This window comes from Amblyomma maculatum, chromosome 3, assembly GCF_055883805.1.
Source record: "Amblyomma maculatum isolate TAMU_Amacu chromosome 3, ASM5588380v1, whole genome shotgun sequence".
NCBI lineage: Eukaryota > Metazoa > Arthropoda > Arachnida > Ixodida > Ixodidae > Amblyomma > Amblyomma maculatum.
In genome coordinates this window covers 79,570,717-79,642,805 of record NC_139346.1, presented here as the reverse complement: position 1 = coordinate 79,642,805, position 72,089 = coordinate 79,570,717, and the positions used below count along the sequence as shown (strand labels likewise).

The following is a 72,089-nucleotide window of genomic DNA, read 5'->3' as shown; positions in this document are numbered from 1 at the left end:
GAAGTCATCGTCGATTCGATGGCGCCGTGTGACACAACCATGAGCACGGCAACAGTCCTCCAAACCTCCACCAATGTTGGTGCTGAGCCCATAGCTGTACTTGTTCACAGCTCTCAGAGCAAGGAGGACTATGGGCTGGCATTTCTTCTTCTCAAGGAGCACAGTACCCTTCGTGCTTCGGGAACAAAGAGGTACAAGCTTTTCTGAAAGGAAGAACTGCTAGCTGATAACTATTTTGCTATTCTTAATTAATAATAATGGTTCTTTCTTGCTTTTAAGAAAGTCTTAAATAAAACTTTCACACTTCGGTCATTCTGTCCAGTTTCTTAAAAAAGAAGTGATGAAATTGTAAGCCCACTATGTGTATCACTTTTTGTGCCTGTAAGTTAACCCCTAATCAGTCTGTCCATAAAGCAGAATTGTTTATAATCAGAAATGCATTTTCGCGAGTGATTTACTAATTTGCAGAATCACTTATGGGCAAATCATTAACACAGGCTCGTTGAAGATGACGGCAATGAACCTTTGCCAGGGACTGCTGATGAGCCAGAACATGGGATGCATGACGGCAGTGCAACGGAGAGGACATAGGTCTGTTTTTGGTAACCTTCGAGCGCACGTGCGAGAAGGCTGGATTTAGCAAAGCAACTTGGCCGCAGTGCTTGCTGATACTGTTGCCCTGGAGGCCACAGACGTCCTAGCCCGCTTGGCTAAGGAAGATGCAGACGAATATGACAAGATTATGTCTAGTCTGCTGAAAATTATAGGACCTCAGCGGAAGCTTTCCGGCAAAAATTTCTCAAAGCTGAAAAGCAAAAAGATGAGTCTTATCCGGAGTTCGCGTACAAGCTCATGGCTAACTTAGAGGAATGGCTCAAAGAAGCTAAAGCTTATTACAAAAGCGAAATAATATAGTAATGCTTCGGGCACGAGAAGTTTTACTCTTGTTTACTTGTTGATGTAAGGTGTAAGGCACTGGGTGCAAGGCAGGTCAGAAGTTAAGGCTGTTTCGAAGGCACCAAAACTGGCAGAGGAGTTAGCCTCGCACTTGCCTGGACAGAAAGGAAAGCCCTTGGAAAGAATACCAGAATAGAAAAGCAGCTGGATGGAGAGGGTAACCTTTAAAATAGAAACTGCAAGCAACGAGGCGTAGACGTCTCAGAAAAAAGGGCGCTTGCAAGAAAAGAAGCACCTGAAGCGGAAGATCGCCAAAAGAATGCTTTTTAAAAGAGAAGGCCGTTGGTGTGCTATAACTCTCAAAAGCCAGGACATGTAGCGGCGGCATGCAAAAGCCCAAAGATTGTTTACTTGTCAGTGGACAGCAACGATCAAAATGTGCGGCTTTTACAGCCACACATCCGAGATCTCGTCGTGAACGGAAAGCCGTGTCACGTGCTTCGAGATTTGGCAGCTACAATGGATGTAGTTCATCCCTTGTATGTAGAGCCAGAAAATTTCACTGGAGAGTGCACATCGATTAAACAAGCGGTAGAAGCCAGCAGCGTGTGCCTTTCAGTAGCTAAAATCAGCATTGGTGGTCCATTTGGCGTATTTTATACGGAGGCTGCTGTGTCATCAACCGTATCTTTTTTTGAACAGATCTCACCAACTGTTGCAGCAGAAGGGACTAGTGTTCGGAGAAGGAGCTGTTCACGCGTTGACTCGCTCGAAAGCACGCAAGCTGGCTGATAAATCCATCATACTAGAAGTGTTAGGCGAGGTTGACGCGATAGAGTGAGACGTTAGACACGACAGACGCAGTCCATGAGCCGACTAGCGAGGTAGTGAGCGTCCCAGACACGCCAGAAAATAGCAAGGATTGCAGCATTGAGTTTAAGGAGGTCTGCGGTGAGCTTAACGCCGGCATCTGACAGCTTACAAAAATTGCTGGGAGTGGAGCGGTCGTCCTTCATAGCCGAGCAAAGGGCCGATTCCACATTGCAGAACTTACGCACATGAAGAGTGAAGGTATCGCAAAGAAAAACGTGATATTTCTAGACAGGTCCGAGGTACCTTATTGAGAGTATCTTGATCGCAGAGGAGTGCAGTTCGACCAATGGGTCGTAGCAAAACGATCCATAACTATAGCGCAAACGACAGGACAGAGATGGAGGAGGGACACCACACAACGCTGTGTGGTGTCCCTCCTTCATCTCTGTCCTGTCGTTTGTGCTGTAGTTATGGATCATCGAAAAAACCAACTCGCCCAAAGACTACTTTTGTCGACCAAAACGCAACTGCGGTAATATTTTGCGCTTGGTTCACGGGAGCTCATGGTTGGGTCATTTAGGGCTCACGAAAACAAACCCCTGTTTTCTGCAGAAATATTGCTGGCCGGGATGTTTTCTGGAGGTGGCAAATTTTGTGAAGACCTGCGGCACGTACCAACGGGTGCGCAAGCCGGAAGATAAGGCGAGTGCCCCAATGAAGCTTAGTGCCGGTAATCATGAACCCATTTCGAAGACTCGTGAACGAAACAGTTCGCCCCCTTCCAAAGACTAATACTGGTTACAGTTATATTTTGACAGTAATCTGTCCTGCCAACACGTTTCTTTGGGCAGTGGCCCTGAAAGACTTAAGCTCAGTGGAAATTGTGGATGCACTCGTTTCCATTTTCACACGGGTTGGGTTTCCCGCTTAAATACAGTCAGATCAAAGGACTATTTTTACTAGCGCAATAGCTACAATTTTTCTGGAGAGATATGGAAATAAATTATTCCATAGTTCAGTGTACCACCCGCAGTCCAACCCGGTAGAAAATATGCACTCGTTAATTAAGCGCGTACTGAGGGCACTGTGCTTTCATTGCAAAACCGACTGGGAAGCCTGTTTTGCGCTGAGAACCGTACCTCACGAGTCCACGGAGTTCATACCATGCAAACTGATCTACAGCCGCTCCCTTCGATCGCCACTCCGCCTTTTTCGGGAATCGCGGGAAGGTCGGGAAGAGGATCCTACGATGGTCGAATATATGCTCGCGCTGTTTGAAAGGTTAAACAAGGGAAAGGAGCTCGCGGGATGCGAAATGAATAAAGCGCAGATGAGGGCCAAAAGTACTATGACCGAGCAGCGAGATCACGCTGTTTTGAAGCAGGACACGCGGTAATGGTGCTGCGACCTTCACAGAAAAATAAATTGGCAGTTCAACGGGAGGGCCCAGCGGAAGTCATTCAGAGGCTGTCCGGCACGAACTATGTCATTAAGCTGCCCGGAAGGCGAAAGGTATAGTAGATATATCATAGTAATCTACTAAAACCGTATAGGGAAAGCGGAAATGATAGTTAACATGGCGTTGAACCGTCCCAAAGAAACATCACTGCATTTCCCGGATCCAGGCGCAGGGGAAAATGAGGGCTGCAGTGAGAGCCCTGGCCAAGCAATTAAGGCAATGATCGAGGCCACTGAAGTCGATGCTGATCAAAGAGATCTAGAAACACTATTGCACGAATATAAAGACCAGTTTTCGGAGAAGGCGGGCCGGACAACCGCCCATAGTTCACGTCATCGAGCTTACTTCCTCTCAGCCTGTCCGTTCGAAAGCTCCCCAGACACCGGGAACTTATGGAGAACAAAATTAAGCGAATGATAGCGCTCGACGTCTTTGAGGCTTCCGAGAGCGACTATACGTCGCCTCTCATTTTGGATGAAGTCCCGGGAAAGGAACAGCGCCCCTGCATCGATTACAGGAGGCTCGACCTCATAACCAAAGACCAGACCTACCAAATACCCAGTTCGAGGAACGAATTGGGAAGGTTAGCCATGCTGGGTATATATCTGCATTCGACCTCATTCGGGGCTATTGGCAGGTGCCCCTGACCGAGCAGAAAAGTAGATATGCGGTGTTCATTTCTCCTGTGGGAACATTCCGCCCAAAGGTATTGAGCTTCGGCTTAAAGAATGCCCCCTACTGCTTCTCGGCCCTCATGGATAATGTTGTACGGGGACTGGAGGATTTCGCCCCACCATATTTGAATGAGGTGCAGTGTTGTCTAGGCCATGGCTCGAGCATGTCACGCCTCTAATAGCAGTTCTTAACAGTTTCCGCGACGCGGGTCTGTGAGTGCAAGCTGCAAAATGTCAACTTGGGTGGGCCGACGTAACCTACCTGCGTCACACAGTTGGGCGAGGCCGCCGACCATCAGATGTGAAAATAGCTGTTATCCGCCATTTCCCGCAGCCGCGTACTAAAGGCCCGTTCACACTTGCGACTAGCAGCGGTCGCGCGACCGTTTTGGTCGAAAAGCGACAGTCGCAAATGGTTGCATCGGCCGAAAAGCGACTGCCGCGGGCCGATCGGGCACTGTCGAATTTCCAGTCGCACGACTACTGGTTGCAAACCATTTCAGCAATCAGCGAGGTCCCGGAAATAGGTCATGCCTGAGCACATTCGGTTGTCACCGCCGGCGGCAAATTGAAAATTGGCGGGAAGACAGGAGAAAATGGAGTACTGAATCGAGCACCTTCTCAATGCAGTTAAAGAATACCCCTACATTTTCAACAAACGGCACCCTGAGTTCAAAGGCAGGGATAAGGATATGGCCTGGGAGGAGATTGGAAAGATATTTGGACTATCCGGTAAGTACCATGAAGTTTTGAGGAATTAGTTTTTCACGCAGGCGCAACATTCTGGAGAACGGAACGAATTCAACTGCTCGTTAAGCTTTATATTGACACCACGGTGATTGACACCGTCTATTCGTCGTCGGCGTTCTTCTGGAAACACGAGGGCGCGGCATGCGCACGGTCTTGCCTGAAAAAGCTGAAGTGTCTGGAAAGCGGCTGCTACTCTCCTACTCCCAACTGTGACTGATGTACTGAACCAGGTGAACCTGAGGCATGTGGCGCTGATAGCGCTCAAAAAGACTTTTTCCAGGGTCGTCGTCGTTGTTCCTGCGCCGAGCGCGCTGCAACTGCTCGCGCGGCTGCAGCGCACATCAAACAGAGACGACGTCCTCTTCCTCCTCCTCCTCCTCCTCCTCACTTGAATCTTCAAACATGATGTTTTGCGGGAACATTAGAAGTATGCGGGACAAGCGCAAGGATGGCGAAAGCGTTTCGCGTCGAAGCAGACGGAAAAAGTGCGCGAACGGCGTCATTCCCGGTGGTTCTTGTTCGGAACGAGAACAGAACGAGAAGGCGACAGTCGCAAGTGTGAACATCAGTAGGGGCGAGCTCCTCTCCTCAGGTCGCGCGACTGGTATGACCTTATCTAGTCGCAAGTGTGAGCAGACCTTAAAACGGACGTGCGCTCATTTTTTGGGAGTAGCGGGTTACTACCAGCACTGCATTCCCCGTTATTCAGAGCTTCTCAGTCATCTTACTGGTGCATTGAGGAAAACAGAACCACAGATCCTTCATTGGGATCTGTTAATCATATTAGCCAGGTTAATGTTGTTCTTATCTTGTTATTTTGTATCTACTTGGTTACTCATATCTGCATTCAGATTTGCATAGAGGTGAGAAAATTGAGAATAAAGTTGAAGAGATATGAGTTGAAGGTTAGCGGTATACACAAAGGAAAGGTTGTTATGGCTGAGAACGCCGCTAATATGATTAGGATTTCAAGGTGTGCATTCCACACAACGAAACAGCGGATTTGAGGAGTGTTTCGCAGAAAACCACAACAGCGTAGCAAGAGGAAGACAGCGCAGGCTCTAGCGACGAAAGCGAAGATTAGTTTGATGTTGGTTTCTGCGCCCGCTTGAAATTGGAGCGCCTGTCCTGTTGTGCTCATACACTTCAATTTGCACTATAAATACAGCTATAAATTTTTACACTGACGGCTTGCAGGGTGTGAAGGGCGTCGCCACCATAGCGAGACTTTTCAGGCGGTCGTCCTTTTGGACAGCTGCACTGAAGAAAAAATGCAAAACCAATCTCGTGACGTCCTCTGTCACACGGTGGAATTCGTCGCGCAGCAGAGCGCCTGTAAGAGGCAAGTTAAAAAGATTGTACTTTCATACAGACTGTGATTCCAATGTTGCTATATTAATGCGCGCTTATTTCATCAGGTCGTTTTATCAAACCTGAGGGTCTTCGCTGCAGTGGTAGACTGCAGGAGAGAATTGACGAGACAAAACAAACAAGAGTGTTTTGAGCCCTCGGCTTATCGAAGGGAACCCAAAGTACCTCGTGAACATCTGAAACCACTGGGGGAATTCAGTGACGTTCTTCAAGGAAACGGCATGACGTCATCACTTATCCCGCTGGCCATCGCCATGGGTGAATTCCAAACACCTGCCACTTCTTCTACCAACTATATTATTTTCCGAAGACGTTTAGTAGTTGTATTCAGGTGTCATGCATAATGCTCATTCAATGTTCGTTTTTTCTTTCTTTTCCTTTTTCAGCCTGCAAAAGCATCTAAACGAAATAGGACTGGCTCATTATGAGCCTAAGAAAATACCTTCTGACACAGATTCTGGACATACTTGGTTCTGCATTCGTAGAGCCTCTATATATAACAACTTCCATGCTTTGCCCCAAACACAAGTTAAAGCAACTCTACCTAGTGATATGCATGTGGCACGCTGCTCGCACATGGTGGTTGGAAGGCTCGTGGAGATGCGGACCATAGACAAAGCAGACTCAAATGTTGCGCGTTCTTCAAGTCACTTTGTTACACGCTCCACTGCTTATTTTGTTTTAGTGAAAATCGCGAAAATTAGACGTAACACACACACGCACGCACTCGTGGGGATATCTGCATTTGTGCGATTTTCGCGACCTATACTGGCGCGCTACCTGTGCGTTATTGTGTTTAGGTACATTCATATTTCCTTAGTAGACGAATTATGCTTTCTTCCAAGCAGATGACGAAATGACGCCAGCTGATGATAATCAACCACGTCAGAACACACCAAGAGGTACCATCAGCAACCTGCAGCAAGGCGGCAAAAAAGGGAACTAACACACATGCGAAATTTAGAATGACATATATGGGACGAAACTTGCCTATAGATTCCCTGTACTAAGGCAGGTCGCAAAAATATTTCTGTTCATGACCTGCTTCATCTAGAGATGTATCAAGGATGTTTCCACGGCTGGTGCTCTTCAGAGGGCTAGAAGAGCAAGAATGAAAATCGACTGCATAGCAGATATTCTCCTGTAGAGACATCTGGCCCGTGTGAGTGAGAACCACCGCTTAAAGAAGACAAAACCAGGATTCATCCCGAACAGAACCAAGAAACTGTCAACACGCAGCGTAAGAAGCAAACGGAACCATCCGTGGGAACGTGGCAGACGGCCTAAAGTGCGCGCGTCTGCTCGGAAGCAACATCCTTTGAGACGGCGGAAAGACGAAATCCAGACGTCGTGGCTTTGCTGTTCACGGCAACTCACGGGGCCCGCGGCCGCGGGATAGCGGTATGTTCTGGAAAGCTGATGGCTCCTTTTGATGATAAGCGAGATTATTTGGATGCGTATTTGCATCGGTTTGTGAGAATCGTAATAGGGCAAGGATGGAATAAGAGTGAATGGACAACAGCCCTGATCCTTTGTTTGATGGGCATTAACAGTTTCTGGCAGGATGCTCGCATCAGAGTCGACGGATTATTTCATGGTAAAGAAGACTCATTTTAATGGGGTGTCAAGCGAACGTTGCTGAAACTCGGAGCCGGCTGAAGGAGTGCCGGACGACAGTTCAGTTTCTTATCCGAGACGGGCTCCACCGAAAATGTACGTTCAGCTCAGGAAGAGAAGCCCTACATTTAATGATACCAAAGGAATTCTAGATTTGGTCGTGATAACCTCACAAAACCAGAAAACTGAAATGGATTCAAACGGCACTGGTAGAGGCCTACATTGACTCGTGTGTTTTTATGGCCCTCGAAGATGCGGCAAGCGGATGCCCCAGAAATAGAGACGGGATGGGGACCGTGACTGCTCCTCGGACCGCACGTGTGGCTCCTGCTGCGCGATGCTTTTGTTCGTTGAGTGCTTTTCGTGTCGGTCCGCGGGGCTGTAGCCATGTGTTTAGACATTCAACAGTTTCGAGGAAACGCGCGGTGCTGGAAAATAAAAACAACTTCGATAACCCCGACACGCCATTGGTCCATTTAAGTTGGTCTAAAATTCTCGGATTGGCTACCAGAAGTAGGACTGTAATTGATGTGTAGAATGTGCCTGAGAAACTGATTTAAGGAGATATTTTGGCGCGCAATAGAGAGCGCGCCGGGTCTCGGCCGTCTCTGGACTGTCATCGTTCTAACCGCCTTTCTTCATCTGCCCTGTGCATATTTGGCCTTGTCTTGAATAAACGGCCTTTATATTCAAAACTTCTCCAGCTTGCAACGTGTCGCCGGACAAGCGGACGAATGAGCTTGGCGCTCTTCGTTCGACCGACGCCCTATACGATCATCAACGTCATCGTGATCCCTTCGAAGGGCATCACCCCGTTCGCAATTTAACTGGTGCCGTGACCAGGATAGTCTGAGCGGCTTCCTGCGAAGTCTGAAACAGCAGGCTCGAGAAGGGCCGAGAAGCGAGAAGCTGGAGCTGTGGAGAAGGTGAACGGAGCGTGACCGACGAGGCGAAGCAATGTGATAACGGGCCTGCGGACGCACCCGGTGTACGTCAGTGACACTGGCTACGGACGACTTAGCCTACCTGGAGGACCTGCCGTGACTGCCTGCGAGACTCCCGTGTGAACCACCAGCCCCCGGGGAGCAGAGCAACGGAGGCCTCGACCCGGCTACCAAGCGAGTACGAAGTCGGCGTAACGCAGGTGGGCCCCTCCTCGTTTTCTCCGGGAGCGCGATGTCCGTCACTACCCGAGCACAGGCGCGGCGCGCCGGAGTGCGAATGATGGGAGCTCTGACGGGGCAGAGTCGGAGCGAATGGAAGGGCAGAGTCCCGCGGCGGCGGTAAATTCCGGCGACCATGTCAACCTGAGCTTGAGGGAGAAAGAGCTGGAGATCGAAGCATTGAGATTAAAAGTTCAGTTGCAGACGTTAATGCAAAGGGGCCAGGGCGTCCCGGATAATGGCACCGAAGGGAAATATTGAGCCTATATGCCGACGATTTCAGGGCAGTACTCGCACCCAGTCTAGTTTAAAAGCGCTGAGAACATGATAAGAAGCTGTGAAATCCCAGCCGATGTAGCGGGCTGAATCATAACGCCATTCTTGAATAATAAAAAAAAAAAAAAGCAAGAGCGCTCGTAGCCAATCAGTCAACTGACGCGGACATGACATGTGACGAAATTCGTAAGCTAGTGCTCCCAGGGCTGAAATTGACGGCTGAAGAATGCAAACGAACGTTTTACGCTTGCAGAAAGGATTCCGAAAGCTGGAGACAATTCGTTACCAAATTAGAGGTTAGCCTAGATTATTATCTGCGAAGCCGTAAAGTCAAAACTCTAGAAGAGCTCAGAGCTTTAATTGTGGCGGACAGCACAAAGGAAATTATAACCGAGGAAGTGCGCGAGTACGTTCTCCAACAAGAGACGGAGAAATGGTTTATGCCCAGGGCGCTCGCGCAGGTAGCCGAGCAGTTCGAATCCAGCAGGCTGGGGCGTTGTCAAACGGAGCTAGAGACGTCAAGAAAAAAACGAAACGACGCTACGCGAGGGAGGTTGTCAACGAAGCCGATTTAAGGACGACCCCAGGGGTCCTCCGAAATGTCATGGCTGCGGAAGACCCGGCCACGTAGAGTGGAATTGCCCACAAACTATACCGAAGGTGCCTAGCCCAGAAGCACGCCGCAGACAACAGAACACCAGGATAGCTGCGAGGGCTGCGAGCGAACCCTAGCCCAAGCCGATGAGGCAGTGAACGGGGTAGCACAGATGTCGCGGCTCACCTTGGTAGACCTCGTTTGTGGTGCGCAGCCTCTCAAGGCATGTCTTGATTCTGACGTGGACGTGACAGTGCTGAGAAAGAGCGTAGTGCCCGATGAAATCCGGAAAACGGGAAGCAGGAGGGTGCGCTTGCGAGGTGCGTTTGGACACACTGTGCCAGCCGAGCTCTATTATGTCCCACTAAGCCTACCCTCAGAGGATAGCGGTGCAAACTCACCGTTAATAATATTATGCGCTGTGACCGATTAGTTAGCGGGTGAGGTCGAAGCTCTTCTGACACCGGGTATTTTTGAGGCACTTCAAAAAGCGCAGGGTGAGGACACTGACCTCGAGGTTAGGATCGTGCGAGCGGAAGGTGAGATAGCTCAAGTTGGTGAAAACATAACACGGAAATTGGGATATGATGCAGGTGAGGGCGCTGAGGAGAGCCTCGCGTCAGAACCCGCAGAGCTTGCGCCGCTACAGCTGCATGGAAGTACGGCTGATTGTATGTCGGCCAGTGAGCGAAAGGGAGAAGTCCCTTTGACAAACTCTAGGTCGCAGGCGCAGTCCGCCACACATAACGTACTAGCCGAAGAAGATTTTGGAGAGGTAAATGCGGTCTCAGAAGCATGTGATGAGAATAACATCGTCGAATTGGCGCGAGAAGAATCCGCCCACCTGCCCAAACAACCACTTGAGAGATGGGCCAACGCCAAACGGCGTTCTACGGAAAACCGGGGGATTGTATAACCGGGAAACACAAGAGAAATTGCGTACCAGGCGCAAAAGCAACGAAGGTTCACTCAAACGGGCGTCTCCGGCTCTTCCTCGAAAGTTTCCCGTCCCATATGTGCGGGTTCAAGGTGAAAACGAGAAAGAAAGGAAAAAGAAAACCGCCACTGGTTGCGGACATCGCGGGCCAAGGAATGTACGGGAGGGTGACCCAACCTATGTAACTGTGTGCTGCGAGTTCAGCTGTGACTAACTGCTGTAATGTTGGACTCCTTGTGACTGCACAGTAATGATCTTTCTCAATGTGATCTCTTTTCCCTCTTCGCCTCCGAGTCAGTGTATAATGTAAGAAGTATTGTGTATGCATGTTTGAAAAGCCTGTGCTAATGTCCGTAGAGCGAGGAGAGCGGCTTGCTACGAGTCCCTGTTTCCTTCATTGTATTTTTTTTCGCGCTCGCGGAAAGCCACGCCCCACCTCCCGCCAAACGCGGAGGAGGAAGGGGAATTTGTATTGCGGAGGCTAGACGACCTCGGGCAGGAGAGTGAAAAACCTTTGCGAGGGAACGGAAGGAGAGAGGCAGGATAGAATCGGGTGATTGCGGTGGCTGTAACTGCGTTATTAGTTACTCTTTTCAAAAACATTTTGCGGCCTTGCGTTCCAGGGGCGAAGTCTCACAGTCACCGTGGAAGAAAATATTTTCGACCGGAGGGTGGACAGTGGGCCTTTAACGTCCCAAAGCGACTCGGGCTATGAGAGACGCCGTAGTGGAGGACTCCGGAAATTTCGACCACCTGGGGTTCTTTAACGTGCACTGACATCGCACTGCACACGGGCGCCTTGCTTTTCGCCTCCATCGAAAAGCGGCCGCCGAGGCCGGGATTCGATCCCGCGTCCTTGGGAGCAGTAGTCGAGCGCCGTAACCACTGCGCCACCCCGGCGGGCTGATGCCGCAGAAATGGAGACGGGATGGGGGCCGCTACTACCGCTACTGCTCCTCGGACCACACGTGTGGCTCTTGCTGCGCGATGCTTTTGTTCGTTGAGTGCTTTTCAGCGTCGGTGCGCGGGGCTGTAGCCATGTGTTTAGACCTTGGACAGTTTCGAGGAAACGCGCGGTGCTGGAAAATAAAAACAACTTCGTTAGCACTGACACGCCATTGGCCCATTTAAAGGGAGATGTAGGTTTTGCTTTAAATAGCGTGCCTTCCTAATCACTGCCAGCAGCGGTCACCGCCGGCCAGACACTCACGATGGCCGTTCGGAAGCGGCGGTAGATAGCGGCCGTCTTCTTGGAATAGGCAGCCAGCTGGTGATAGGCTCAGATCTGCGCGCGTGCTCTCCTTCCTATTCATTTCCCTTCAGCATATATGTGCCGACTAGCTCGTCTCCGTTTTATTGTAAAATTTAAATGGAAGCTAATAGCAGGGCTTTGGCATGAGCAAGAGGGCGAGGAGTTTCCTCCTACCGTGCTTGGTTACGACGCGATCCCGCTCGGTGCCAGGTTAACCTTTGCAATTAGTCATCCTAAGATGAAAGGATTAAAAATGTATATACTCATTAAAATTCCGATGTTTGATGCTGCAGGCCACTTTGACGTGGACAGTCTGCCCATGGCTCCTTGACCCAGGCCAGCTCCTTTCAATGCACTAGCTACTGACTTCGCCGAATTCGACGAATCCAGCGCATACTACGCCAGTTTTGGAGGAAGCCTTCCCCCTTGTCTGGCAACCCGGATCTACGACAACGGCATTTGAAGCTGTAGACGCGCAGTGTAAGAGCCACCCAGCAAGCACACACCATGGCCACGACATCGCACCTTGGAAGATGCGCTCACTCTGCTTGATGTTGCAGGTTAGTTACTTGAACAACACGGCTTGTGCTAACCGTAGCAATTGCTGTTCTTTTTGCGGTGTTGTGCCCTTTGTCTTGAAGACATGCTGAAACGAATGTTCGTATTTTCTTTTGACATTTTTTCCTGCTTGTCCAACATCTTGCTCATAATATCTGGTGACGTGAAATCAAACCCCAGTCCCATGTCTAATCTGCTGCATTTGCCGCGGCCCTTTAAACGATCTGTAAACTTGAAAAAGATCATGCTGTTTTACTAGAGGAGATAAGAAGTGCTAAAGAAAAGCAGGCAGCAAGTGAAAACGAAGTTCCGCTACTTAGCACTAAGGTAGCGACCTTTGAAGCAGCCATCGCCTCACGCAGCACAACAGATGAGGAAACAAATGCCGACGTGGTATGCGTCTCGAATCAGCTGACAGCCTATGCGTTTGGGCATGACGATGCGGAAAATAGAATGCGGCGCCCAGATTTTTTTTTTTTTTTTTTTTTTTAGTATAGAAGACGAATCAGACGAAGACTGGGCAAAGTCCGAACAAAAGACTGGCCAACAATTTCAGCGGGTTTTATAATTTTTAATTGCTTCACAGGAAGGGAAAGGCGCAGTATCCGTCACACTTGCTCTGTAGACACCTGAACCGCGCCGTAAAGGAAGGGAGGAAGGTAGGAGTGAACCGACTGGATAAATATAACTCTGAGAAGCGGCGGCCAAACACCAAAGTTGACCTATTTTAAGGACAAAGCGCTTATCCTGTCTGCTCATACCGATTCCAACCTTGAAATCATTTGGACAGCTTGCATTACTTCTTCCACCAAACTTCTGATAGGTAACTGCTATCGCGCATCGCACTTTGAGCTCTTCTTTTCAGATAACCTCCGCGAAAGCATTACGAAAGCGTTTGAGCTGTTCCAGGCAGATGTAACTTGCCTGCTCGGCGACTTTAATTTTCGACCTATCGACTGCTTAAAGCTCTCATCTTCTTTTACTGCTTCAACAAGCTTTATAAACGCGATGTTAGTTTCAACGAATTTCGATTAGTCAACCAAGCCACCCGTAGTCCTCATATTAGACCTGTCGTGACGCTGGGGCTATGGCGACCCGGCCTTCACTTGGTAGCGTGCAGAGACTCCGGGTTGAAGAAGGACTGAATCTTCGAAGTTGGTAAAATATGTACAAGCAGGTTTACTGGCACTTTGAGAAAACGTATTTACAAGAATATTTACATGAAGAAGAAGGGTACATCAGCAAAATGACAAGCGTTAAGAGTTCATAGCGAGAAGCGACTGGATGAGCCGTTTACCCAGGGCCCAGAGCGACATTTCGTGCTCTGCAGCGTCCTTAAAACCCCCCCTATGTCCAGCCCCTCTCTGAAGATGTTGACCAACCAAATCCAGGGCACGCCCCTCAGGTATCGGCATCCAATCGAACACATCACTGCACTGATGGTCTGAAGCACTGACTGGTCCGGCATTCATTCGTTGGGCGTGATCACTTGTTGGCGGGAAAAACTTGGGAACGGCGAGGAGAGGAGGTACATTTCTATTCTTCAGCAAAGAAACCACAGGCTGGTTCCGACAAGGGGTTTTACTTCTCAGAAACCCGAGTGCACGTGGCGCCGCATAGGGCTCCCAACATGGTCCCTTTTCGACAATTGCAAATCTTTCCTGCTTTCCCGGGAAATCACTTAATGGCCGTATGAGTCATGCTCCTTTCTTGTCCTGCACGTCAGCGGACATGTCACTCTGTCGTCTCCTTTGGATAGGAGGCATTCATCACTGGAGGATAGCACTTCTCGACTGGAAGGGTGAACAAAAGAAAGAAAGCACTTCCTGCTATTTCCCGCAGGGGGACGTTTCTTTGTGTTTTTCCAGACGTTCTCTTGACAAGGTCAATTTGGCATTTGCAGGTTGTCCACAAGCAAAACATGCTTACAAAACAGGATTCCTGGAAACAGGCTCACTTAGAGCCATTGGACCATCACCACATATTCACAAAACTTATCCATGCCCACAGGCGAACAATAGAGCGCGCAATTGCGGATGCTTGGTCGTAACAGCCTCCTCCCCCGCCAGAAGAGTCTCGGAGGGCAGCAGTCCCAGCTGCTGCATGAAGAGACGACTTAATGGCCTGCACGTGAACGCTTGAAGCTCGCTGTTGCTTGTCGCGTTGTCTTGATTGTTGTAGGCCAAATTGCTCGAGCTGTCTGAAACTCAACCACATGTCGAAGCAAGCACTCGGCTCCCGTCTGAAGAGACCAGGTCAAAAGAAAACTGCCATTGTTGTTCGAGAAAAGCCCACACTCAAGACGTTCAGGACCCACGTATTCCTAGAAAACCAAACGTGCTGCTTTACATAGTCACACATATACAAGCGCACGAAAAAAAAAAAAAAAAAAAAAAAAAAAAAAAAAAAAAAAAAAAAAAACCTGATTATCAATTTGGATACATGGTGAGGAACATCTCGGACCGCTTAGAAAGAGCGGCTAAGCGCGTCCGCATTCCCATTTAGCTTCCCTTTTTTGTATCTTATTTCAAAATTGTACTGCTGTAAAATCAAGCTCCACCTAAGAAGGCGACTGTTCTTCGATGTCGCAGTTTGCAGCCAAGCTAGGGGACAATGGTCCGTCTCTACGGTGAATTTGGCCCCTCCAAGATAGCACTGCAATTTTTGAATGGCCCATACAATGCAAGCGCACTCTTTCTCTGACGCGCAATAAGCCCTCTCTCTAGAACTCAGTTTTCTGCTCAAGTAGAGCACGGGGTGCTCATTACCGTCGTCATCTCTCTGGCAGAGAACAGCACCTAACCCTCGATCACTGGCATCACACTGGACCGTGAATTCTCGGCCATAGTCTGGAGCTCGCAATACCGGACGGCTAATCAGCACAGCCTTCAGGTTTACGAAGGAGGCTTCCTTTTGTTCGTCCCAGACTACATTTGTCGGTTCTGTCTTGCGGAGAGCGTCGGTCAGAGGGCTAGCCAAAGCTGAATAGTTAGGGATGTAGTGATTGTAGTACCCAGTCAGACCCAGGAATGCTCGAATTTCCGTCTTCGTGCTCGGCCGCGGGTAGTCTGCTACCGCAGAAATCTTAATCTCGCTGGGTTTCCTGAAACCCTGACCTACATGGTGACCCAAGTAGTCCACGGTCGCCCTTGCCAGGCAACATTTCTCGGCCTTTACGGTTAGTCCAGCTTGACGCAAAAGGCTCAGTACAGCTCTTAGATGTACCATATGGTCCGCCCATGAGTCGGAAAAAACCGCAATGTCGTCTAAATAAGGCACCGCGAATGTTTCACACCCATTTAAAACCCTATCCATGAGTCGGGAAAAACAAAATGGAGCATTTTTGAGCCCGAAACTCATCATTGTTGGCTGGTAGCTGCCCGTCGGAGTGACGAAAGCCGCGTATCTGCTGGCGCGTTCAGTGAGCGGTACTTGCCAGTAACCTCGAGTAAGGTCCAGCGTAGTCACATATGCCGCTCTACTGACCTGTTCTACTCTCTCCTCAATATTCGGAATAGGATACACTTGATCCCTGGTGAGAGAATTTAGCTTTCGGTAGTCTACCACAGGCCTAGGGTCTTTACCTGGAGCTTCTACTAAGATCATAGGCGAAGCATAATCGCTTTCCGAGGGTTTTATTACTCCTAATTCCAGCATGCGAGTTACTTCCATATCCAGAATTTCTCTTTGCCTTGGAGAAAATCGGTAGCACCTTGATCGCACTGGCACGTCTGAAGTCAGCTCAATATCGTGCTCAGTCAAATCAGTTCTGCCTGGCCTGTCCACGAAGCAGGCCTCAAACTCTGTTATTATCTCGCCCAGATCGGACAGCTGGGATTTCTTTAGTTCTCCTCTCTGCTCCGTCTTTTTGAGAAGCTCCTGAGCGTTGCTTCCTTTTCCGCTGAGGCAAATCAAGTTGTCCCCCATCTCCTCGGGAAGGTTTAACGTTAGATTTACCACGGCTTCCCTCTGCACATAAGGCTTCATAAGATTGCAATGATAAATGCGCACTTCTTTACGCCTACCGGGAATTTTCACTGCGTAGTTAGTGTTAGAAAGCTTTGCAACGACTTCAGCCGGTCCTTCCCACTGTACTTCGAGCTTATTCTGCCTTGAACTTCTCAGCAACATCACCTGGTCCCCGATACAAAACGTCCTTTGACGGGCTGTCTTATCATAGTACACCTTGGAACGAGCCTGGGCTGACTTCATGCTGGCCTCAACGAGTTCCTTAGTGTTATGTAAGCGATTCAAGAGGTTCAGAATGAATTCTACTACTGTTGGGTCTTCTCCGCGCCCCTCCCAGGCTTCGCGCACCATTCGCAAAGGTGAGCGCAGTGACCTTCCGTACACCAACTCGGCTGGGCTAAATCCAGTGGATTCGTGCGGCACTGACCGCAAAGCGAAAAGCGCTGCAGGCAGGCAGGTATCCCATTCGCGCTTGTTTTCATAGCACAGTCCCCTCAGGACTCGTTTGAGAACAGAGTGCCATCTTTCTACGCTGTTGCTCTGCGGATGATGGATCGAGCTATGCACTACCTTAATGCCGCATCGCTCGAGAAATGAGGTGGTGAGGACACTCGTGAAAACGCTACCCTGATCACTTTGGACCTCGGAAGGGAATCCAACTCGTGCGAACACTGACAGCAGCGAATCCACTACACTCTCGGACGTCACCTCGCGCAGCGGAACAGCCTCTGGAAACTTTGTGGCTGGGCATAACATAGTGAGGATATAACGGTACCCTGACTCTGTCACAGGAAGTGGCCCAACTACATCTATTACTAACCGGTGAAACGGCTCGGTAATGATTGGTACTAACACCATCGGAGCTTTCCACTTATCTTGCGCCTTTCCAACCCGCTGGCACGTGTCGCATGACCGTACAAAATTTTCCGTGTCCTTAAAACATCCAGGCCAATAGTATTCTTGCAACAGCCTCTGCTTCGTTTTCTTTATTCCAAGGTGACATGACCACGAGCTGCCATGGGAAAGTCGCAGTAAGTCTCCGCGGTACTTTTGGGGAACAACTAATTGGTCCCGCTCTACTCCGCGCTTATCCTTGAATAAGCGATACAGCACTCCCTTTCTCATCTCGAAAGAAATATTGTTTGCTGTCTTAGTGGCGCGGTGGCGCTCCCTTATCTCCTGTATCTTGGGATCATTGGCTTGCTCTATAGCTAAGTCCTCTCGGGTTCCACTTAAAAGTCTCGTGAGATTACTAGACACTGGCGGCAAGAGGTTACTCTCAAGAACGTCCTCATTCCGCGTCTCATCAAGCTCACTTTCAAGTTGACATATCTGAGATGCCTCGCTCTCAAAGTTTTCTGACCTGCTATCTTCCACATCGACCACTGTTTTAACTGCCGTTTCTTCCGCTGTGGAATTTTCTGGTATGAGCAGTGTAGCTAGTTCTCGCGCCCTTGAACGTGTTAAGGCTTGCACAACTCTGTCTCCGAACAGGATGCCCCTCTTTCGCAGTAGCATGTCCGATTTGTTGGAGAACAAATACGGATAGCACTTAGGAAGCTTTCCTGAAACGGCAGCCTCGGTTGTTAATTCGCCGAAAGGGCCCTCGATGACCACGTTCGCGATCGGCAAGCACACACTCTGTTCCTCAACTACCTGTCGGATCCATGCACACTGTCCTGTATAGTCGGAAGGCGATACATACGCCGGATGGACAACATCCATCGTTGCGGCCGAATCGCGCAGTACCTTGCAAGGCTTCCCGTTGACTACTAGGTCATGCAGGTAGGGTTCTAAAAGCTGCATATTTTCATCGCAGTCCCTGACATACGAGAAAGCAATCTTTTCTTTCCGGCAGTTGACGGCAATGTGACCCTGCTCATTACACCTAAAGCATGTGAGCGGCTTCCTAGCCTCAAGCTTATTCTTTGTGTTCTGCACGTTGGTCACTTCCCCACTTTTCTCACTGCCGTCCTTTCTAGGGAATTTGCCTGAAGAAACCTTCATTTCTTCGTTTCCAACTCTAGCAAAGTGCCTTTCCTGACGGTTTTTCACACTGAACTTGGGATTGCGGGGCCTATCCACTGCTGGGTTGCTGAATTGTCGGCGCGAAGCATACTCCTCAATAAGTTCGGCAGCTTCAGTTGCCGACTTAATTTCGCCTCTGTCCTGTAACCAATTTCTTTCTTTTTCTGGGAGGCAGTTATAAAACTGCTCCAAAAGAATTCGCTCGACTACAGCGTCCCTATCACTGTAGGAATCTGTGCTCTTTAGCCACTCGCCCAAATTTACTCTTAAATTGTACAGGAATTCAGGGTAACTCTCGTCCCTGGACTTAGTAGCGTTCCGAAAACGTTGTCTGAACGCCTCGGCGCTAAGCCTATACTTTCTCAGAAGGCAAGCTTTGACCTTCTCGTAGTTGTCCGCGTCCTCCTTGCTTAGCCGCGCGACAACCTCCGCTGCCTCGCTGGGCAGAACCGTCAATAATCTCTGAGACCAAGTGTCTCGCTGGAAGGACAGTTTTTCGCAGGTTCGCTCAAAGTTAGCCAGATACAGACCGATATCCCCTGATATCACATATGGCTGCATGTACTTTGACATCTTGAAATCTGCCTCCTTGTTGAGACGAGGTACCGCTAGCTGGGGACAATCGCCCGACCTCTTGCTCAACTCTAGTTCTAATTTCCGGAGCTCAATTTCTTGGTCCAGCTTTTTTGCTTCTCTTTCAAGCTTCTCACGTTCATGCTCCCTTTCCTTTTTTTTCCTCTCAAGTTCACGCTCCCTTTCCTCTTTTTCCCTCTGACGTTCGCGCTCCCTTTCCTCTTTTTCCCTCTGACGTTCGCGCTCCCTTTCCTCGTTTTCCCTCTCAAGTTCACGCTCACGCCTCTTTTCCTCTTTTTCCCGCTCTTTCTGCTGTCTGAGCTGTTCCTCCTTTTTTTGGGCGATGAGGTTCCATGCTTCACTGAGCTCCTCATCATCGGCTCCCAAATCTGTGATTGCCTTTATAATCAAAGGTTTTCGTGCCAAACCTCTTGTATCAATTCCCAATTCCTCACACAATTGCAACAGTTCCGGTTTCTGCAGCTTTTGTAGGTCCATGATCGCTCCGAGTGTCGGCTACTTCCAAAACAACAGTGCAAACTACCAAACCTAAAGGCGTTTCAACACTTTTTACCAGTTCTAAAATCTAACCCTGTTCTAGAACCTGGTCCACATCAGAAGAAAAGCCAAGCACTCACCCACACATGCGATCGATGTTCCGAGCTGCTCTCTTGTTGGCCGATTGTTGCTCCTGCTTGTTGCTTGAGATGCCACCTCCGATCACCAGATGTTGTGGCTTGTAGATTCTGATCCACCTCGAATCACCAGATGTTGTAGCTTGTAGATGCAGACCCCACCGCTGCCACCAGTTGTCGTGACGCTGGGGCTATGGCGACCCGGCCTTCACTTGGTAGCGTGCAGAGACTCCGGGTTGAAGAAGGACTGAATCTTCGAAGTTGGTAAAATATGTACAAGCAGGTTTACTGGCACTTTGAGAAAACGTATTTACAAGAATATTTACATGAAGAAGAAGGGTACATCAGCAAAATGACAAGCGTTAAGAGTTCATAGCGAGAAGCGACTGGATGAGCCGTTTACCCAGGGCCCAGAGCGACATTTCGTGCTCTGCAGCGTCCTTAAAACCCCCCCTATGTCCAGCCCCTCTCTGAAGATGTTGACCAACCAAATCCAGGGCACGCCCCTCAGGTATCGGCATCCAATCGAACACATCACTGCACTGATGGTCTGAAGCACTGACTGGTCCGGCATTCATTCGTTGGGCGTGATCACTTGTTGGCGGGAAAAACTTGGGAACGGCGAGGAGAGGAGGTACATTTCTATTCTTCAGCAAAGAAACCACAGGCTGGTTCCGACAAGGGGTTTTACTTCTCAGAAACCCGAGTGCACGTGGCGCCGCATAGGGCTCCCAACATGGTCCCTTTTCGACAATTGCAAATCTTTCCTGCTTTCCCGGGAAATCACTTAATGGCCGTATGAGTCATGCTCCTTTCTTGTCCTGCACGTCAGCGGACATGTCACTCTGTCGTCTCCTTTGGATAGGAGGCATTCATCACTGGAGGATAGCACTTCTCGACTGGAAGGGTGAACAAAAGAAAGAAAGCACTTCCTGCTATTTCCCGCAGGGGGACGTTTCTTTGTGTTTTTCCAGACGTTCTCTTGACAAGGTCAATTTGGCATTTGCAGGTTGTCCACAAGCAAAACATGCTTACAAAACAGGATTCCTGGAAACAGGCTCACTTAGAGCCATTGGACCATCACCACATATTCACAAAACTTATCCATGCCCACAGGCGAACAATAGAGCGCGCAATTGCGGATGCTTGGTCGTAACAGACCTCATCTTCACAACAGCCCCCGACACAGAGCACAACATAAGTTACTTAGATGGACTTAGCGACCAAAAATTACCTCGACTGATAATTAATACTCCACTTCCGTTCACTGGTATCCGAGAAAATAGATTCGCGACTATAAAAGAGGGAATTACAATCAAATAAATGCCAAACAAGAATTTTCAGATCATTTATTGATGCCGTTTTTTCACCACAAGTCATCAGAAGATAACCGGTTTTTTTTTTTTAGAGACAAACTAACGGAATTGGTAGCCAAGCATGTCTCACTTATCCCGCTATCAAATGATAAATCTAATCCCTGGTTTACTAGAAACTATCGACGCATGAGAAAAAAAAATAAAAGCAGTTGTACAAAAACGCGAAGAACGAATGTACGTCATGTGCGTGATGCAAAGACAAAAACAGCCTAAAACTCTATTGTTTCACCCTTTGTGACGCAAAACAAATATTTTCAGAAGACCTTCCTTCGCTACCTAAAAATAAACCAAGAAAGTTCTGGAAAGCAGTAGGACAGGATAGCGTCAGCTGTGATATATTAATACATGACGCAAACAACAACCTCTACTCTGACGTTGGTTGTTCTTAGGTGTTTAACTAGTTTTTCACATCTGTTTTCACCACGAAAGGTAAACTAACAACCCGTATGTAGCAGACTAATTATCCCTACATGGCATCAGCATATTACACTCGATGGCATAGGAATCAAATTAAATCGAAAATACTGAAAAATACAATTTCAGTCTCTAGCTTCATCCTATTTCATATATTTAAACAGTCGATATCAATAACTGAGCTCCCCACTGATTGGAATATGAGAAGGTTGTACCGGTCTTCAAAAGCGGCAACATACACTCGCACAAAAATTATCGCCCCACCTCACTGAAATGTATCTGATGCAAGATACTTGAACACATTTTCGTATCGCACATCTACAATCACCTGGATTCTATTCATTTTTTTTTTCTCAAACCAGCATGGTTACAGACGAGGCTTTTCCTGCGAGTAGCAATTATTATAATTTTCTACTGACCAACATTTCAACCTGAACAGTAACTTACAAACCGATTGCATCTTTTCAGATTTGGCTAAAGCATTTGATCGTGTAGCACATTTCCCGCTGCTATATAATCTTTCTGCACTCAAATTAGATTCTGTAACTTTGTCGTGGATCCATAACTTTCTTTTAATCGCCAGCAGTTCAGCATTGTTAATATCAGTTCTTCTCCTCTCGCTGATGTCACCTCGATCAGAAGTACCACAAGGTAGCTTCCTCGGTGGATTATTATTCTTAGTTTGCATTAATGGCCTGCCAATAAAAATCTCATCTTATGTACGCATATTTGCTGACGACTGTATTATTTTTCGCTCAGTAAAAAGTACTGGTGACCACTTTTCACTACAAAGTGACATCGATCGCAAAAACGACTGACTCTGAACATTTCTAAATGTAAATAATTTCTTTTACACGGAAATCAGCTGCTAATTCGCACTTTATCATATTGACAATTATGAACTGGCCCAGACTACAGAGTATGAGTACTTAGACGTCCACCTGACGCCATAAATTTCTTGGATTGAACATATAACCAACATATTCGCTAATGCATGCAGGTCATTGGGATTTATTCGCCTCATCCTGAAAAGCGCTACCCATCATGTGCATAAACAAGCTTACATGACATTCGTCAGACCGCAGCTTGAGTATGCTTCATCCATCTTGTCACCCCAAAAGAAATACTTGACTGACAAGCTGAAAGCTATCCACAACAGGGATTGCCGATTCATTTCACGAAACTATAATTACTAGTCCAGTATAACACAGCTAAAATTCGAATTTTCGCTCCATTCGTTTAAAATTCATCGAGATATTGCTCTTTTATCTCTGTGTTATAAGTGTGCTTATGCCAGATTCACCACTTGTACATTTACAAAGCCTTTCCTAGTTATCGCATAGATTACATAACTAAAGCTACGCCCGCATTTATGGCAGTACACATGCTTTAAACTTCTCTTCGCTCCAGCGCGCAACCTGCTTTTGGAGGCATCGCCTTGCAGTGAAATCTTTACACCTTTCAGGAATATCTACTCAAACACTTTATTGATAACAGTCAGTACGCCATTTCTATACTCATGATTCATATCATCCTTTTTTTGAGTACTTGAGACTATTGCCTTGTTGATTCTGTTTTTCTGCGCAGTTTCCTTTTGTATGCGTGAAATGTCTGTTATATATATATATATATATATATATATATATATATATATATATATATATATATATATATATATATATATACAAGTGAAAAATTGCTTCATACTGTTTCCAAGTTTATTTGGAAACAGTATGAAGCAATTTTTCACTTGTGTATAACCTCTAGCAACCAAGTACGTCTATTTACTTATGCTAAGTGTCTTCAATGGCTGCTAGCAACGCTTATACCGCTTCCTGGAAATATCCCCTCCATCCGCCAACATGGGCAGTAGTTGGAGACTCCCAGACAAAACATCTGTTCCATCACTTCGACGCTTCAAGTTTATTCTCCCCGGCATTCGTCACCCAGCCTGGCGCAGAAATCAGCGACTTGAAACACCTGCTGGACTTCGTGCCCCCTAGTGTGAGTGGACTAATTCTGCATTTGCGTACTAATGACCTCAACTGCAAGGGCATCCAGACCGCACTGGAGCTGTATGCCAGTGCCTTCATGTTGATCCGCATGGAATGGCCTGCAATCCGCATCATTTACGCTACCCTTGTGTTGCCACGTGCCCCTAACCGCCGACGATGCTTTGGTAATTGGCGATCAGTCGACAAATTTAACCACCAAGCTAACATTTCCAATTCCGGTCTAATTGAACTTTGCGGACGACACCCAGAGACCTTCTTCCTCCACCATTCACTGGAACTCTTTCCCCCAACCAGCGTCCTCGCGGCGGATGGCGTGCACCCGAGCTTTGGTGGGGTGTCTATTATAGCGTGGCACATCTACACGCTCCTTCTCGATTACCACCGGCACCACCTATCACAGTGGCAAGATCATTTGCCAGTAGCTGGTGACACCTGGTCCTCCGGGGAACAGCATGCTCGAGCAGCTCCCACCTACTCTGAGATCCTTAACAACCACCAGGAGGAGGCCAGACAAGTCGAGACCCCTTACTTCCCGACAATCGCGGAGACGCGTCAGCAGGTGGAGGATAAGAGAGTGCCCACACTACAGAGAAGCAGTACAAAAAAAACCCCGAGATCGCCCAAGGCTGCCGTGCGAGGCAAACTTTGCGGGACCATCGGGTACCCAGAGCCAAGCCCTGCTGCCAACACCGGCGTGGTCATTTCAGCATCTCAATGAGATCGAAGGCGTAGTCGTCACAACCAGGTCATCAGGTGAAGTGAAACGGGATGCCACCATGGAGGGAGCCCCTTCGGCAGCACGGCCACCATCTGAGACGCATAGGCAAACACCTCCGGCTACACCTATGGATGATACATCTGAGTGCACCCCTACAACTAAGAAGACAGCTCCAACCAACACAGCAAAAGGTAAACAGCAAGCCCCTTCCAAAGAAAATGACCACGTGCAGAGCATCGGTAACCGGAAGCAAAGTGCCGCAAGCGGGCCCCCTAAGAGAAGGAAAACCACTGCAGACACCTCCCCACACACCAAGGACCATGTGAACTCTGAAGCCGAGGCCAAGATTCCGAGCACACCTGTGTCGCGTTACGATTTGAGAAAGCGCTGTGGTTCAGCACAACGCATCCGTCATGACTGACACCAGGCCGCGTGAGTACGCCGACTCGCTCCTTCTCACATTGCCAACAGCCTTCCTCAGACAACTCCAAATTTTTGAAGAAAAATTGTAGATAAACGAATTAGACATGAATTTCATATCCGTAGCCTTAAGATTTATCTCCAGTCCAAAATCGCACCAACGGGTTTGCAGGTATCACTGTCACCCTCAATGAATAACCTGTGTAACGAGGATAAGGAAACTTGGAACCATGTATTGAAATCTGCATCTTTAGATCTCCTGCCGAGTCACCATTTCCCATTGTGAGAGGGTGTTGGTATCCCTGAGAACAGAGGAGAGTCGTGCTCGCAAAAAAAGTTCCCTTTCCACGCTCCAGGCCACCGAACTCATGCTGTTTGAGGAAAAAAGAGCGACCGAGATAGCTGAAATCAAACGAAATAAATTTAACCGTGACGGTGTTCCCCAAATTATGATCACAAACCTAACAATACCGGAAACAAGCTCGAAAATAGAAGCAGTTGCGGATGATTACCCTCTGATTGAATAAGCTCAGGCTTTAATCTCGAAGACAGTATTATAAACCTTTCATCCACCCCCTTTACGCCACAGGAACGATCTGTACTCTCACGAGGACTTATATTTTGCCCTACTACTGGAAAATTTAATGAATTTTCGGCATTCAAGGACATTCACAACTTTGCGCGAACTCTGAGATCGGGAATACTTTTTCGAAGGGACACAGAGCACGGCACATGGCAGAGAATTCAGCCTTAAAAATCACCAATGGACACCGAATACGGGAGAGACAAACATTTGGACATGTACATTAGTGCCGTCCAGAACGACGTAATCAGAGCTTATAAGTACTACAGACCAGAGAAGCAAAACCTTTCCAAAAAGGTACGTGACGCATTGAAGGCGCTCAGTGGACGGAAAGATGTGGTCATCAAACCGGCAGATAAAGGAAGCGGCATAGTGGTTTAGAGTCTTGGGAAAGGCAGGGCTCCTGCCAAAACGTCGACTCCAAATAAATTTGGAAACAGTATGAAGCAATTTTTCACTTGCGTATAACCTCTAGCAACCAAGTACGTCTATTTACTTATGCTATATATATATATATATATATATATATATATATATATATTCTTACTTAGCGGTATTCGCCGGTCGTGCTGATGATGATGAAGTGCAACAGACTTTGAGAAGGAGAAGACGCTGAGGGTGGTGAAATCGGTGCTGCCATCAAAGTTAGTTGTGCGAACAGCTTTCGGACTGTGGATCTTCCCCGTAAAATCTCGTGGTGGAGGGGGTGTAATCACAGTACCTTTCGCACACACACACATTATATATATATATATATATATATATATATATATATATATATATATATATATATATATATATATATATAACATACCCTTTAAGGTCGGCTTTCCCCCGCGGTAGTTACTCTAGCTATCGCGGAATGGCGCCAGCATTGGTTGTTAGCATTCACTATCGAGAGATGACGCCAGCGTCACGGCAGCAGAAGCGCCACCCCTGATGTCACCGCGCACGCGGAAAAAATTAGCTAGGGCTTAACTTTAGTGCCCTGGAAATTGCGAAAGCAATGTCCGCTTGACTACGCAAAGTGTTTCGCTTGTGGTGGTGCACATTGGTAATCTGCTGTGTACCCACGAAATTAAAGCCATATTTTTTCCGAAGTCTTCCATATAGCTATACTGAAGAAACCGGCGAGTAGGCGCTACTTTTATTCTCTACACCCCGGTAACGCACGTCATACCACACGCTGCAACACACACATCCATCACCGCAGCAAGGCCTGAAAGCTCTTGCAAGTTGTATGACGTCAATCGCTTGCCGCCGTTCGCAGGTGGTCGACCGGCCGTGGAGCGCAGATATGGCTGTAATTGAATTACAGTAACGAAATTACTGTAATTTAATATCTTTTTCGGTAATTTGTAATGTAATGAATTACTTTTTCGGGTTGGTAATTTAGTAACGTTATGAAACTTTATTTAGCAGCAAAAGTAATTAATTCCTTTCAAAATTACTTTTACTAAAGTGCGCCACTACTCCTTCAATGGACAACAAAGTAGTGCCGTGGAAGCAGGAATACCGTGCGGCAAGCCGAAGCCCGGATCAGCAAAAGGAGACAGAATTCAGCAGAACAGTGCGTCTGAGACCTCGTGTGCAGCAGGATCACTTAGTGCGGCTAACCCATGACAACCATTCTCCAAGCAGCAGGATACAAGGCGTCAAGGGAATGCCGAAGGAAAAGATGGTGCAATAAGGCTGGAGTTGAAAACTAGTTGGGAGCGCGGCGCAATGGCCCTCCCTGTTGCGTCGCCTAAAGCACAGCGGTGCCTGGTTACACTCGTCACCACGGGGCGAGGGAGGATTGGGGTGGGAAGATATACAGGGGGTTTGCATGAGCAAAATGGCGGCAAGTGCGAGTGCGAGCGCGGTGTGGACCGATGATGTGATCCTATGTTTTTTAGCGCTTACGAGAAGCGAAAAGCATTAGCGAAGCGCTTGATAGCAAGCGTCAGCGAAACAAGGACGTATTCCAGGACCTTAAATGCGAGATGCGCGCGATGGGCTACGACCTGACATGGGAGCAGCTGCGTACATGCTGGAAAAAGCTTGAAGAAAGGTTTACTTTTTTAAGTATTGAAAAAAGCGTCCTGTATGTAAGGTTCCTGGTAATTATTTTGTGTTTCTTGACTTTTAGGAGCTGCTAGAACAGAACAAGAGTGGAGCTTCCCCGTCTACATGGAAGTGGTTCTCAAGCATGAGCGATTTGTTGAGACATCGCCCACTTACTCAGGCTTGCGAACACGGCGTCGATTCCGCTTTAGAAGCCACACAGGTCGATGTCAACAGCGCCCAAAATGGCAAGTAGTTTCATTGCATATCTGCGTGCATGTTACGTGGCCTCCTGAGTTGAGTTTCCTTTTAATTGGCCCCTGAACAACCGCGACGGGTGTATATTTTTAGTGCGGTTGTCTTATCAACGCGAGCTTTTCGTACCCCAAGCTGGGCAGGAGATTGCTGCCGGAACCTACAAGAGCAATAGCAAGCGTTGCTTTTCGCAGAGGAAAACTGCGCTTCACAGAGCAGTGCTAGCAAATGTGGCTGCTCATTAAAATTCCGCATGTATGGGGTAATAATAATAAAAAAAAACGTGGTGCTTTCTGCAGCAGCTTTCGTATACCTACAAGCTCGCCTTAATTTCTTTCGTTCATGTGTACAGTTAAAGATTGCAGTAAAAGGTGTCGACGCATTTTATTTCAGTGTACTTTTCTATGTACAAAAATACATACAAAATCAGCTTGTTGCAGATTTATTAATTATTCTGGTCTACATCTATACCCAGTGAAGTGGCGTTCAGACTCCCGTTTACGTAACTTGCAACCGCCTACCTCGATAGCGCGCGCCTGTCCGCCGCAGGCAATGGTCTTGCACGCCAGCTTCCACCCTCGCGCTCCCCAGTATTCTCTTGGAAAACGTTTGATGCTGCCGCTCCCGCAAACCTCGTTTAAAAGAGCAAGAACGTCCGCGGGACACCCGTGAGGTGCTCCCAACCGGTCCGATGGCGTATGGGCGGTGACTCAAAAGATCGTAGGGACTGCAAACAATGGAAAGGTCTACGGAACGCATCCTCTTAGCTCGCACTCCTTCAGTAGATACTCTTTTCGTTTTCCTTTTACGGCGGGCTTCTTTCCGCGCCGGCTCCATTCTGCTGCCCGACCTCAACCTCGCCACGCATCGGCCTTTCGCTGCACGCCAACTGTTCCCTCTCTTTTTGTCCCAAACGCGTCCTACAAAGCCTGGACACGTCCGCTCGACAAGCTCTAAAGGCGCGATTATACTCCGACGTAGCGCGCGCGGCACGGCGACGTCACGTCGGCCAAAACGCGACCCTCTACACTCCAGCGGCGCTCGGCGCCGACGTGTTCAGCGGCCTCCGACGCGGCCCGACGGCGCTCGGCGCCGAATGCAACAGTCTGCATTTCGCGCGGGCCGCGCCGAGCAGCGCCGAGGTCAGAGGTCGTCCGCACTGCGCGCCCTCTGTCGCCGTCGCTTCCTACCAGCACTAGATGGCCGCCTGCAACGACTCCATGTCAATGGTGGACCTCACCGGGTCCGTAATAAAGAGGTTCTTGGACGCCGTGCAACAGCACCCCTGCGTCTACAACACGAAAAGAGTTGATTATCGTGACGTCGACCGAAAAAACAATGCATGGGAGCGTATTCGACTGCACTCAGGCCTCGCGACAGGTACGTCAACGCTTCGTGTCTCTCCTCGTGCGCTTCAGTTGAGCAGCAGTGCTCGTGTGGATACTTCTCCGGATCTGGTACGCAGTCACCATCGGCAGGTTTGGCTTGCTTTTCTCTTTTCAGTTGAAGAGTGCCTCAAATTGTGGAAACGGTTGAGGGACCGATACACGCGCGAATTGAAGGCGATTGAGGCTACCAAGAGGAGCGGCAGCGGCTATGTTTCACGGCGAACGTGGGAGTTCGCTGAATCCATGGCCTTTTACAGGGATGGCGGCCGTCCAAGAAAGTGAGTTTTTGTGCTTTCTTACAGTTTTCAGAAAGCATTTTTTGCTGTTTAGTCTTTCATCTCCTTTGATAACTGTGTTCCATAATCATACATACTTTGATTTTGTAAAGCTTCTTTACCACGACATTGCTGTCATGCGGAGAAGCAAGCCTAGCGATCCTGATTCGCATTGCGTTTTGAATTTTCCTGTTTGCGTCATTATTAGTTTTTCGTGCATTCATTTAAGATAGATGAGTTTATTTTAGTTGGCCGCATCGTAATTTTTTCTTAGACACAGAATCTTAAGAGTGCTGTTGTTCTCATATGTCTTTGGTACTTACACAGAACTATAAATTGAACACTTAATATTTCGACAGAATTGTTTGTCACGTTGATGTTAACTTGACCTTTTGCAGCATGACACCTACGATTGTGCAAGCGACTTTTGTAACTTTCTTTCTTGTCTGTATATCAATATTGTATATACGATATTATTGCTCCAGAGAAGTTTTCAGCATTCTCAAGGAGCAATGCATGCAAATAAAATATGCCGAAATCAATTTTTTAGCTTCACAAACGCACATTTGCTTTACCTTGAACAATGTCAGCCTTTTCTCTGCAGAGCTACATGCAGCATAGAAGCGCCTTCGCGGTCTGTTGGTGATTTTGGCGAGACTGCTGAGGGCATCTTTGGAAGAATGCCGAGTGCCCCACCATCACCAACAACAATGGAAGGCTTCCTGGATGCTTCTCTTGAGCAACAATTGCCAGTAACGCCGCCACCATTGGCAACACCACCAACAGAAAGGCACATTGAGGCCGTACAAAAGCAAAAAAAAAAAAGGGCAAAAAAAAAAACAGACAGCTTTGAGGACCAACTTTTGGGCCAGCTCGAAAAAAAAAAATGACAAAGTGAGACAGAAAGGCCGCCGGCGCTTTGGGCGCAGCGCATCGTCGGCGCGCGAGCGCTTCTGCTGGCGGCTCTCCGGGTTTTTTCCTTTGAAGTAGGAATTCGGAACCCGAACAATATGTCACTTTGAAAGTAAAGACATAAATAAAACAAAAACTAAGCCAGTGTGCAATGCGCAGCACTGGCTTTTCCCCTCGGTGGCAGTGTATGTGTAGACGGCATGCTAGACCCCCAGAAGCGAGAGCCGAGAGTTTGGCTCCGTTTGTCAACAGAAAGGCTCTTAAAAAAAGAAAAAAGAAAACACGTCTTCCTCAGGACGGGACGAGCAGGCTGTATCTGGGGATGTACCCTAAGGCGTCGGGCCTTGCGTGCACGTGCTTTTTCGGCGCTCGGCAGTTCTACCGTAGGTTTTATTTTCTACTCGATGCGTCGAAATGAGTGGTGACTTGTGAAGGTGCAGTGCGCGGAAAAACAGACACAGCTGAGCAAGCTCCGCAGCGCGTGCTTTTCGGGGGATTTCGGGCGATCGAGAATGTTGAGGCTTAATTAAAGAATAACTGCTTGGTGCGTGGTCAGAAACTCTGCGAAGCCAGCACGTGTATGGAGTGCGCGGGGAACTTCACAGTGCAGAATGGGCCCTCGGATATCTTCAGAAAATGCGCTGCCGAAATGAAAACCGCCTTCTACGACGTCAGCTTGGAGGTAAGTTTTATTCGGCCCTTTAGGCGTCTCCTCACCACACATGTAATTCGTTTTTTTTTATGTAGTTGTTTGAAAACCCACGCAATATCACGGATGCCAGTTGCATCTGCAAGGCCGGGTGCCACTGTTAACGATGCGACACATCGCTCTCGTATGATTTCCAAGGAAACCGCAAAAAAAACATGATTTTCTATTGCTGCCCGACGGTTTCTTTTATAACTATTATGACACCCATAAACACAAAAGCAGATTGAGCTGTTAGTTTAAAAGGACGTTTTCTCTTTGCGGGGAGCCATGAACGCGTGGCAAGTCAGAAAGCGCGCACGCCTGCAATGTGCTTCGCTCTTCATGTCGTACGTGCTTCTACGTCAGGCTAGACTTCCCAAAAGCGAGCGCCGAGAACAGCTTGAAACTATCATTAGGAAGTCGTTAAAAAAAACAAAAACCTCCCACTGGGCAGCAAAGCTCCGCGCGCTCTCTACAACACAGGCCGGGGTGGTGCAGTGGTAAGACGCCCGACTACTGTGCCGGAGTTCCCGGGATCGAATCCCGGCCTCGGCGGCTGCGTTTCGATGGAGGCGAAACGAAGTGGCGTCCGTGTGCTGTGCGATGTCAGCGCACGTTAAAGATCCCCAGGTGGTCGAAATTACTCCGTAGCCCTCCACTACGGCCCCCCTTTCTCTCTATCCACTTTCACTCCCACCTTCATCCCTTCCCTTACGGCGCGGTTCAGGTGTCCACAGAGCAAGTGTGACAGATACTGCGCCTTTCCCTTCCTATGAACCAACCAACCAACCAACCGTGTCTGAATACCTGCCGAGTGCTGGTTACAACTTTTAGAGCTCGAGTTGGGTCCAGAAGTAAAAAAAAATAAAAACCCGACCGTTTTTCTGTGTGTTTTTCGCTGGCTTCGCGCAAGATACAAACAAGCGATCGCTCGCGCATGCTTGAAAGAAACCTAGCTTGATGTACGGTACAAAAAAAAAAAAAGAAAAAAAAAAAACTTGGGAAATGCCCAGCCGAAAAGAAAAACAATGGGTGCGATATGAGATTCGAAATGACTAAGTACAGGTCCTTGTTTGAGTCGGCGTTTATTGTTTTATTCTTACGGGGAACCAAGAAGAAATCGGAACACAGCGTCGGTGCTACCCACGGTTGCGGATCCAGACAGCCGCCTTTTACAGCGGCGCCTCCCAGACGGCGCCACATGTTCGGCCAAAGCTGCAGCGCCCCAGGTCCATACAGTCATCAACGTCATCGTGATTACTTCAACGGGCATCACCCCGTTCGCAACTTAACTCTCCCCATCGACGTCTGGCGCAGGTTGCGACTAGCAGTTCTGTGCTAAATGTTATGCAGATTTCAACGCAATCAGTGACGCATTTGAAAATCATGTGGCCCACAGTCCGTGCCCCAGAAATCGCCGCTTCACCAAGTGTGACAGCCCAACAACGGAAAAACACCTCGATGGGCTTCTGATGCTACGCATGAAATCCGCACTGTAGCACCAATGCAGAAAAGCACCATTAATTTGGTGACGCGAGCCTACTAAACCATAATTTTAGTCACTCGAGCATCGCGGACATTCTTCCTAGCCATTATTATGCCACATTAGCCGCCTGGCAATTATACATAAACGCGCACAATGCACAGGAGGCGGGATCTTTGGCTGGGCTCGCCGTGCGATTGCCAACTTCAATAGAATCGGCGCCGATGGTTCAGTTTATCAAATGCATGTGATGTTTTCCAGTTTTACACTTTAAAAAAAAAAGTGGAAAGAAAGCAATCATCACGCCAGGAACATGGGTACCGCGCGCATAGAGGGGGAGCTCATGCTTTTTTCATGTTTATTTTTTCTGCCAAGCCCTGTGTTAACGTTAACATTATTTTTAACGTGACATTGTTTTTTCTTTCTGTTGACATAGGTCGAGAACGTTCTTTTCTTAATTTAGTGAGGCCTGCAACATACATGCATGCATTATTGAGAAAATTATGTTATATGCATAAATCCTCACGGTTTAACACTGAATAAAATGGATTTTCTGGTTTCAGATAACTCTGAAAATGATCCACCACAGACTCAAAGAAATGAAGAGGAAAACGACACCTTTTCAGAGCTTAACGCAAGTAAGTATATGTAATTTCGCTCTGTGAACATAGATAACAGGCGAAGAATTCAACTTCAGGATGAGACATTTATTGAATCTCCCCTTTGGATGTATACATAGCATTGGGAATGCGAGTTTGCAGCATTTCTTTACACACGGGTAAAAGAAAGATGAGGTGGGACAACAAACACAAGCCATTTGTGATCCAGTACTTCAACGCTGGTTACGGTAATGAAGACCTATATAGCAGCGTTTTGCACCTAAATCTAAGACGCGTTTTCCTGCTCAATGCAGTAATATGTATTCAAGCATTATTGTGCTAAAGCTATAACAAGTTACAAAGTGCTTTGCTTTTAAACTTTGTGCGAGAACATAAAGAAAGCTACATTTCGAGAGCTACCCTTCGTTACATGCGCTGTCGTACAAAAATGCATTGCGCTTTTTCAGCGGGAAGCTCGCCACCGTCAACGCGGTCATGCAGAAGCCGTCCAACACGGGACCGACAAATTGAAGATCTCCTTTCAGCCATGAATAGGAATATTATCTCGCGGGAGCAGTGAGAAGAGCTGCAATTTCAGCGCGAGCAACAATTCCTTCGCGAAGAGCAAGAAACGATGAAAGGGTTTTTGGAGGGCGTGACCAATTCTCTTTTGCAAGGGGCACAAGCTCTTATGACGCAGTTTTTCACTCAGCAACAAGCCTTACTTAACACTCTACAAACGCAGACATGCCCCGTGCCATACATGCTCCAGCATGCGCACACCGCTTCACAACAGCCCCAGACCCCACCTCCTCACCAGCAACAATACATGCCCGCGGCATATCAACAGGGACGCCAGATACCAACGTTTAAGAAACAAAGGTACGTACGAGCAGCGCAGGTAGGCAGCATACACATTCTACAAAACACGTCACAGGGCAACAGAACTGATCTGCCCAACACAACACCGCAAATAAATAGATGCACACGAAAACAGCGAAAGCTACATGGAATTTTTTGTATCGACTATTTTCATTTGTGTTCATTACAGCAGACGGCCGAAGAACGAGAGTGCCAGACTGTGACAATATGTGATTAGTTCTCAGTGCAATCGCAAGTCTATATCAATTTTGTTGCACATTTAATAAAGTTCTGTTTGTGTAACTGAAATATGATTCAGCCTCATGCTTCACCGAAATGAACTTGAACGCAGCGGAAATTGTTTCACTAAATAGTCCTTTAGGCAGTCTCTCAGTTCGCACAGTAGTTCTGTATATGGCCTGCACGTAGGTTGCTGCTGGCGAATGTTTGAATCGGAAGCAATACGAGACCACAGTTCGCTGTACTCCTCCGACCAAGCCTAACTCCGACCGAGCCTCGCAAAAGTTGTGGAGGACACATGCTGTCAAAGCCACTGTTGGCACAAACTTGTATGAGATATCAGTGCGCTTTAGCAAAGTGCGCCAGCGTCCTTCTAGCCTCCCAAATGCTTGTTCGACACAGTTTCGTGCACTGCTGTGGTATGCATTGAATGATTCTTGTTCTCTTGTGTGTTTGCCGGTGTAAGTCTTAAGGATCCATGGCAAGTGTGGGTACGCTGGGTCTGCCAGTAGCATGAACCGGAATGTTTTTCCTTCAAACAGTCGGTCACCCTGGGGAAGCAGGTGATCACTCCTTCTTTAAATTTCCGTCATTTTGAGAGCCGTTGAATCATGGGCGGAAGCGGGAGCTCGGCATGATAAGTTAAGAAACCTGTATGCGCAAAGAAAGCATATACATATCAGCTGCTGGGGGCAAGAAGTGCGGACCGTTGGTGAATAATACCTTTATTGTGAATTAAAATTATCCTATTCTTTCTGAATACGGAAATACAAGTGCATTTCTACATACTCCAGTCACACAGTGGAGCCCAAACATTAATCAAATGCAAAACACAAGATATTTTCTATCGAATGAAAGAGCGGTTGTGCATATTTCACCACCTACGAGGCCTTTAACATATATACTATGCTTATTGTTGATTTCTTTTGCACCCAACCCCCCCCCCCACACACACACACAGAAAAGTACAATGAATACAAATAAAATATTTTGCACAGATCTGAACATTTATCAGGCCTGTATAGGGCTGCATAATGGTAGTGGTACGTTTTATGGTTGTTATGAACAGTAAAAGAAATATGTTCTTCAACATTTACCAACTCTCACATTTTGTTAGTAACACACACCTGAACACATCTCCATTGCAGCACACTGATTGTGTAAGCTGACGGTAAAGGTAAACGTACAGTCCGTGATCTTTCACCACTGCTTGCGGTTAATGTAATCCCTGTATCCCTTCCTCGGAGCAGTAATAGGAATGTGGGTGCCGTCCATAACTTCAAATAACTGCGGCACGTGGCACTTCTGTTCAAATCATTGAGGTATTTCCGCAGCTTCTTGCGCCGATGGCAGTTTCATGTACTTGCCTTTCAGGTGCCTTGAAACAGTGACGCAGAATAAGTACACAAATGTTTTCACAGTGCTTTTATGAATGCCGAATTGATTGCCAACCACCCGGTATTCACAGCAGCTTGCCAGCTTGTACAAGGCTATCGCGATCCTTTTGTCGACGGGAATCGGAGCTCTCACAAAATTCTCATCGGGTGACATGCACGGCAGCAGCATTGCGACTAGTTCACAAAAGCTACTTCGCGACATTCGCGACATTCTAAAGTTTTCTCGCCAGTCTTTATCGTCGAAATTTTCGCCGACGGTGGTGTCCCACCAGTCTGTGCACCGGGTTTTGGCACACAGCCTTCGCCTTTTCTCCTGCGGCGCCATGCAGCTAAGACCTGTGGGAATGTTTAATAAATTCTGTATATTAATTCATATACATAAATATCATGATGCAGAACAAGCCCAACGGAAATATAGGCCCCTCTCTATCCTTATTTTCAGCTTTTCAAAAACAGTGATCGAATTCGTGCGTCAGTTCACTGTTCAGAACGTGGGGCCATATCCCATCACTTATATTATATCAGATATTTATGCTATGTAGGAACAAGTAAATGTAATACTAACCAAACATAACGGCGACTTCGTGGTCGGACCAACTGGCGCTCAGTCTCGAACGAGACCACTGAGATTAGAGCCTTCAGAAGCGTTGCAAGCGAACAGTTTGGCGGTACAGCGCCACGGCAAGCCCCATTTTGTGCGCATTCATCCAAAACACTAAAAAGCCACGAAATAGAGCTGATGCAAACATAAAATGGAGGTCAACATCGCGGCGGAGAGAGTCATTGGAAATCTTCCACACGTACCACAGGCGATCTTCGGAGTTTGTCGGAGCGCGCGTGCACACACTTGCGAGTGAGCGAAGCATCCTCCTCTTCCTCATCTCCCGCCTGTGCCTGGTTCACTTGCTCGACGCACGGTGTAGCGCCCATCTTCACCCGACAAAAACGTGTTCATGTAAACCCGGACGGGTCGCGCTGGCTCAGCTCGACAACCGGCTCCCCCTTACTCGACCCGCTTGCGTCGGGCTCATGTATACAAGGCTCCTGTCGCTGCGAGCTTCCCCAAGCTCTGTTTTTCTCTCTTTCTTCTGGATCATGTGTGTCAAGAAAACAGGCACAGGCATGAATGAATCCAAATACAGAAGCCATAGCACAAGGGAGGCGTCTGAGCTCCGCTGGCAAGGCTAGCAGCTCATAAACAGCCTCCGATCTCAGCGTAGACACTCACACGTGGTCCCAGCGGGCGGCCAACCTTCACCCAGCTCTCCCCCTGCAACAAACTTGTGCGACCGCGACTTGAAAATGCCATAAAACTGCCTCCTCTCCTCAACAATGCGCCGAGCGCGCGATGCACTGTTCTCCGGAAGAGTCCCTTCCATAGAAACTCTGCTCGCTGCCATTACCAATTTTGCTTTTTTTTCTTTAATCAGCCCTTCGACAGGCGCATTCCGGTCTCGAACAATTCCCGCCGAAAGTTACTTTTCCGCCAATAACAACACCCTTGCAACACCACAACCGTATAAACGAGTTTCCCGCCACTTTCTCTACAATTAAACACGTCATATAGAAATGAAAAACAGAACACAACATCACACACCAGCGAAGCTGCTCGCCGCCCTGGCTATGGGCCTAGTGCGCTGGTATGGAGGCGCCACTGCTCCGGAACAAGTAGCGCCACCTCCCGCCGGCGCACCCATATGTGGTATGTCTGCTCGTCGGAGAGAGGCGGCGGAGTGAACGCGAAGTTTACTCTTCTCGGCAGAAACCTTGTGAGAAGAAAACTTTTGTCGGTCATTTCCTGCCTCGTGTCACACGCGTACATAACTGACACATGTACCATGTGTGTGTGTTGAAAAATAAACCAAAAGCAAAGCGAAGAAAGCCGCTACCCATTCATGCCATCTGGGAGAAGGCCGCCGGCGCTTTCGGCGCAGCGCATCGTCGGCGCGCGAGCGCGTCTGCTGGTGGCTCTATGGTCTTTTTTTCCTTTGAAGTAGGAATTCGGAACCCAAACAATATGGCACTTTGAAAGTAAAGACATAAATAAAACAAAAACTAAGCCAGTGTGCAATGCGCAGCACTGGCTTTTCCCCTCGGTGGCAGTGTATGTGGAAACGGCATGCTAGACACCCCAGAAGCAACAGCCGAGAGCTGGGCTCCGTTGGTCAATAGAAAGGTTCTTAAAAAAAAAAAAAAAGGAATCACGTCTTCCACAGGACGGGACGAGCAGGCTGTATCTGGAGATGTACCCTAAGGCGTCGGGCCTTGCGTGCACGTGCTTTGTCGGCGCTCGGCAGTTCTACCGTAGTTTTTATTTTCTACTCGATGCGTCGAAATAAGTGGTGACGGTTCAGTGCGCGGAAAAACAGCCATGGCTGAGCAGGCTCCACAGCGCATGCTGTTCGGGGGATTTCGCGTGATCGGGAATTTTGAGACTTAATTTAAGAGTAACTGCTTGGTGCGCGGTCAGAAACTGTACGAAGCCAGCATGTGCGTGGAGTGCGCGGGGAACTTCACAGTGCAAAAAGGCCCTCGGATGTCTTCAGAAAATGCGCTAACGAAATGAAAACCGCCTTTTACGAAGTCAGCTTGGAGGTAAGTTTTATTCGGCCCTTTCGGCGTCTTTTCACCACATATATGTAATTGTTTTTTTTTTTATGTAGTTGTTGGCAAACCCACGCAATATCACGGATGCCAGTTGCGTCTGCAAGGCCGGGTACCACTGTTAGCGATGCGACACATCGCTCTCGTATGATTTCCAAGGAAATCGCAAAAAAAAAAAAAAAAAAAAGATCTTGGTTTTCGATTGCCTCTCGACGGTTGCTTTTTTTTTATAACTATTATGACACCCATAAACACAACAGCAGATAGAGCTGTTTAAAAGGACGTTTTCTCTTTGCGGGGAGCCATGAACGTGTGTCAAGTCAGAAAGCGCGCACTCCTGCAATGTGCTTCGCCCTCCATGTCGTGCTTCTACGTCTTCTACGTCAGGCTAGGCTTCCCAAAAGCGAGCGCCGAGAACAGCTGGAAACTATCATTAGGAAGTCGTTAGAAAAAAAAAAAAAGCTCCCGTGGGCAGGAATGCACCGCGCTCTCTACAACACAGGCCGTGTCCGAAGACCTGCCAGCGCCGGTTACATCAAATTTAGTAGTTGTTACAACTTTTAGAAGCTCGAGTTGGGTCCAGAAGTAAAAAAAAAAAAAAACACACCCGCTTTTTTTTGTGTGTGTGTTTTTCGCGTGCTGCGCGCTCGATACAACTCGATACAAGCGATCGCTCGTGCATGCTTGAAAAAACCTAGCGTCAAGTGCTGTACAAAAATAAAAAAAAAAAAAGAAAAGTGGGAAATGCGCAGCCGAAACGAAAAGCAATGGGTGCGATATGAGATTCGAAATGACTAAGTAAGTACAGGCCCTTGTTTCAGTCGGCGCTTATTTTTTTATTCTTACGGTGAACCAAGAAGAAATCGGAACACAGCGTCGGCGCTACCCACGGTCGCGATTCCAGACAGCCGCCTTTTACAGCGGCGCCTCCCAGACGGCGCCACATGTTCAGCCAAATCTGCAGCGCACCAGGCCCATACTCGGGGACACCTTTTCTTGGCAATGGAGCCAAAGCTACAGAGCCAAAACGCACCATCTTCCTACGCAGCTGAATATAGTCCCTAGTTACATGAGTAGTTTCTGCAAAAACAAATTGAAATCTTAGCGCTAGTTATTTACGGTATATTTTTTATAACAGAACTGATTTTTCGAAATGAAGCTGTTATGTCTAAAACACTTGTCTTGGCTCCGCCAGGTTTTCTTCTGCGATGTCTGTCGCGGGTTTTAGAGACGCCCCGACTTTGCAGACAAGATGGCGACTGCCGCCTGTTCGGGTCGTTCCGGTTCTGGTTCGTTCACTCCGCAACGACTTGAAGCGTTTTCACCAGACAGGATTCGAGTCAAGTTCAAGAGACGCTGGCTGTCGAAGCAAACGAAAGAAATGATCTGCAACGTCTATGCAGGCCGAAAGCCGCGCGGGCGGACTACATGGCGGAGCGACACGTTTAAAGGCCCCGCCTCCCTACCTTTGCGCCCATTGCCAAGAAAAAGTGTCCCCGAGTATAGTTAGCCTAAAAAAAAAAAAACATTCGCGGTGCCCGATGTCCGGACCTGCGCTCCTTCGAAAGATAACACGCTTTTCGGCCGTTTCAGGCGAGAAACCCGAAACCCAAGCCTCGCTGCCCTCGGAGTGCCAGACACCCATCTTTCCTGGAACGGCGACGCAGTTTTGTGGTCAAGCTACAATGCCCTCTCAAGCAAGAGCCCCCTCTGCTTGCGTCCCTGCGGCGCCTTGGAAGAGTCCAGCCCGCTCTGCCTGTCCGTCCTCATTTGGCCTGCGTGCACTAGTCCTTTCGTGCAATGGAACGGAGTCGACGGATACTTTTCCTCAGAGGCATGCTTATATTAAGCAAGCCCAGCTTCAAAATAGAGAAACATGGGTCCGCCCTTTGTCGCGCCGCAGGAAGGCTGAAAGCGAATTCTACACAGCGGCAAGTTTCCTTTTATTATCGCTGAAATTTTGCCAGAACTGTAAAGTAGCTGCTTTTTTTTCTTTTCCTGTAAATGCAGGTCATGCGGGAACAATTGACCCAGAATATTTCTTCAGGTACTACCGCATGACGCCTGACTTGTTTGAAAAGCTTCACAACCTTGTCAAAGAAGGAATTACGAAGCAACATGTCGTCCGGGAGCCGATCACCTCCGGAGAGAGCGCCTGGCAATGACTCTGCGGTGAGGGGCCGGCGAAGTTAAACCTAATATTCTACGGGATCGCCCATCTGCTAGCTTATTTCGTTTCGAGGAGCATGTGATGATGCAACTTGCTTTTCGCCTCAATCGCGTAAGGAAAATTAGCCATTTCCAGAGAATGTTTGGAACTCGCAGCGTAAAAAGCGCGCCAACCTTCGAACCCCGTTTATTCATTTCGTTTATATTTTGCGTCCAATATGCTGCAGTGCCCGCTGCTCACCTGAACAAGGCTTATCTGCATGCTTATGTCATTTCTGTTTTATGCGAAGCATATTAACCTAAGTTTCGGGCCTTCGCGCGACGCCCGGCGGTGGCCACCATTGACACTGAAGTGGGATCACGTGACATGACGTCACACCGGCTGCAGATGGGGCCTCATATCGCGCCGTAGGTCGCCTCCCGGTGGTGGCCACCATTGACATTGAAGTGAGATCACATGATGTGACGTCACGTGATGACGTCACACCGGCTGCAGATGGGGCCTCATATCGCGCCGTCGGACGTCGCCCGGCGGAGGCCTCCATGCTTCGGTTCGCGCCGTCGCGCGCGACGCGGCGGCGGCGCCACCATCGCTGCGTCACGTGATATGCGACGTCACGCCAGGGATGAAGCGGCGCGCGCCCGCCGTCGCGTCAGTCTCTGTGCCCGCAACCGCGGCAGCGTCTTTGCGCCGGGCGTGTATGCAGTCAAGATGCCTATGACGATTAACCTAAAACCACGTCTCCGTTACTTAGCCCCATCCACACTGAGGCAGCTGCTTAACATGCTTCGCATCCTCTGGGCTTAACCTTGATAAGCCTCCAATCTTTTTTTGTACTGAGCTCATTTTGTAGGAGAAAGTCAGCGAGAAATGCGATGCCGCTTAACTGAAACTTCTCACATTTCTCTTCAGATACCTCGTTTCGGAGAATGCCATAGTGAAAATTGCCAAAGAGTTCCGAGTGGGACTAGCCCGAGAGGATATTCGTCTCACCTGTGAAGTGTTGTGGCAGGAGCTGGAGCCACGTTCCATGAAGTACACATTAAAGGTAGGAAAGCTATATATCTTAATGCCGAACTCACGTTAAGTACAAGAAATAATGTTATATATAAATAGCAGGCACAAAAGGCCGGCGTTAAAAACTTCATGAGGCCATATCAAATTTAGTTGTTTTGAAAATTCTGCAATCTAGTTGTTTGCACAGGCGTCCTGCCATCTTGTCACAGAGTACCGATGCAGTAGCGCTCGAAATATCGTCACATTAATATCAAAACTGCAAATATGCGCTATTTCAGGCACCCACAGAGAAAGAGTGGCTGGAAATCGCAGCCGCCTTTTGGCAGCGTTGGCAATTTCCGAACTGCCTCGGCGCTGTCGATGGCAAGCACGTACAAAATGAAAAGCCTCCCAGTACGAGCAGCCTCTATTACAACTATAAGGTACGTATTCAAATGCCGAACATTCTCTGTCCGCGAATTCATGGCACAAACATAATTCAGCTGTATACGCTGCTCAGGCGCATGCAGTAAAGCTATACCTATCGTGTTGCTGGGCACTTTTTCCATACTATTGATGGCGACAGCCGACAGCAGGTACTCGTTTCGGCTGATTGATGTCGGTGCCCCGGGACGCATCAGTGATAGCGTGGTATTCAAAAGATCGATAATGGGCAAGAGGTTAAATGCAGGATTGTTGGTTCAGTTCAGTTTAGTCGTTCAGTCGTGTCCGACTCTTCGTGACCCTATGGACCATGTCACGCCACGCTTCCCGGTCTCTCACTATCTTCCTAACATCACATAACTTCATCTCCAGTGCCTCGAGGATGCCATCTAACCAACGCGTTCGCTGCCTACCCCTTCTCCGGCGACCCTCGACCTTTCCCAACATCAAATCTTTCTCCAGCGACTCCTCTCTTCTCATCAGATGACCAAAATAGCTGAGCTTTAACTTTAAAATTTGACCCTCCAATGAGCAGTCAGGGTTTATGGTCGACAATATCGACTGATTTTATCTTCTGGCACAATAAAACCAGCTGCCAGGCTCCCAGACAACTCTGCCATATGTCTTCGTCGGCGACGAAGCCTTTTCACTTCGGACCGACTTCATGAGGCCATACCCGGGCTCCAGAGAGACAGCTTCTGAGCGGGTGTTCAACTATCGGCTCAGCCGTGCACGGTAGGTCTACGCAGCACTGTTCGTCTGGTATATCTTTATTTATGTCATGTACGATAGAATATGTCATCTAAATTTACTTTCGCACGATGCAAATGCGGCTCGAACATTTCAGACTTAAAATAAAATTATAATCTTTGTGCACTTCTTTATTTCACATGAAAAAGAGAGAGCTGACTCTACCAAACAGCACCGCTTTATTAAGACAAGTTAAATTACAAAAAAAAAACGATACTTGGGCTTGCTGTTGAGCACAATAATGCTTTCTGCTAATGAATGGGGTATGTTTTAAACAAAACGGCAGTTATACACTCTGCAGATGTATATTTTGCTTAACAATAATGTTTAGTGAGCATCAGCTATACCTAGTTGGATTACTGAATAAATTTTTCGCGTAGCTAATACTTGGTTTCTGTGCTTTTAAACAGCTGTGAGCTGCCACATATAAAACAAATGAAAAATTCTATGCATGATATGCTTTTTAGGCTTGCCTTATATACCTGGCTTGAAATGATTTGAACCCCTAAAATACACGGTTCGTACTATAGATAACCATTTCAATGAAATTGCTTTATAGGAGATGTGTGGAGAACGCCTTTGGTATCATGAGGCCACGATTTCAAATCTTCCGAGGGCCTATGAAACTGAAGCCGAAGAATGCCGAAGGAGTAGTAAAGGCTGCATGTGCCCTGCACAATTTTCTAAGCATTGAAGGCCGCGGGCGCGCCCTTTACTGCCCTACCGGCTATGGGGACCATGAAGACGCGTTTGGAAATACCATCGATAACGCATGGAGAGCCGACATTGAAGCCGACACAGCCACACTTGCCCTGAAGGCTACGTGTGTCAGGGCAGCCCGAGATCGGCGCAGGAGGTACGTGCCTCATATGCTGCTTTTTTTTTTGCAAGAGAGGGACAAGTGCCCTGGCAGTGGGATCTCTTGGCTATACCCCACCCGAACAGCTAGGCATCCATGGACTCTAGGCAAAAGAACAGAATTCTGTGTAAAATAGATGAACTTCTATATTTATTCTATACGTTCATACTTCGCTGCCACCTGCAGCAACTCAATCTCCATTGCGGTGCGACAGTGTCTTGGGCACTGGCGCAATTTTTCAGCTAGTACCAAACCAAAGTGTTCTGCGGAATCGGTTTCTTTCAAGGCCATTTGACCGATTATGTTGATTTCTTGTTCAAATGCATTTTCTGTTTGTTTTTTTTTTTTTTTTTTTGCGTATGCACCGGAAACAACCGCTCCTGTGCCGCTCGGTGTTGACGCCGTTAAACAAATGGGTCGAGCTTCCGCATGTCTAGGAGTATGCAGTAAACTCTCTGCCTGTTCTCCTTCTTCCTCTACCGCGGATTCTTCTGTGGCCTTCTCATCATATATGCCTTTAAGCAGCGTCTCTTCTGCAGAGCAGTAGGCTGTCGTATCTACCACCGTTTCCATTGGTGGCACGTTTCCACTTGTCCTGCATAAGATAGAATATCGAGGGCATGACAACTGCAGCATTTCGTTCCGGAGAATAACGGCAAATCTGCCTTTCTTGCATTAATCCAACTGCTTCTATAATGCAATGTGCTCGCGAGGCGGTCCAGAATACACCGTGCTTTATTGCGCATATTACAGTGTAACTGACACGTGTTTCTTGCTTGTGTTACTTATTTGAACTTTTTTCGTACTTCGCTTTTCTGCAGGAACAATCTGTATTAGCTGCAGATACCTGGGGAAGGCACTTATCAACAGAAAGTCGAAGTTAAAGACCAAGAATGTGAAAAAAAAAAAAAAGTTGTCCCAGCGGCTCAAAATAACCAATCAGAAAACGAAGCGGCTCAATGAGCGCTTATGCAACCTTGCCAGCCAGATAGCAGCAATGAAGGAAGCGAACTCAAAAACAAGCGAAGATACATTCCAGTGGAGAATTGGATCCCTAACCATGAAGCAGCAAGAAGCAGCTCTGCACATGTTTAAAGCATCGAAAGGTAAAGGCAGGAGAGGAATGATGTATTCAAAAGAGTGGGTCCTAGATGCATTATCATGAGAATAAAAGGCCCCAGACTCTATGACCACATGCGCAGGCAAAATATACTCGTTTTTCCAAAGTGACCTTGCAGAAATATATGAAGTCGTTGAGGACAGGATTCGGCTTTAACGAAAAAGTCTTGAACATTCTCGAGCAAAAGACACGAACCATGGATGTCTTCAAGAGGCATGGTGGGCTCATCGTCGATGAGATGAAATTGTAAGAGAATCTTTGCGTCTCCTCCTTAGGACATATTCAAAGCTTTGTAGACATGGCTAAATTCACTCCAAAAAGTGATAAACACAAAGTGGCTGAACACGCCATGGTAATAATGTTCGTGCCATTTACTGGCAAGTGGACGCAGATAATTGCTTCTTTTGCTATCGGGGAAATATGAAAGGATACCTTTTCACCACAGTGCTTTTGACAAAGGTGATGCTGGGAGCAGTAATCCTGGCAGAGAAAGCTGGGTTATTCGTAGATTTCATTACTCCTGACGGTGTCACTTGGAACCGCAAGAGGTGGAATGTTATGGGAATTCATGCAACGGCATCAAATACAAGATGCAAAACTCAATTCATCCGGTTGACGAGCACAGGTTTCTTCATTTCGTTTCCGACTTTCCACATCGTGTTAAATGTGCCAGGAATGGACTCCTGCATCTAGGCTTCAATACACCAGCCAGACATGTACGTTTTGAAGCACTTTTTTAAATTATTTTTCAATACCGCTATAGTTTCGTAAATATGTAATATACTACCACTGTAGATATGAAGGAGCACTGTAGATGAAATAATGTACATGTTATTTACTGGTCGGAAACCCTTAACATTTTACGTCACTATACCACGCTCTGCACGCTGTCACTTCGTTCTAGAACAATAAAGCGAGCAAGAATAATCATAGTTTTTGTCATCTGATTGCTTGCAGATTTCTATCTACCCAGTCCGGGAGGCCTTAAAGCTGGATGGCTCCAACGCGACCCTTCAGGCGATGCCAGGCATCACTGCATGCCATACACAGCCGAATAACTTCGAAAAAAATGCGAGTGACATACGCAATTTTCAACTCATCGGTGGCAACGTGCTTAATGGCCTCCGGCTCTACCAGAGCGAGATTCCAGGAAGCATTTAGCCTGTTGGTTTCTTTTTTTTTTTTTTCGGGTAAGAAAAGTGGCGACGTCTTCTACATTGCCTCATTTTACAGCGTGTTCATATTTTGTTCTGCCTTTTCAAAAGGATGCGTGACCTCATCGAGATTATGACGTTAAGATTTCCCGCTGAAGCTCTGCGTCCAGATTCAGCTGCTGAGAAGAAGCTCATTTCATTTTTGGCGTACATTTCTGAGTGGGAACTTCATGCACGCGAACGCGGTGGTTTCCTATCAATTTCCACAGCAGTTGGATTTAGGGTAACTATTGGTAGCACACTGTCTCTAACGGACTGCCTGGCACGTAGCGTTGGGTACAAATTCCTCATGAGCGTGCCGGAACGCAGAAGCGCGAAGCCGCTATACATCTTAAGCTTAGTCGCTCCACGTAGGTCGCACATGACAGATGTGAATGCTTTGGTGCTTTAAATCAAGTGCTATTATTATTTCTTGTGTTCATTTGCTCAGTGTGTGTCTTGTGCGAACTGTTCGGTATAGGACTATATAATGCATGTCATTATGGCGTATGATATGTAATATTTCATTCTGTGTATATCAATTGTTGCTGTGAGTAAATGTGTGTGAAAACGTTTTTCGCACATGGTTTAATGTTTTGATATTTTTCTAGATTCTGTTCAATTACTGTATTGAGCAGAGTTCTGTCCTGTTAGAATCCGTATGGCATTTTCTTTGCCACTGTGCGCTTGGACTTCTTTCTGCCCCAGAAACCAGTATTTGCAGAAATGTGCAACATTTCGTCGATCATGTCTCAGGAGCATGTCAATTACTCATTTTAACTTCATTCCGTTTCCCAAAGTTATGATAATTCAATTTGCAGTTATGCCATGCAACCGTATTAATCTTGGTATTGCTCCCTTGTTTCGCCAAAATTAGAAACCAGCCATGCTGCAGCAAAAAGCACCAAACTAAATTTGTGACATGTAGGACGGGAGTCATGTACTCAATCGCTCTTGCCTATGGCAAAGTACACAGCCCTGTATACATGGACTCGACAGAGTCGGGTCGAGTAAGGCTGTCGAGTAAAAAACCAGTTGTCGGGTTCATGTATACGCGGTCGGGTCGAGTAAAATAGGCAGCGAAGCGAGTCGAGTTAACTCGCCTGCAAGGGATAGGTTAACTCGCTTGACCCGCTTGTCTAGAAGCATGTAGACGCTGTCGAGCCAAGGGTCGAGTTATGGGAACTCTGGGATAAGAAGCTTCCGGTCACGTGATCGGCAATCTAAAATGGCGACTGCTATGTGTTCGCGCACATCTTGGTCTGATAACGAAATAGAGTCGTTTCTCGCTCTTATCAACGAAAGAAATGTTAGCGAAGATCTGGATAGTAAAAGACAGCGCAACCAGAACGTCTTCAAAGAATTAGAAGCGGAAATGACAAGCCTTGGATTTTTTTGGACGTGGCAACAGCTTAGGAACCTATGGAAAAACTTGACAAAAAGATTCACGGCCGTGAGTATGCACAGTTCCTCAATCGAATTGCGATCTCATTACCGAATGATATGATGTTGCAGTAGCACATTATAATTTCGCGAAAGGAGCGTCTCGAGCAAGAGAGAAGTGGTGCACTACCGTCTGCGTGGAAATGGTATGGGCACATGAGTACGCTCCTGAGCCACAGGCCGATGGTGCAAGCGCGAATATACGGCGTTGAGTCCGTCGAAGATGACGGAGACCACGGGGACAACTCGCAGCTGGCCAATTATACTTCTTGACGCATATGTTCACACGCTTTTATCTTTCGATGCCGTGTAGCATGTCATTAGTGCCGAAGTCGCACATCGCAGCGTTGTTATGACGAAGTTCAGGTTGGATACCGCAGGGTTCAGTCGTTCGTTTTCGCATTTGTAATATTTACGTTACTAGCGGCAGTGTGTTGAGTGCTCAAAGCATGCTTGTAAAATGCTTGACAAGTGGAAGGCGCGTGCGGTGGTGTCGACTGATTTTATTTAATTTTTTTTTTTACCATGCTACTACTTGACAGACGGAAGTTACTAACCTGGACACTTCCATGACATTAAGGTTTATAATTGTCTCAGCCGGAATATTAATAATGTACTACTTGAGCTCTGCACCTTGCTCCGTCATGATTTTCTTTTCTCCCAAATGATGTGAATGTTTGTATTGAAGTAAGCCACAGCAGTGAGACACTGTATCAAGTTCAATTCAATTACATTCAGCAGCACAGCTCAACATAAAATACTCTTAAAAATTTATTTTGGCGCTTCTGTCTTTTTGCCTTACCGTCACTACTTCAATTCATTTTTTAACAAATAGCCCACTTTGCTGTGCTCAGTTTTATTCCCTACATCTAGTTATTCTCTGGGGTTCGGTCCCATAGCTGAGTACTGGAAAAATACACTTATGTACTTCAAAGATATGTAGACAGTGTTGAAAAACTAATGTCTAAAAAAGGAAAGTTTATATTTCTTGCTAGTCACACTAATGGGGCTGAAACTTGGAAATTAAGAAAGCAGCATAGCAACTGCTGGTAATTTGGAATGTGCAGAAAGATATCATTAAGCGACTTTCAAAGCAAGGCATGAGTAGTGAATGTTTGGAGGGTATGGTGTAGTAAGGTGAGTAAGTTTACTAGGAACATACCTTGCTAGTTGTGAAAGAAAGACAGTTGGAGTTTGAAAGGCATCTTACAACCCTTAGATTGTAAGTTGTGCAAGCTGAGCCCTTTGGGAGGCCTACAAACAGTCAGGTAAATTTTATTCTTCTGTTTTGCAGACATCAGCGAGGCCAGAAATGAGGAGGATGGAGCTGATGGCCTTCAGGAGCATAGCGAACGTAAACATGGGCAAGCTGAATGGTATATCATAGGTCAGCTGCATGAGAAGGGTAAGGGGGCAGAATTGTCTACTCGGGACTAAATTACGCACCGATCACATAAAAGAAAATTCACAAACCGATCAATTAACCGTGCTCCTGTTGGTTGGTTCTGGCAAGTGCACCAATACGAGCGGGGGCTGACAGGTTTGTGACAGCTTTAATTTGATGTGATTGGTGTCTAATTCCCCCCTTGGCACACACATAGCCTTGATCTCTCAAAGTATTAATCCTTTAACACACCTTTCACTGACTGGTTGAAGCAGTCGAAGCAGGTGTGCTGTCCAGCTGCACTGCTAAGACCATTGGACCGCCTTGAAGATGGTGGGGTACGCTTTATTGCCAAAATGGACATAATGCGGTAACCTTGTTTTTGCCGCACAGTCTAAGACGCTGCAGATGAGGCTACGGTGTTAGTGGTCAGGAAGCCATGTTAATTCTTTAACAAGTGCTCCTAGCATTTGCTTAGGCCAGGTGTGTACAACTGCTGCTTCGACCTATGTGACTGTTTGTGAATCTCTGAAGGGATCACAATTAAAATATTGTCTTTGGTTTATGGTTCCTTATATAGTAATTATTGCAAAGCCCTATAGCATTAAGGCACAATATTATTCTTTGATTGTTCTGAGGATGGTTTTTGATCTGGTCTGCACATCTCCTGCTATGAAGTATCTACGTGGACCACCTCACAGAACCATGGTACTGCATAGCATATGCTGATACTCATGGTGCCTTGAAAAGCCTTGAGGTAGATTGAAGCACTTTACTTTGCGCCATGCTGCCTTAATTAAATGTGAGCATTGCATCTCGGAAGGTTATTCTGACAGGTGCACTGTAAAGAAGGCATTTTTTGGTGTGAATTCATAGGCATGCTTAAATGACTGGTAGCCATTTCGGTACTGCTTGTAGAGACTTTTTCCAAAAGCTTTGGATGCGCTACTTACTGGTGAGCAGGCTGTGTGGTTTGGATTTATTTGCGCATCCTGCACGAACAGCCAATTCATCATTTTGCTGCTTTTCTACACAGCAATTGTCATTTTTAGAATGACACCACCTTACAAGTATTGCTGTTGGTAGGCAACAAATCAAAATACCGTGGCCAAACAGCTTTTCTGTGCTTTTCTTGGCATTTTGTTATGCCAAGGATATGTTCTATGTTTACAAGTTTTTTTATTTATTTTTTCCAATCAACTTTCAGTTGTCACTTGGTTTTATTCAGTTTCTATTCTCAGCGAGAAGATAGCCAAATGTGATAGTGCTGAAATGTGATATCTGGCGGCCTGCCGAGGCTTAGTTTAAGGAGTAATTCTGCTCAATTATTGCCATCATATTATTTCGTTTTTCCTATTCTTATCATATTATTGTTCCATTATTATCGGTAGTTTCCACAGTGCTGCAGGATAGAGCACTGGATGGTGCTAAGAGTGTTTGCAAGGATGTATTTGTTGTTTTAAAAGTGCAATAATTTTACTCCTAAACATGAAAGAATAAACAAATTGAATGGCTTGTTGTGTGCAGTGTCGCTTCTATAGGGCGTTTGCCAGGGACTAAAACAGTCGTGTTATGCCGAAAAACGTGTTATGCGTGATCGTATCAATGAGATTTCACTGTAGATAGGCTATTTAGAAAAGTTTTTGCGAATATTCTAACGTTTAGATGAGTGCGCTCAGAGATTCGGCCATCGGGCGGCAAGGATGACAAACAGTCGCAAAGGAGTAGTGGAGCGTGGGAGGATCGAGGAACGAAGATCATATATCATTTATATAATTCTCCCTTTCCCGTCCGCTGTCCCTGTTGTGTGCCTTGCGCGCGCAATCACGCATGGATGCATAAAATCGGCTAGTCTGTTGAAGAATGACTGACGGTGCGGTGCAATATCGGGTGTAGAGTTCAGACTGAGTCATGGCAAACGGAGGGAACGCCATGGACGCTAGCAAACCTGGATTTTCACGAATACAACCAACCGCTATGAGACGGAAGCGATATTTAGAGCTGGGGAAACCGTTCGTGCTTCCGCGGTTAACAATGCTCTACCAGCAACAGCAGAAGCAGAGCACAACTTTGAGCAGTAAAGGAGGTCAATCCACGGTACAAGAACCTGGTCTGCAGGGAAATGAACATCATCGGTAGAGCGACATCAGCGATGCATTCGAGAGTGATCAGTATAATGAAGGTGACACTGAAGAAGAAATTCATAAACATGATGAAGATGGAACTGAAGAAGAAATTGAATAAAATGAAAGTGGCTTGCCTCCTACGGATAGCGAGGATAAAGCCGACAGCGATGCATATGATTTCACTGCTCCTCTTTTTCCCGACATGCACCTCTCAAACGCTGACATCAAATTCAAGAGTGCAACGTTCATCTTAATTGCCTACACAGTCTCTGTAGTGCTCAACTGGACCGCCATGCAGGAGCTGGTGAAAGTTGTCAACGTTTTCCTTGGAAAGGACGTGCTTCCTACTTCGCAGTATTTGTTGAGAAATGTGTGGCGCAGGTGGAAGGAGGAGGTAGTGCAACAGCATTCCTTTTGCGAAAATTGTGATGCAGTTCTTAGTAAAACGGTTCAGCGTGACTCTCATTGCCTGCACTACGACGAAGTGGTGAAGACGTTAGCAGAAGCTAACATCTTCGCCACTGTCGATATAAAAAAACAAATCGGGGTTAATCTTTCGGATAGTGCTGTGGCCAATGCCCTCATGCATCTCTTACGAAAAATGCATGTTTCATCCCCCTGCGCGTCTGAAACCGACACGGTGAAAGACATAACGGATGGAAATCTTTACAGATGTCACATGAAAGGCTCGTGGTTGGATATCTCCCTGACTTTCAACACGGATGGAGCAAAAGCATTCAAGTTCAGTATTTCATCACTGTGACCTATTCAGGTATTCATTAATGAGCTGCTTGTGGCCCTTCGGTGGAACAATGCCCTCCTTTGTAGTCTCTATTTCTGAAAGAATCACCCAAGAATGTTACCCTTTCTTGAAGTTTTCATTGAGAGCGTAAATAACATTGGAACTGTGCAACGAGAGCACGACGGGAAAATTTTGTGTCACGCGTGAAAGTAATCTGCTGCTGTATGGACGCTTCGGCACGAGCAGCGGTGCTTAACATGAAATAGTTTAATGGGTATTGTGGGCGTAGTATACTGCCACCACAAAGCCGTTTTCATGCAGTGCAAGTACGCACACGGCGTCCTGCCTATTCATGAATGCATTTTGGATATTTCAGCGAAATATAACTGACAGTTCATAGATGCAATGTGGAAGTTTGGGCTGGCAAGATAAAAGCCAAGCAGCGCGTGCACTGTCGTTCTTAATTTCTTCAACCCACATTAATTACAAGCCTACCTTTTCTTAAAGTTGTCATAATTAGGTACGTGACTGGTCATGTTATAGTCTGAATGTTTAGACCTTTAACATAGTAGACATGTCGAATATAACAAAAGTTCATATTGCCGCCAATATTTACCTATTATTCAAATACTCGATCAAGTCTTTAAATACGTAAAGTTGTGGTAATGTTAAGAATAACAGTGAGCACTGCCAGTGATATCTATATATGTTGATTTAAAGGGTCTATTAAGTACCCCGTGTAAGACGACAGTGGATACCCATAGCTAAGAACAAACAAATCTATAAGGGAAGTCATGAAGGCATCTGTATTGTCTGTAAGTTCATGCCGTGGCATCGAGGGCTCCTAGCCTGTTGCTCGACTGCTGAATTTTAATATAGTTTGGGGCGTATATCCGGATTATATGCACTATGTACTTGAAGGTGTTGCCAGACAATTAGCAGAATTATGGCTTTCCTGTGGTGCAAGCTCAACAGCGTACATTGGGGGCCCTGCTAACGTGAGGGAAGTCAACTCCAGGCTGATGGCAATAAAATCACCACCGTGGCTCGCAAGGCTTCCGCGAACCGTCGATGAAAGAACCACGTGGAAGGCAAGTGAGTAGAAATGATGGGTAATTTTTTATTCTGCCCCATGCCTGGAGGGCATCTTGCCTCAAACTTACCCCGACCACTTTGTTTTGCTTGTGACAGCCATGTACATCCTCCTCAAAGACAAAATAGCGAAGCTTGATATGGTAGAAGGGATTGAAAAAGTTTCTTCCTTCGTACATCAGATGAAGGATTTGTATGGAGAAGGAGCCATGACATTTAACATACACCAGTTACTTCACCTCTTAAAGAGTGTGGTGGAGCTGGGCCCTTTATGGGCGCACTCTATTTTTGCTTTTGAGTCGGGCATTTGAAGCTGGTTAGTGATGCCAATGGTGTCGCTCCGCATGTTTTGGAACGCTTCATAATGAAACATCAGTTGAAAAAGCTGTCAAACTCGTTGCCCCTCTCTAGTCCGGTGCGAGGAGTATATGTGCAGTTAATACTTTCTGGAGATCAAGAACATGATGAGATATAGTATCTTGGAAAAAACATTATGCGTGAAAAACATTATGGAGAGCACCGAAGAGCATGCATGCTTAGAATAGCTCGGTCATGTCTGTGAGCCAGTTACCAAGTGCCACTGAATTAATGTGCGTGGTTCAATGGCTCCATAATAAAGGCTACAAGCGTGCAGTTATAACATGTAATTCAGTTTTGTGGGTGTAGGCCCTGTGGGTGAAGGTGTAGGACCTGGACTTCAAACATCACTTCAGAATCACAAGGAAGTCCTTCAGGGAACTAATGGATTCGCTGTGGGCTTACCAACCTGCATGGACCCACGCATGCAACCGAGAGGTGCACCTCCTGATCTTTCTATTCTGGCTCGGATGCGGAACATATCTTACCGTGTGGTGCGGGACCATCACGTTTAGAATGGTCACCTCGGCACTTGATCTCATCAACAGAAAGCTCGACAAAATTGTGTATTTTCCAAAGCAAAATTAGCTACCACAAATTGAAACAGGGTTCAGAACACTATCTGGCAGTGACCGCTTTGATGGCTTTGTGGGAGCAATTGACGGCGGTCAGATAAGGATTGAAGCGCCCGAGTCATTGCACCAAGACTGTTTCTGTCGTAAACATTTCTGCTCAATTCAAATGCAAGCAGTTTGTGACCACCGTGGCATATTCTTGGGTATTTTTGCTAGGTACCCTGGTAGCGTTCATGATACCAGGGTGCTCAGGAATAGTCCATTGTACACACGCAGCATCTACCCGCCAGTAACGTATGCCCTTCTCGGTTACTCTGGCTACCCCAATTTGATGGCTCCAGTAAGCATAACCACATCATACGAGGTCACCGGCACATAGTCCCATTCAGATGCGCTTCAACAAAGCTCATGCGAAAGCACGTAGCATTGTTGAGCGTGTTTTGGGTTAATGAAGTGCCTCTGGCGGCCAGTATCCACTAAAGCTCTGGAAGTGTCAGTGCAAAAGGCACCAGATGTGGCTGATTTTGGTGCAATGCACAATGTATGCATGCGAATGCATGATGAAGCTCCAGAGGAGCTCCCATAAGATGATACAGAGCCCGACACCTTGGATGACGACCAAGAACAAACAAGCAATGAGAGCCATCAGAATTCAGAAACCGCCTAGCTGCCAAGCTTTGTTCTCCAACAGCAGCAGCAGTAGGTGATGATTATTACCATACTTTAGTGTAAAATTTGGTCAGTACCATTTCACACAGCTATGGCGTAGATAGACAGATGAGTTTATGAAAAGGAAAAGCAGAGAGGTTGGCCGGAATAATTAAAATTCGACCTGTTTCTCTGGGAAAATGAGATAATTCACGTTGGGATAATAGGGGTGAAAAACTCGAATGGGCAAGAGGAGGCAAAATTGCTTGGGGGGGGGGGGGGGGGTGATAGCAGCTGGTAGCGTCAATAAACTCCCCTCGCTGTCACAGCGTTGAGTTGACCTTGGCAGTCTGCCAAGGCGTTGCGCGCGCGATCACATATCTACGCGGTTTTCTGTTCACGGGATCTCCTGGGCAGTGAGGGGTCTCAGCGAAGTTGGCTGAGGGTCGGTTTAGAAGCCCAGCGCACCTTTGCCGTGTGTTCGGAGGCAAGCGGCGAAATTGCTAATCATTTCGGCAAGTTCAAAAGCTTGTTTCTGGACATTCTGAAATATATGTCCAGAACAAAATGGCCGAAAACGCACGAATGAATTTAAGTTCCGCGCCAAGCATGTTTCATTCGCTATCTTTTGGAGCCTGTTTTAGATAATACGGTTTTTGGGTAACATGATTTAACTTCAATTGCCATGAGAATCGTATCAAAGAGGCCTCGTTACTCGAAGCTAGGGAGACGCTTCAAAGAACCTTTGAAGAAGTAGAAGCAGGCGTATAAGGCCACTGAAGAAGAATAATGAACATGACAGTTGAGGATCTTAGAAAGCCACGTGCAAACATTTCTGCAGCATTATGTGGGACAAATAAGTTGCTCAATTCAGTGTCCAGCGGAACACTTGTTATGGTTTCCAGCCTCGAGAGCTGATCAAAGGCATTTTTCTGTGCAAAATCTTTTTCTTGGCGTATTGCTTTCTTCTCAGTTTGCCAGTTTTCATAGAAACACTGAAGTACGAGCCGAGCAAAGAATAATTAGCCGTGCTAATCTCCTTTCTGATTACTTATAGTCTCATACTTCCAAGTATTACCTTGCAGAGTAAGGACACAGGTCTTTTTTTACTTTCTTTTTCGGAAAAAGCGCCCATACACTTTGCAAGAACGTGATGTTCGAAAACAGAAACTGTTGCCAGACGACTCTGATGAAGGCTCTTCGTCTGCTCTTAAGCAGAAAAGACTGGAAGGATGTTTTCTAAAATGAGTGCCCACTCCGTCGCAGCAGGAAGTAGACTCGGCTGTAACGAAGTTCGTTATAGGATCATTTCAAACCTTCTCTGTTGTTCAACACGAAGATTTTATCGGTCTCATAGAGACACTTCAACCTGGCATCAAAGTGATCTCCCGTCGGGCAGTAGCTGAGAGAGTCGATAAAATGTACGAATAAATGAAGGACAAGCTAGGCACCACCCTTTGAGATGTGTCATCTGTGTACTGCACAGCCGACTGCTGGACATCCATTCGTCGGTAAGCAAGCTTACATTGCGACCTCCCGGTTAACACTATTCGAAGCATGCATTTTTCTTTGTGAAGGATTTGGTAGTATTCTTCTAACCAGAACTTATTCAATGCAGGAGCTTTCTTGGTGTAACCGTCCACTGGTTGGGCGAAGACTGCACAAAAAAGTCTGTCGTACTGGCATGCATGCGCCTCACTGGACACCATACTTACGACGTACTCGCGCACGCACTGCATGACATCTTAGTCGACTATGCAATTCTGAACAAAGTCACCGTGACCGTCACAGACAACGCGTCAAACTTCGCGAAGTAACTCAGGTAAAATATCTCCCTACTTATCGCCTTAATGATTTCTAGTATCTCCGTCTAAAAACAGAGCCCTCATTTTATCACTTGCAGGATATTTGGTCCGCAACAAATGACAGAAGAGGATGGAGACATAGAAATGGTCAGCGAGTAGGATATTCTCCAAGTTGTTTCTGACTCGGATGCCCCTCCCGATCCAGACGAACCAAGGCTGCCAAAGAATGAAGGCTGTGCGGTGCACACGCTTAATTTCATTGCCACCGTTCACGCTGAACGGGCCCTCCAAGACGTTCGGTACAGGAGTGCATTTACGCGCGTTTTAAGCACCGGCGGGACCTTATGGAATAAGCAGCAGCATTCCTCTATAGCCTCAGAGGCAGTGCAGTAGCATCTAGGGCTCTTCCTAATTGTACCCTGTGCAACAAGGTGTAACTCACTGTTCAATGTTCTGGGCCAGATCAGGGAAGCAGGAACACGCATCAACAAGGTCCTCGACGCCCTGAACATATCCCGAATCCTTGTCTTTCTGGAAGAGTACACGTCGGTATGTTGATATTTTTATTTCTATCGCGGAGTTCTTAAAGTAATTAACGCAGTACATACATGTGGCAATATTAAGATGTGCTTAAATGTACTCCTTCAATCCTGCTCTTTCAGTTTCTGCGGCCAGTAGCGCGGTCCCTGAACATTTTGCAGGGGGAGAAATGCATGCTCATGGGGGCACTTTTGCCGACGCTGTGGTCTCTCCAACGGTCGCTGCACTCTCCTCAGGCGCTACAGTATTGCCAACCACTTCTTGACGCTGTCAAATGCGGCGTCGTGAAGAGGCGAGTTTTTCGAAGTTGTTCTGTGCGGTAGTAATATTATTATAACAATGTCCTTTCAAATGCAGGGAATCTTTCTAACGCGTTAATGAGCGGATGCCACTACGCAGCTGTGAGAATGGAGTCGATATATGTGCATCAACAACCTGAAACCGCAATTAGCATGTCAGAAGTATAGAGTATTGATTATACGTTTGTCTTCCATGTAGTAATGCGTAGCTTATATGTTTGATCGGTGTGGAAATTTGTACGTGTCACCTACAACAAAACTAAACGTCATATTCAGCTGGTTTATGACGTTGTAGGAAAGCTGGCAGACAAGTGTAAACTTTTAAACATAGCTCTCATTAGAAGAAATCGTTGTGCGGAAGAGCGAGACAAGACCGAAAACCAACAAACGAGGGCGTTGCTGGCTCCGAGTTTTGTTTTCATGCTTTTGCGTCATCGATTTAATTATTAGGCGGCACTAGCTGACACCGTCGTCATCATGGCAATCCCTACGAGCTGGCAGTTCTCATAATGTTTAAGTTAAAGTGAAATTATCAGTTGTTGTAAAGTGCGGAAAACGCTTTGCTTGCATACTCGTAGTTCTAATTACCCAGAAATAAATGCAACGGTAACTGACTCTGGATTATTGATGGCAATGCGGATGACTACTTGGTCACTTACACGTTATGATGCACTGTTATGATTTATCCAGGTTTGCGGACCAGCTTGCGGACCATTGCTGCGGCCACACATCCACGTTTAAAGTTGGCTTGGCTCCAGGACGACCAACTTGAGCGGGAGAAATGGAATCTAGTCCGCTCCTGATACCAGGCGCATTTCAGGGAGGAGGAATCTCCAGATCATGTCGCTTCGCCACCCAACATTGATGCTAATGATGATTTTTTCAACATCAAGAGGGCGGGACCACGAAACTCAGTGAATGACGATTTTCATCGAGGGATGAAGAGTGCAGTCAGTGACTTTACGGCTTTTGAATCATACCCAAGAATGAAAAAGCTCTTTATGATTTATAACACTAGGTTGCCTTCATCTGCCTCTGCAGAACGACTCTTCAGCATGGCCAAGGACACGATTTCTTCAAAGCGGGACAAAATTTCCGACGCCCACTTTGAAGCGCAGTTGCTTTTGCGTTGCAATACAGAAACCTGAAATGATTTCAGAGTTGTGAGCAGTGCACTTTTTTGCATATTAAAAAATCAAGGGTAATTGAAATGTTATTCCATTACTTTTCTGTAGTAATGTATTTTAATTCCTTTTGAAAAGCATTTTGCTATGTATGCCCCAGGGGGGGTCCCGCGCACATCTGCACCCCGAGAACACGCGGGCCAGGGCACTCACTCCCTGGGTCGTTTCTTGTTCCTTTTGCTGTGCTAGCTTTTGCTGTTGATATTTGTTGATATTTTTTTTTCGGGCCTGCCTTTCAGGCCAAGGTCATATTCGCCTCCCACGCGTGGTCCGACTCCCGAGTCTGGCCAGTGTGGTCGTAGCAATCCACGCAACAATGTTCGCGTACGTGCGCTTCCGTGACGACGATGTGAAAGCTGTAATGAGTGCGAACGATATTTTGGATTTTGAGCCTCAAGATAAGAAGGACTAAGATAAAGTTATATGGTACGACGTGTTTTATGAAGGAGAGAAGCAAACTGGCTACATCAATGCGCAAATAATACGCCTTTATGGTAAGGGACGTGTGAGATATTGCTTGGATGAAGGATGCCTAATCGCCGTCCTTTCCTTTATTTATCTAACCGAGAAGAAGAGGACAAGCGATCGAACGCGTGCCCATACCGCCGCGTCCTTACGAAGATGTCAGCTTGCCACTGCCCCCCCATCCCTCCCACTCCAAAGTATGATCGACTTTAAGCCGCATGGCATGTTCTTGGCAGTTTCTACTGGCGCAGGACTTTTTGACGGGTTAGTTAGTGCATTATCTTGATTTTTATCTACTGGCAGCGGGGTGAATCCCCGCGCCAAAATTCTCCCGGAATTTCACTCTTGTTTTATTTATGGCGACGTGAAAACAATTTTTTTTTTTGCGTTTTCCACGGCTAATTTTCCTGCACTATTGGGGCTGACACGACTATGCTTAATTATTTGGCACGTAACCTCACATTTTCTGACGGAACGGAATGCAGGGTTCGAAAGATTCATGTGGCTTTACATTGCTAAAATCGTAAGTCAAAAATAACAGTTTATGTGGTACTATACAAAAATGTGTAAAGTTCCTGTTTGTATAAGTCACTCACGAGCGCAAGTCTCAAACTCGCTAACTGAAGACCGCTGTGTGTTGTTTTCATTCCTTGTTTGAACTTCTTACGCTTTATTATAATTTTTCGAGTATTCTCACCTTCTGATAATTACACTCGACTAAAAGTTCAGCGAAATCAGAGCACTGAAAAGCGCAAAAATTATTCTCAACGCGCGCCACGTAGCCAGTCAAAGGCGATCGAACGCCGCGAGAAATTAAGCGCGTAAGGTTTCACCGCTGGCGGCAGAATATTACGTGGGCCATCTAGCTTATACCTTGTGTGCTAGCGTAAGCGCGCGTGAGCGAATAGTGACCATGTGATGGCGCTGGTTCAATATGCATACACTCATCTCTAACACAACTATGCAGTTTTGTCATGAACATTGGTGCTCCAGCTGCCGTTTCACGCAAGCACTAAACTTAAATGCTTTTGTAATAACCTTGCGTACAAGCCCTTAAGTTAAAGTATGCTATCATGACAAAAGATGGGTGTCTTTCTAAGAAAAGTATGCACCTTATGGTGCTGCATATGCATGCTATGCCAGTCCTAAGTACGAGTAATACACGTCTTGTCGCTACGCTATAATGTTGCTAGTCTACGTTGGCTTTTATATTGTAGGATGAAAATGTCTAATACTTCTGTGTTGAAACAACGTTATTGTTGTCAAAACCTGATTGGGAGTTCACGCGCTATTTATAGTTGCTTTCATTCTGATATTTTTATTTTCAGGCTACGGACAAGGCTGCAGCAAACAAAGCGAAGTGCAAGACAGAAACGTCTTTCCAGAAGAGACAATTGGGCTACTTATTTTCGGACGACGAACCCGCCATCCGGCGAGAAATTTGAGCCGCACTGTAAAATATCTCGAGGTAGATGAGACAATTGAACGACAGAATCGTTATGCTGGAGAAAGCCCTCTACTGTAAGGTTTTTGAGAAAGGTTGGTTTCATTTTGTTCAGTTATTTTCCGTTTGTCTGTCGGCGGCATAGAATTGCTCCAAAAATTAGCAAACCGGAAGCATTTTGTGCTTTCTGAGGTTTTCCTAAATGCGATGGGTACTATGAAATCTTCGAGTACTGGCTTCCACTACAGGTCATGAACTAGCAAAAGGAGCTGCTGAAACAGCAGCAACCAGTAGCAGGAATGCAGAGGTGCCTGTGACTCAATAGACAGCCAGCCGCAACTACACCCAGGGCATCCACAACAGCTGAAACATCAACAACCAGCAGCAGGAGTAAGAGATGCCTGTAATTCGCAGACAGCCAACCGCAACTACACCCAGGGCATCCACAACAGCTGAAGCAGCAACAACCAGCAGCAGGAGTAAGAGATGCCTGTGATTCGCAGACAGCCAACCGCAACTATACCCAGGGCATTCACAACAGCTGAAACAGCAACAACCAGCAGCAGGAATGCAGAGATGCCTGTGATTCGTAGATTCGCAGATTCGCAGGCATCAGCTCTGTATACATGGACTCGACAGAGTCGGTTAGAGTAAGGCTGTCGAGTAAAAAAAAAACAGCTGTCGGGTTCATGTATACGCGGTCGGGTCGGGTAAAATAGGTGGCGGAGCGGGTCGAGTTAACTCACCTGCAGGGGGTAGGTTAACTCGCTTGACCCGCAGTTGACTCGCTTTTCTTTGAGCATGTAGATGCTGTCGAGTCAAGGGGTCGAGTTTGCTGTTTGACAACAAAGCTGTTTGACAACAACGTTCTTTTAACGATGCGGGATAAAGGTAATACGCAGTTCCATTCACCACCCGCAGTCGAACCCAGTCGAGCGCATGCGGCTCTCTACTTTGAGCATACGGAGAATTGGGAAGGCTGCATTCCAGCGGCACTCTTCGCCATGAGATCAGTCCCACAAGAGAGCATGGGATTTAGCCCCGCCGAGCTCGTCTACGGCCGAGACTTGAGGGCCCCTTTGAAAATGCTGAGAGAGTCGTGGGAGGGTTATGGAGAAGCCCCCGTGTACAGTATGTCTTAAACCTGCTAGAAAGACGCGGGAAAACAAAGGAGCTCGTAGAAGAAAACGTCAGAGCAGCCCAGTTGCAGTCGAAAACGTACTACGATAAATCGGCACGAAAACGCACCTTCCAGGTTAGCGACAAGGTGATGTTGCTACGCGCAGCAAAAAGGAATAAGTGGTTATTGGCAAGTGCTGCTCAGCGAGCAGGCGAGTAGGTAAGCAGCCTTCGTCTCTCCGTTTGGCACATTTCGCCGCGTAGTGTTAAGCTTCGGCTTAAAGAATGCCCCGTACCGCTTTCCAAAATTAATGGACCAAGTGCTAGAGGGGTTAGCAGATTTCGCTCTCCCTTACCTCGACGATGTGGCAGTCTTTTCGAAGACTTGGGAAGAGCACGTCGACCACCTACGTATGGTGTTGAGCCGACTGCAAGAAGCTGGCCTGGCCGTAAGACCGGCAAAATGCCATTTGGGATGTGGTGAGGTGAGTTACCTGGGTCACGTGGTAGTACGGGGCCCACGTAGACCCTCCGAGATTAAAGTAGCCGCCGTGGTGGGTTACCGACGTCCATCCACAAAGTCGGAGCTCAGAGCCTTTTTGGGACTAGCCGGCTACTATCAGCATTATGTAGAACATTACTCAAGTTTGGCGAGTCCTCTGACAGACGCGCTCCGAAAAACTGAACCTGTCACCATCCTTTGGGATGAAAAGAAAGAGAATGCGTTTAGGGGTCTAAAGAAGGCCCTGAGCGAACGCCCATTTCGGCAGCACCAGATTTCTCCAAAGAGTTTGTCATTCAGTGTGAGGCCAGTGACCGCGGATTGGGCGCTATTCTTTGTCAGGAAGGCGACGACGGCCACACCCGACCTGTCCTGTACTTAAGCCGGAAGCTTAGTAGGCGGGAGGAGGCTTATAGCACATCTGAAGAGGAGTGCGCCTGCCTGGTTTGGGCCATTCACAAATTGGCCTGCTACGTCTCTGGGTCTCGATTCACGGTAGAAACCGATCACTGCCCTTTGACTTGGCCACACAATATGTCGCCCAAAAATGGTCGTCTGCTGAGATGGAGCCTTGCACTCCAGTACCACAGCTTCGTGGTCCGCTACAAGAAAGGCAAACTCCACACCAATGCCAACGGATTGAGCCGAGCATTTTAGTTTTCTAGCTCGCACATACGTCGTCACCACCTGCGCTGTTTTTTTTATTCTCTTTATCAGTACCTTAACTTCCTGCATTTTGGTTCTTTCCTCAAGATGAGAGGATATTTACCTCGTTTTATACTTTTGAGTGACTTTTGTGTGTGAGCCGCTTAACCACAGTGTGTTTCTTTAGGCCAAGGAGACAGAATGGCGCGTCTTGACTATGTATTGGTTCATTCGGGTTATTATTGGGGCCAAATTCAAAACCTGCTTCGGCAAGATCGGTCGTCCCTTCCTTACCCGATACCTTCCGAGATGCAGAGAACAGCGCATTTTTAGCTCTTAGTGAATTACGAGCGTGGTCAAACGCCCTAGAAGGGACTTACTTCTTACTTGGTGTGCACCTTGTGTTTGTTTGGAAAATTTTATTTTGATATTAGATGTACGCGGAGTTTTGTATACACTCGCAATTTTGAATATCTTGGTCTGGCGGAATGAGTGGCTTTCGAATGGCGCTTGTTCTTGCTGAGTGTGGCTTGAGGCCTGTTGTCCCGTCAAGCTAGCCTCAAAGAAAAATGAGAGGCCGAACGAACGTCTCCCGTTGGTGACCAGTGGCTGCGTTTCATCAGCGTTACGGGAGCGGAACACTGCAAGGGAGAGGATTTTCTTGGGGCGCCTAACCAGCTGAGCTGCGTGTGAGCAGGTCATCTTCCGGCGCATTGTCTGGCGGCGGGGGTGCTGTTGTGCCAGGCAGGCTGAAGCTCTCGGGCATTTGGGCCGGCCAAGCTTCACCGCGTCACCAGGCTGCGTGGCGCCGCCGTGTCGCGGGATGGACTTTGTTCTTTTCCCCCTGCGTTTGCGGTTTCGGGAGGAACGCGACCTCGGCAAGCGGGAGAGAAGGAACCAGCGTGGCTGCTCTAGTGTGTGCGGGCCTGGATGCGCGGCCGACTATCGGCCGCTTGTTACCATCGGCTTCGAGATGGGTCCCGGAACCTGTGGCCCCATTCCTGCGACCTTGGGAGCTGCAGCTGCATCTGGACCGCCTGCTGCCTGACGGTGATTTGTGATTGTGTGGGCGGGGCCGGACGAGAGGAAGATGCGAGAGTGTTTTCGGACGACGGTGTTGCGAAGCGACTGAGAGATTGCTCATGAAGCTCTCAACGGAGGCAGGCTGCAGTCCTGCTCTCCGAGTTCTTTGTTTATACTGTATATAGCTGTATAAAGCTCTTTTCCTTTGTTCCTCCTAATTCCGTCTCCTATTATCAACTTGACTGCGGTTCCCCAATCCGACACCACGCTACCTGTGATTCACGATACAGCACACAACCTGAGATATCTGATAAATCATGGACACCAAGGAAACACAGAGACAAACATTTAGATATGTAAATCGCTGCTGTTCAAAACAATATTCTGACTGCGTATACAAAACCAAAACCTAATGCAGTCCGTAACACCCTGTCACCCGAAGAGCGCCAAGCCCTCGACGCTTTGAGTCAGCAGTCCGACATCATCATCAAACCTGCGGACAAAAGCGGCGCTATTGTTGTTATGGACAAGGCCGAATATTTAACAGAAGTTTTCCTAAATTGCATGGATAGCGATCCCACAAGAGATTTTGAAACCAAAATCAACAATCAATTAGAATCTCTGTTTCAAATGCAAAATATATCCCACGATATGTTTAAAGCAATGAAGCCCATCAAAACGGTTCCCGGGCGATTCTACCTCTTCCCGAAAGTTCACAAACCCAACCGTCCCGACCGCCCAATTGTGTAAAGTAACAGTATACACTCACCGAAAATATTTCCGCCGTCCTTGACTTACTCTTTAAGGACCTTATACCGACTATCCCTACCTACATTAAGGACACAAATCATTTCCTCAGGGTCGTGTCCAACCTCGAAATTCCGACGGAAATCTCTTTAGTCACAATGCACGTAACATCCCTGTACACGAATATCCCCCATTAGGTCGGCATACGCGCGGCAGTGGATGCATATCTAAGGACGGACCCCTCGGTGAACCTGGATGTGGAAACCCTCTCCACTATTAGCCTGCTGCTTACCCACAATAACATCGAATTTGAGGGAAGGCACTATTTTTAAGTTAACGGTACGGCGATGGGAACTAAGGTTGCACCGGCCTATGCCAATATATTATTGGCGGCCCTCGAGATGCAATTCCTGGTCACTCAATCTAGAACCCCTCCTCTATAAACGTTTTCTAGACTATATTTTCCTCATTTGGCCCTATCACGAAGCCAGCCTGTTAACATTTATATAAAATTACAATTCGTTTCACCCATCCACCTACAGCTTTTCTAAATCCTTAATTAACTTCTTAAAGGTTACAATACAGAGAAAAGGCAACGCGCTTAAGTCTACCCTATACCAAAAATCTACCGACCGCCAGCAGTACCTACATTTTAAAGCAGTCACCCACACCACAGTAAAACCAGCATACCCTACTCACAGGCCCATAGATTCCGACGGATTTGCTCTGAGCTAGAGGACTTTGACCGCCATGCGGAGCAACTAAAAACAAATCTTCTGAAAAAGGAATACCCCCTCCATTGTTGATGATGCTATTGGGAAAGCTCGAGGCTTAGACAGAAATGAAATAATCAACTTTGAAAAATCACAGCAGAACGACAGGCTAACAAACCTCGTTCTTACGCATTCCTCAAACATGCCACAGGTTAATAATATCCTATCGACACATTTCAATATAATCCAGCAAAGCAGTTAATTGTCTTCCATTTTCAAACAGCCACCGAGAGCAGTATATCGGCGCTCTAGAAACCTAAAGGACATGTTAGTTGAATCTAAAACGACCGCCAATACTAACCCCAACCCCGGATGTAAACCGTGCGGAAAAACACGCTGTAAAGTTTGCAATCATGTGCAGGCGACAAATATAGTCGGCAACTTCTCTAATTTCACCTTTAAGATTAAAGAATCCTTGAACTGCGGCAGTGCCAATGTGGTATACGTGCTAAGCTGCGGGGTGTGCGGCCAGACCGAAACACCATTCAGGTTTGGTTTCAACAACCAAAGGCCCAAGTCCACACACTGTCAAATCTCCCTTTTTCAAAGAACCTGTGCCTTCCAAACCACACTTTCGAAAACATTCGGGTCATTCTCCTTCACTCAGGCTTCCAAACAAGTCGACAAAGAGAACAAAGAGAATCGTGCTTCACACACCACTTTTCCTTTCTTAAAAGCCTACATAACTAATAGACGAGATATTTATCTCCATTAGCCCACTCCTAAGAACTTTCTCCTTCTCACGCAAACTATACTGTTCGTTATTTAGTTGCTCGGCCTCTGGCCGGTTTCCTTTACCGTAAAAAAAAGCCTTCACTTAGGACACGCTCGCGGAAACGACTTGACGCGAATGCCCGGCTGCGGCATCGGGTTTCGGGTTTCGGGAGAGCGCGCCTGGCCGACGGCTCTTTCGTCGCCGCGGCGGCGCGCTGCCCTTGCTCCGATCGCTGGCGCGTCGCGGGGTGGAACAACTTTTTGTCTAGAACACATACCTCTTATTCCAACGGTTTTTTGAACCACGGCCGGTCTCGAGGGAGAGAGCGCTTCTTGCACTCTCCCTCGAGACTGGCCGTGTTTGAACACCTGCACCGCTGGGGAGCGGGCCGTCCTGGTATGCATGCTCGCGTTGTCTGTTTTTGAGTCCTTGCTTTTTTTTTTTTTTTTTTTTGTTATTCTGAACCTTTGCTCAATTTCTGGCTTCCTTCGAGGGAGACTTGCCTTACTTTTAGTGTCGTCTTCGTGGAAGCACTTCGCGTATGTAACATTCGTCGGCTCTCCACTTTCTCTTTTCGCCCCCTCTCCCCCCGTCCTTTTTTTTTTCACTTTCTCTTTCTCTCTCCGTCTTTTTTGCATTACCAGCCATTAATCAACGGGAGCTTTTCGTCCTTTCTATCTATTCAGTAATGTTATTTTTTCCAAAGACAGAGAGCGAGAATTCCTTCTCCCTCTCTTAACAGTGGTATAATGTGCGGATTTATTCTCCATTCTCAATTCTACCTTGAAGAAGGACGGATCACTGTCCGAAACAGTTGGAATAAAATAGATAATCGGGAAAGTTGTGTGAAATCCTGTTTTTATATATATATATATATATATATATATATATATATATATATATATATATATATATATATATATATATATATATATATATATAATATATAATTTCATGCGTTATGCTGCCCCCAAAATAATGGCAAATGTGAATAATATAGGGACAAGCGCAAATTCTCATAATTCAAACGAAAATCATTGCATGCCTTGTTGTTAAGATGCAATCCATTTTGATTTTCCAGCCCCAGGATTTGCCGGGGGCAGTTTGCCAGGGGCAGTCTGCCGGAGCGAAAACAATCAGTCTCCAAATTTGTAATATGTATATCCATAAATAAACATCTACATCATATTCTTCAAACGAAACGCTAACTTCTTTGCTGACCTGTACTGAAGAAAGCTCTTGTGCAAGTGCTTACATAAATGTGGTACACCACGTAGTCAAACACAAACCAGACTAATATTGTGTAGACCTGCAGGACCATGTAGACCAGCACACATAACACTAGTAGGCTAACAAACTTCTAAAACCAATACTCTGGTAAGACCAATACTCTAGCAGACCTATAAAACCAATGTCAATAATCTGATAGGCTATTGGTTTTCTTTTTTTTTTTTTTTTTGCTAGGGCAGCGCGTTGATCGCGGTTGTGCACAGCTCGCAATTCCGCCCTCGATCGCATTGTTTTACTTTCTTGCCTTTGGACGCTTCCCTATGGAGTTTCGGCGTGTGCAAAATAAATGTCAGTTGTCGCCAAGAAAAGTTCTGTGGATATCGTTCCTCTTGCGTTTTTGGTGCAGAGTCGAACGTACTACGTTCGCGCGCTCTCAAATGAAACATGCAGTTGAACGATAAATATCCTACTTTCGAGAGGCTGCAAACTGCTGTACAGCGGTACGGGAAGGATAAGTTTTGTCAATTCTATATCCGCTACTGTCGAACGATCGAGGCGATGAGGAAGAAACGAAACGCCATTTAAAAGACAAGCAGGAAAAGTACAGCACGTGCATTCGTTTTGCTGTATAAAACGCGGCAGGTCCATCAGGAGACGGAGCAAGGGTAATCGTGAAACAAGGTAGGATGTCATACTGCCTTATACGATATTTTAGTATCAATATGTACCTCCATTGTAGACGGTACCAATTTGATCGGAGAGAGGACGGATTTTCATAATATTAAGCACGAAATTGATAGCTACCTGCTGCAGTGCTCAGTGTTAGAGAAATTCTGCATTGACCATGCACAACTCAGTGTTTCAGATGTGGTCAGTAGCTATAAGTTCGAACAGTTCGCCTTTCAAGTCCGTGGCCAGCGCTGGATCGGTGGAGCGATTTTCTACGCTACGCCGCTGTCCTGCTAGAAAGCCAACCTCGGCGGCGTTTGATGTTCAGCTGCTTTTTGTGGGCCCCGTAATGGAAAGCAACGCCTTCAGAAACGCGCCAAATGCTCAAAAGTATATAACTTGGTACTTTAGCACTTTCACTCCAGGCTGTCTTCAACAAACAAAGCAGGCGGACGCTGACAAAACTGAACACTCCAGTCGAAACCAAACACCCACATGTCTTTAGAGATCTGTAGAATCGCCTTCACAGTTTTTAAAATTATGCTAGAATTTGGAAACGGAAACTTTCCGATCGTTGGGACATTAGACCCATGACAGCCCTGTCACTTGAATAAGGACCACACAAGACTGAAAGCTTATCTCACATGGACTCGGCGGCATTGCATCGGCCAGGCACGTTAACATGCCTCACCTTTGCCTTGTGCGGGTAAACAATTGTTACACTCTTTACGCAAAGCGAACTAATTATGTTGGTCTAATCGTGCTGCCGAGTCCACATTGCTGTGCTGCTCTTGCAATTGAATGTGCACATGTACTAACCAATCTTCTGATCCAGTGTGGAGATGTCGAGCTTAATCCTGGCCCTCCCGGCACTCGCTCCGGCGGGGGTGATAAGGGCAACAGTAGTGATAAGAGTGACATGCTGCTCGCACTGGACGAAATTAAAGCCGGGCAAGAAACGCTTTTAAATGAAATAAAAGCTATCCGTGCTAAATTGGCTGAACATGACAAAACCTTCGACGAAATTAAAATAAGGCTGACAAAAATGGAAGACGACTGCGCTTCATTGAGCACGCTCAAAGCCCAGCTTGATAACGTCCAGTGTCTGGGGGGGGGGATAAACACACAAAAAAAAAACGTGTTTGTACCTGAGTTGCGGCCAATGATAAACAAAGGGGACTGAAGAGATTAGTAGGAGAATAACAGGGAGAAAAGGCAGAGGAGGACTATATGCTCTAATTACATTATTCAAAACTATATACAAGAAACAAGAAAAAGCAAAGAATGCCACCCGCACACTATGTTCGCATCTCTGTTCCACGAGGAGAGGGGGTTTCGAGCCCTGCACAAGCTCGGCCTTACTCGAAAGCCAGAGCCCGGACAAGCCTGCATGCTTCAATCATGTATGTTTCAATAATGTTCAAAGACTAAATGCATTTATTGGGTAGCTTGTTCCAATCCGGTGGATTGAAAAAAGGAGTTCTGGAATGAAGTGGTCCGCGCGCAGTAAAGTGTTGATGGAAGCGAATGACTATGACGGGTCTGCAGCGTACTCATCATCATCATCAGCGGGACTGTATCGACTGCAGGGCGAAAAGGTTTTTCACATATTTCTCCAATTAGCCCGGTCCTCGGTGCTAGTTGCATTCACTTGACCCCTGCGAACTTCTTAACCTCATCCGCCCACCTAACTTTCTGTCACCCCCATGCTAGGCTTTCCTTCCGTTCAAATCTAATTTGTTACCCTAAGCGACCATCGGTTGTCCTGTCTACGCACTATATGCCCTGCCCATGCCCATTTCTTCTTGATCGCCACTGGAATGTCAATAACTTATTTAACTGACCCACTCTGCATGCTTCCTATCTCTTAACGTACTGCAGCGCACTAAGCAGAGTTAAATATGGATTGGGGTTGAAGACAAACTTGCGATTCTATAGCAAGTACGAAAATGTTTGCCTTAGGAACTTCTGCCTTCAGTGGAGCGCGTGAATGCTGTTGGACGCCATCAGAGCAGATATGGAATCTGTACGGCGGTACACAGAGTGAATAAATGTCGATTTCCCGAGAATTCGTCTAATTTCTACTTTGAACGTGAAATTACCCCCCCACACACAAACACACTTCTTTTCCTTTGTGTCAGTAGAGACTGTTGGCTCCCTTTGTATCCATCTCATTACCAGTCACTCATTATGTTTTAATTTGCATCGGCGCACCATTGTATACACACGAACCGGCTGTGTCCGAAGCTCCAGATCGAACCGAACTGCCATGGTATTTTTGTTGGGATACCATATGGAGCAGTGGGTTCTCGTTAAACTTTAACGACCTTTCTCGTGTACCGCTGGTATGTCAGCACTGCGCAATACTTCATCTTTTTTTTTTTTTTTTTTTTTTTTTTTTTTTTATTCAGGTAAGATCAAGGGGGCTCTGCTGACCATCAATACTTTTTTTTTTTTTTAACTTTGAGCCAGAGAGGCCTAGAGTGCTGCGGACAAGGCCGCAAATATAGGTGCTTGCTTGGTGCACAACCAAGTAATATATATATATATATATAAACAAGTTGAGCCAAGTGCGCGGATCAAGCCCTTGCCAGTACGCCTCGCGTAGAAAACCGCAATGCAAAAGGGGAGGGGGGGGGGGGGGGGGAGTAGAGAAAGTAAACAAACGAAAAATAAACAAGGAAACAAAAACAAGGGAATAGAAGCGGACGCACGCGGCGCCGCTGTCTGCGCGGCCATGAGCAGAGAAAAAGAGTACAGGCGTGGAGATAGTATGCCACAGAAAAAAACGAAATGCCCTGTGGTGACCATCAACATACCAAGGGCGCGCACAGAGGAATTCGCCGCTCACGGCACGTAGGAAGACGATCGGCGACCCGACAACGCCGTGGGCATGCGGCGTAGGTGACATCGAAGTATGAGCGCACATTGAGGCGAAGACGAGGAAGGGCAACTATTTATTTCGACTCATAAGCGGCAAATAAAGGCAATCATAGTATAGGAACAGCGCAAAAAGGCGAGGGACATGAAAATGACACAAAAGGCAATGCCTATCAACTGAATTTTATCGGAAAAAACGCATTTTATTGGGAAACATTTTGTACCTCTTTCTCTTAAACCCTCAAAGGAAAAAGAAAAGGTGAGGCTTCTGGCGCAGGATTTGAATTTTGGACGCCTTTCCGCCTGATAGAAAAAGCTGAGCGGCTCGAGGTTGATGTATTTTTTACCATCAAATTTCACAAGCAATGGATGCCATTTCGTACAATATTATCAGAAAAAGAAACTTGGCAGCATGAAATTTTCTTGTATTTGTAGCAATATGTTAACAAGTTACTAGTTCAAGACCCATTCAGAACAAAAATTCAGAGACAGTGACGCAGTTTTTTGCAGGCGAAAGCCAAATCGGGTATAGCGCATTTAGTATCGATGTGGTTGATCTCTATTGCTCGCTTCCGCAGGCCGCTTTGCTTATATCTATCAAAGAGTACATCATCAATGACAACGATGAATGCGTGTTTAGAAGCCAGTGTGGCATATCAGTTGAGCCCTTTCTTGAGCTACTGGGCTTCTACCTGAAATCGATCTTTGTGTCTTGACGTGGTGGCACGTTTGTACAGAAAGCTGGGTTTTGTATCGGGTCCTGTGTGGCGCCCTGCTTGAGCGGCATTTTTCTAGGAAACGTTGGCCTTTGTACAAGCCCAACTCAGAGGTAACTGCGCGCGTGTTCCGTTCTGTGGACGATTACCTTCTCATTGTCGAAGAGAGTGTGGGACTTCGTATTCACGATGATGTACGAAAACTTTTTGAGGATTGCGCAATGGGTCTTACCTTTACGTTGGAACAGCCGCAGGGCAATGAATTTCGCGTTCTAGACTTGTGGTAGAGGTTTCTGTGGGACCACGTTTGTTGGACTTATGACACCCGGAGGCTTATGACACCCCTGCTCGACTACAGGTCTGCTTACCCAAAAAGTAAAAATAGCTATTGTGGCCTGATGCTTATAATCGGCCCTTTCGAAGTCTTACTTCCACACCATCAAAAGCAGCTTTCATAACCAGGTGGCAAGATTGATAAGCGCTGGCTTTCCGCTTTCTGTCTTGGTGTCAGTAAGCGAACGTTTGCTCAAGCGTTCTAAGCAAGATCAGGTAGGCTCTGCTGACCCTCAACCAAAAGAGAAGCATAACTCAGCATAAGAACTCAGCATAACTCAGAAGCGTCCTCAGCATAACTCATCGTTTGAAGAAGGGGGGACTGAGAAAATGGATACAAGGGCTACAAGCTGTGTCTACAGTTACAAAAAAGCTTGGCCACATCTGCGCATGGGCTCATTAAAGGGCTGAGTCACACGTACGCCAAGGTAGGCTGTGGCATTCGGCACAAGTTCAAGTACGTCGAATGTGCTATAGGCGTTGTTTACAGCACTCCGCTGAAGTGCGAAAGAGCACAAATAGTTCAAAAGGGCCTTAATAAGAGATTACGGGAGCATTATCGTTCCCTCTCATGTCGGCCCTTTATAAACCTCGCCGAACATTGCAATTCATGCCAAGGGTGTTCGCCTTTTCTTGATAGGACAGTAGTGCTATTCAGGCATAGAGATAAAATAACCCGAGAGCTGGCAGAGGCGTACCAAATACAAAAAGCGAGGGACTCGTGCGTTAGCAGCACCACATTGACTTTGCATGAAAAAAGAATTCATCTTTACTGACCGCTCGTGTTGATAGTTCATTCACCAGAGGCATGCGTTGTTTAAGCGCGTGACTTGTAGCACAGTGACACTTTTAAAAAGAGATGCGTTTTTTTTTTTTCAATAAAATTCGGTTGATATAGTTGTGTTCTTTTCTTGACCGTCGTCTTTTTGCGCTGTTCCTATAGTATGAATTCTTACCAACTAGCCCAATTAGCTGTAATAGCTGAATAAAGGCAAGTCGCGGCCTGACTTTGCACAAGCGCACCATGCAAGAGGTTCAGGGACTATGCAAATATTTCAGTTCTTTTGTAGAGAGGGCAAAAGATGGCCTCCAAACACCGGAATCAGCTAGTCTGTCATAATGATTTCGCCCTGCCGTTTGTACCTGCTTTTCACGACGGTGGTGCATTCCTGCCTGGTATATAGGTGAACACTTCGATTTTGAACTTAGGTCAGCACTTGCAATTGCCACCTACGTTATTCCCCTATCACGCCCTATCAG

General features: G+C 46.9%; 1 protein-coding gene and 2 pseudogenes across 1 annotated transcript; all 3 read left to right on the top strand.

The window, feature by feature from the left end:
* Positions 1 to 28,593: 28,593 nt before the first annotated feature.
* Positions 28,594 to 29,947, top strand: LOC146195049 (uncharacterized). The gene is made up of 3 exons (XM_084596702.1): positions 28,594 to 28,774; positions 28,898 to 29,060; positions 29,662 to 29,947. The coding sequence occupies exons 1-3, from the start codon at positions 28,594 to 28,596 to the stop codon at positions 29,945 to 29,947; spliced, it is 630 nt and encodes a 209-aa protein (XP_084452828.1).
* A 14,236-nt stretch (positions 29,948 to 44,183) lies between these two features.
* Positions 44,184 to 44,873, top strand: LOC146195048 (uncharacterized; annotated as a pseudogene).
* Positions 44,874 to 51,862: 6,989 nt separating this feature from the next.
* Positions 51,863 to 53,069, top strand: LOC146195047 (uncharacterized; annotated as a pseudogene).
* The last annotated feature ends 19,020 nt before the right edge of the window (positions 53,070 to 72,089 follow it).

Bases quoted from the DNA above. Each gene is read 5' to 3' on its own strand.
- LOC146195049 (XM_084596702.1), top strand. From the start codon at position 28,594: ATGGCCGCCTGCAACGACTCCATGTCAATGGTGGACCTCACCGGGTCC. The intron at 28,775-28,897 runs GTACGTCAACGC...TTCTCTTTTCAG, and splicing joins GCACTCAGGCCTCGCGACAG to TTGAAGAGTGCCTCAAATTG. The intron at 29,061-29,661 runs GTGAGTTTTTGT...TTTTCTCTGCAG, and splicing joins GATGGCGGCCGTCCAAGAAA to AGCTACATGCAGCATAGAAG.